We start from the raw sequence: 50,712 nt of genomic DNA, 5'->3' as shown, positions 1-50,712 counted from the left end.
ACCGATTTACAAATCAATCTAACACAAACACATGGTTCAAGATTCGGGTTCTACCGAGAGATATACATTCGGGTTAAACGTTAAACTTGGGTTCCAAACCGCTCTGACCGAGTTTGGGTGATTCCTGCTCGAGTCAGTAGACTAAGTAGGGACTTCAGCTTGTGGTTCAAACTCGTAGTCAAAACATCTCTAAAACATCAACAATTAACGGGAATAACCAAGTGTTAAGTGTTAGGTTAACCGAATCGAGAAGCTGGCCGAACGGCTAGCTGTTCGATCGAACAGCCCAACCGAACGACTATGCCAGCCGATCGACTAGGCTAACCGATCGACTAGCACTTAGTCCCACAAACTCATGAAGTGTAGTATTGACGAGGTACTGTTCGATCGACTACGCCACTCGATTGTTAATCATTACTGCTCGAATCATGAGATACTATTACTTCAAAACACTTAGACTTTTCGAAACATTGGAATGTCACCCGATCGAACATGCCAGCGGATCGAGTGACATATTTGAAAACAATGAAGTGCTAGCCGATCGGTTGGGCTAACCGATCGAACAGCTGTTCGATCGGCCAACTTGAAAGGTAGTACAAACCATCATACACAAACACATCCTTCACATCAAAGGAAGAAACAATCCACTTGAAGGAACCAAGCCGATCGAGCCAGCCGGCCGATCGAATGGATGTTCGAACGGACTTTTCAAAACCAATCGAACAGCCCACTCGATCGAACTGCTGTCCGATCGAATGGCCTACTCGATCCAAGTACATTGTTTACTTCTTCCCGCGTTACTCATTGTATTGTTATCGAACTATTCAGGCTAATCTATTCTCAGTGCTCCTCTCAATCCACGATCAACCACTGTGAGTATACTCGATCCCTTTTTGCTTTCAGCACTTTGGGTGTTACATACGTAATCTATCAAATCCACAAACAACACAAACTATTTGAACGCTAACCTATTTGCATGTATTACTTGTCTAAATGATTGCTGTTTATTATGTTTACACGTGGAGTGCTATCTACCTGCTTTAGCAACGTAGTACTATAGTTTGGACTCAGCACCCGTTCACACGGGGGTTGCTAAGGACAATTACTTGCATGGATTACAGTGGTAATCATGTATTGCGAACTGTCTCGGACAGTCAACTTGAAGTCGTTGGTATCGATGGTCCCATGTTGATAATTTACATGCATCGTTTGCCCTTGTGTACGTGCTTGGTTATGCGTAAACTTTTCGAACTTTATATGCTATATCAAACTTGTGTACTCACCTTTACATTATATGTATTGACTTTTATTTTAACGTATGTGACAGGTGTTTAAGCTACTAGCGTGCTAGGGAAGCGAGGCAATAATAAGCTTCTAGGAGCCAGTGACCTTAGGACAGTGTCCATATACCTGCTCCAGGGCCATAATTATCTGTAGATCTTGTACTGGCACCTGTAGTCAGTAAGATCTATAGTTAGCCGTCTAGAAGTCTTAAAACAATATTTTAATTCGGTCTGTAATAATTAAGAATTTGAGTTGTCGGAACAGTTCCCATATTGTTTAGTTGATTTCTATGATAACTTGTTATTATTTGGGACACGGTATGGGACGTGTTATATAACTGAATTGTATGATAGTTGTTGTGGAAACTTCTGAACAATCTGTTTCGCTCAGTGCCGCGCCCCGATGATTCCGCCATCGGTTGGGGTGTGACAGATTGGTATCAGAGCCATAACTATAGGGAATTAGGTTAGACACGATCTAGTCCGGATCGCTGTCTTAGAGACCTAGACTATAGCTAGGAACCAAGAGATCAAGTTTATGTGCTTATTTTATGTTGTTCCCTTCTATTCTATCATTACATCCGAACTCCGAGCCAAATTTCGTAATTTGGACGGGATTAGGAGTGAAACCCGCAAATTCCTGCCTAAATTACAAATTTTTGCCAATTACTTTGTGCAAATTTCTATCAACAAACGGGGGAGAATTATACCAAATCAGGGCTGAAACCCGTAATTTGATGAAAACTTTCCTCCAGATTTTTCTTAAAACAAGGAAGAAATTGCTGAGCTAGGGGTGAAACCCTAACCTTGGCAGTTATTCCAACTTTATTTTATCTCGCCAAGGCAATTGACGGACTCCAACGACCTGAACTCACGAGTATGGCCTAGAATGCGCATGCATAATGCCCAAGAATCGAGGCAGAAGCATGTCCCCTAGAGTCGAAAGTGACGACAAGTCAACTGTGAATAGTTAAATTGCCATGGTTAGTCGAAGTCTAGTAGCCGCAGACAATCCATTTTCCGATTTTGAGTGTTGCTTCGTTGATTTTATGTGATTTACCTGTTTACGTGTTTTAAGATTCGTTGGTTACCCCATTTGTTGTCAATCTGCGTGACCTTTGTTGCCATCCTATCTCGATTTAAATCCCTGTTGATGTGATCTAAACGAAACCAGTGCGCTATGCTACGCTATACGACTAAGTTAGACGATACAATGTGATGCTATCCGATACGCAAAACGAACGACACTCGACTTGTGGTTATAGGTTTCTGTTTTCTGACCGCCTCTGTGATAAAAATGCGTACGTGTTTAGGAAATTAAGTGCTCTATTTGCTTAATTGCTTATGTGCCCTAATTGCTTCTGTGCTTATGTGCCTCTATGATTATGTGCTTATGTGTTTATATGTGTTACGTGACGTGAGATGCGACGTGATTCTAAGCTTTAGTAAACTAAGACGTGCGAGATTCGAATTCGTTGTGTTGAGCCCTATGGCGATGTCTATTGCAGACCATGTCGTCATCAGCAAGAATTCGCCAAAACCTTACCCGTCAGGAAAAGAGAGACCGACGTCTCGCCAAGCTCATCTCGAGGTCTGTAGCAAAAGCTGTCAGTGAGGTGTACGAAAACACCAGCAAGTCGTCGGAAGAATCCCGAACCCTCACTGAACCCAGCAAAGCTTCGTTCAGTTTCAAGCAATTTAAGGCATGTGGACCGAAGGAGTTCACCGGTGAAGAGGGCCCTACAGGTTTATTTCACTGGTTTGACTCTGTGGAAGTTACCCTTCGTCAAAGCGGATGCCCGGATCATCTTCGAACTCTCAATGCTACCGGTGTCTTCCAGTCGCGGGCATTGGACTGGTGGACAGCCGAAAGGAATAAGCGCGGGAACGACGCTGCCTACGAGCTGACGTGGGAGGAACTGAAGGCTATCATGCTGGACGAGTTCTGTCCTCCCCACGAACGCCAAAAGTTGGAGGATGAGTTCTGGACCATCAAGCAGAAGGAGGGCGACAACGCTGGTCTCACCGCCCGTTTCAAACAACTGAGCATTATCTGTCCAGACCAGGTCAAGACTCCCGAGATGACCATCAAGAAATACATCCGTGCTCTTCCGGATTGTGTTGCAGATTATGTGTTCGCCGCCAAACCCGCATCAATCGAGGAAACCTACCTACTCGCTGCCGAGATTAACGACAAGCGAGTTAAGGCTGGTGTCTGGGATAAGCCATCCAAGTCGTTGCATCAAGTTACTACCGCATCAACTGACAACCCTACTGCTCAAGCCTCCAAGTCCTCGAGAAGAAGAAAGAAGAACAAGAATTGCGCCGCCGCAACCAATGCTGCTCCTCTTCAGTCAGTACCGCCTCAACAGCAGCAACCACAGCGCACTGCGCCAGTGATCAATGCGCCGCCGGCTAAGCGTGCGTACACCGGCCCCCACCCACTCTGTGCTACATGTTCTTATCATCACCCGGTGGGTGTGGCCTGCCGTTACTGTACCCACTGCAATGTTTACGGGCATTTCACTGCGAATTGCCGCTATGGTCCTCGTCAAACGCAAGCTCAAGCCGCTGTTAACCAAGCCCTGCTACCTGCTCCTCAAGCTCCTCAAGCTGCACAGGCCCCGGCAAACAATGTTCGGACCTGCTTTGCATGTGGTGACCCTAACCACTTCGCAAACCGGTGCCCGAACAGGGTGGTGAAACAAGAAGCTCAACAACCCCAGCAACAACAACAGCAGCCTCAACAACAAGCCGCTCACGCCAGAACTTTCAACATCAACGCACGCCAGGCTCAAGCTGATAACAACGTGGTCAATGGTACGTTCCTTGTGAATGGTATATATGCATCATGTTTGTTTGATACTGGAGCCGATAACTGCTTTGTGTCATTTGAATTTGAGAAGCTTCTTAGACGTAAGCGCTCTTATCTTTCGTCACCTTTCGAAGTAGAAATCGCTACCGGAAGAACCATTGCTGTCAATTCTGTGCTCCGTGATTGTACTCTCGAGCTCAACAATCATATATTTCCGATTAATCTCATTCCAATGCAGCTCGGAAGTTTCGATGTCATAGTAGGCATGGACTTTCTTCGTGAAAACCATGCTGAAGTTGTGTGTTCCGATAAGATGATTCGCTTTGTGCTAGCTAGTGGTGATATTCTATGTGTTTATGGTGAAACTACTGCAAAAGAACTCAAGCTCATGTCCTGTCTTCAAGCTCGCAAATATCTCCGCAAGGAATATCGAGCCTTCTTGGCCAACATTGTTGTAGCAGAGACGGACAAGAAAAGGAAAGTTGAAGTCAAGGATGTTCCTGTTGTCCGAGAATTTCCTCAGGTGTTCCCTGATGATCTTCCTGGATTACCTCCGAGTCGTGATATCGACTTTCGAATCGACCTTATTCCAGGAGCCAACCCAGTGGCCAAAGCTCCGTATCGACTCGCTCCATCTGAGATGCGAGAACTCTCAAACCAACTCCAAGAGTTACTTGAAAAAGGCTTCATTCGCCCGAGCACTTCTCCATGGGGGCGCACCAGTCCTTTTCGTCAAAAAGAAGGACGGGTCGTTCCGAATGTGCATCGATTACCGGGAATTGAACAAGCTGACCATCAAGAACCGATACCCCTTACCAAGAATCGATGATCTGTTTGACCAATTACAAGGTGCTCAGTGTTTCTCCAAGATTGATCTACGTTCAGGCTACCATCAGTTGCGGATTCAAGAGGAAGACATACCCAAAACCGCTTTTCGAACCCGATACGGCCACTACGAATTTGTTGTCATGCCTTTTGGTTTGACCAACGCACCCGCGGTCTTCATGGATCTGATGAATCGCGTGTGTAAACCGTTCTTAGACCGTTTCGTCATTGTATTTATCGACGATGTCCTGATCTATTCCAGATCGAGGGCCGAACATGCACAGCATTTGCGATTGGTTCTCGAGTTGCTTCAGGGAAACCAACTCTACGCCAAGTTCTCCAAGTGTGAGTTCTGGTTGGAGGAGGTTCAATTTCTGGGTCATATTGTGAATAGTCGGGGTATACACGTTGATCCTGCAAAGATTGAGGCAGTCAAGGGATGGGTTACGCCAAAGAATCCGTCAGAAGTTCGCTCTTTTCTCGGATTAGCCGGTTACTACCGGCGATTCATCGAAGGATTCTCAAAGATTGCTGTACCGCTTACCTCCCTTACTCATAAAGACAAGCCTTTTGTGTGGGGAACCGCGCAGGAGACTGCTTTCCAAACCCTCAAACACATGCTGTGCCATGCACCAGTTCTTACACTGCCGGACGGAAGCGATGACTTCGTTGTCTATTGTGATGCTTCAAACCTTGGACTTGGCTGTGTTCTCATGCAACGAGACAAGGTTATAGCTTACGCATCTCGACAGCTCAAAATCCACGAGAAGAACTATACAACCCATGACCTCGAGCTAGGCGCAGTTGTCTTTGCCTTAAAGATTTGGCGACACTACCTGTATGGTACAAAGTGTACGATCTTCACCGATCACAAGAGCTTACAACATATCTTTAACCAGAGAGAACTCAATATGCGTCAACGCCGATGGGTAGAACTTCTCAACGATTACGACTGTGAGATCCGTTATCACCCAGGCAAGGCGAATGTAGTTGCAGACGCCCTCAGCAGAAAGAATTACGTGATAGGTGTTCGAAACATCCAGGCTCAGTATAACCTCGAAGCTCTCATCCGCGAAGCACAACACGCTTGTTTTAACGAGCGTACATTGAAAAAAGAACGAATCTATCACGATGGAACTCAGCTCGTGAGCAAAGCCAACGGGATATTCTATTATCTGGACCGAATCTGGGTTCCGAGGAGGACAGATTTGCGAAAGATCATCATGAACGAAGCCCACAAATCCCGATATTCCATTCATCCCGGTGCGGACAAAATGTACCAGGACCTTCGCTACAAGTACTGGTGGCTTGGGATGAAAAGGGATATTGCTCTATATGTTGGTAGTTGTTTAACTTGTGCAAGAGTCAAGGCTGAACACCAAAGACCTTCAGGCTTACTCGAACAACCGCCGATACCCGTATGGAAGTGGGAAAGCATAGCTATGGATTTCATAACTAAGCTTCCGACCACGCCATCAGGTCACGACAGTATTTGGGTTATAGTCGACCGTCTAACCAAATCAGCCCACTTTCTGCCAATACGAGAAGACTATAAGGTGGCCAAGCTAGCCCAAATCTACACCGACGAGATCATTAAGAATCATGGTACGCCTCGAGACATCATTTCTGATCGCGATGCTCGGTTTACATCGAGATTGTGGGAAACCTTTCAAGCAGCTCTTGGTACGACGCTGAATTTGAGTACCGCATTCCACCCGCAAACCGACGGGCAGACTGAAAGAACGATTCGTACTATTGAAGACATGCTCCGTGCGTGTGTTATCGATTTTGGTGGTAGTTGGAGCAAACACCTACCGTTAGTCGAATTTTCGTATAATAATAGCTATCACTCCAGCATCGAAATGGCACCTTTCGAAGCCTTGTATGGTAGGAGATGTCGCTCGCCTATTGTATGGCACGAGGTCGGTCATTCACAATTGACTGGGCCCGAGATTCTGCAAGAAACGACTGACAAGATCCACCAGATAAGGGAAAACTTGGTAGAGGCCCGGGACAGACAAAAGATGTACGCCGATAAACGACGCAGGCCCCGCGAATTTGCAGTTGGCGACTACGTGCTCCTAAAGGTATCACCTTGGAAGGGAGTAGTCCGATTCGGCAAAAGAGGGAAACTTGCGCCTCGATTTGTTGGACCTTTTAAGATTCTGGAAAGGATCGGTAAAGTTGCCTACAAACTCGAATTACCGGAGGAACTCAGCAATGTCCACCCGACTTTCCATATCTCAAACCTTCGAAGATGCGTAGCCGACCACGACGCAATAGTACCACTCGACGATCTTCAGGTCAATGAGACGCTACACTTCGTGGAAAAGCCTGTCGAAATCATGGACCGACAGACCAAGCAACTCAGACGCTCTCGCATTCCTATTGTAAAAGTACGATGGGAAGGCAAACGAGGCGCGGAGTTCACTTGGGAACTCGAAAGTGACATGAAGGCCAAGTACCCGCAGTTGTTCAGATAGATCTGAAGCATCAAATTGGTAAAATCACACGGCGATGTACGGTTCTCGGCCTAATTTCGGGACGAAATTCCCTAAAGGAGGGGAGACTGTAACACCCCGTGTTTTCCAAAAGTCAAAGTCAAAGTCAAGAGTTGACTGTTATTGGAATTAAAGATCAATAAAGATTAATTTCATTTTAAGTTTCATTTTGATTTTCATATTATTTGGAGTAAGTGTTGTATAATCAAACTAATCGACCGATAATCGAACTGTGAATCAACGACCGACTGTGAATAATAGGAAGTAACAATGCAATAAAGCTAGTCAATCAATAATCAAGCTAATCAAATCAATCATCAAACTCAAGTGTGGGGATTTTAATACTTTTTATACGTGTGTGTGTGCCTTATGTGTTACTTGTGCATGTTTACTTTTATGTTAAAGTGTGTGGTGAATCAATCAAATCAATCAAGACTCAAAGGTGAATCAAACTCAATGGAAATCGAATCCAAATCGTGGTGTAAGGATGCTTGTATGTTAGATATAGTAGTTGGGACTAAAAGTAAATTGATTAGGAATTCTATCATTCTCAAATCATCGTTCATCGAAGTCGAAATATCAAAAATCGTCGCGAAACACTCTAAACCAGGCAAGCCGATCGAACAGGGCAACCTGATCGAACAGGCAAGCCGATCGAACAGGGCAACCTGATCGAACAGGCAAGCCGATCGAACAGGGCAACCTGATCGAACAGGCTAGCCGATCGAACAGGCTGTTCGATCGGGCAGCTGCTCGATCAGGGATGCTGTTCGATCAGCTGACCCTTTCCTCTTTTGGAAGCCTATAAATAGGGCTGTCTTTGTCAAACTTTCCACTTTTGGAAAAGCTCTGACCGACCAGCCTCTTCTTCTCACTAAATCTCAGATTTCTCTCAAACCGGTAAGTATTTCGCTCTAATCCTTGTACGTTTTTGTTCATTAATCGATTCTCCATCTTTCTATATTTCAAAACTTGGATTTCATCCATGAAATCACCAAGATCTAGGTGTTCTTGAGTGATGTCATCATGTGTTCTTCAAGAACACTAAGTTTTGGCATCATTCCACCATGAATAACTTAGATCTAACCGATTTCCACATAAATAACCTAAAATCTTCCAAAGATCTTAACATTTCACGGTGGAAAAGGATTGGAAGATGGGTTTTCATCTATCTTTCAACCCTTTTACACTTAAAAAGGTGAAAACGAGACTTGAACCGATTTACAAATCAACCTAAACAAACACATGGTTCAAGATTCGGGTTCTACCGAGAGATATACCGATTCCGGGTTAAACGTTAAACTTGGGTTCCAAACCGTCTCTGACCGAGTTTGGGTGATTCCTGCTCGAGTCAGTAGACTAAGTAGGGACTTCAGCTTTGTGGTTGAACTCGTAGTCAAAACATCTCTAAAACATCAACAATTAACGGGAATAACCAAGTGTTAAGTGTTAGGTTAACCGAATCGAGAAGCTGGCCGAACGGCTAGGCTGTTCGATCGAACAGCCCAACCGAACGACTATGCCAGCCGATCGACTAGGCTAACCGATCGACTAGCACTTAGTCCCACAAACTCATGAAGTGTAGTATTGACGAGGTACTGTTCGATCGACTACGCCACTCGATTGTAATCATTACTGCTCGAATCATGAGATACTATACTTCAAAACACTTAGACTTTTCGAAACATTGGAATGTCACCCGATCGAACATGCCAGCCGATCGAGTGACATATTTGAAAACAATGAAGTGCTAGCCGATCGGTTGGGCTAACCGATCGAACAGCTGTTCGATCGGCCAACTTGAAAGGTAGTACAAACCATCATACACAAACACATCCTTCACATCAAAGGAAGAAACAATCCACTTGAAGGAACCAGCCGATCGAGCCAGCCGGCCGATCGAATGGATGTTCGAACGGACTTTCAAACCAATCGAACAGCCCACTCGATCGAACTGCTGTCCGATCGAATGGCCTACTCGATCCAAGTACATTGTTTACTTCTTCCGCGTTACTCATTGTATTGTTATCGAACTATTCAGGCTAATCTATTCTCAGTGCTCCTCTCAATCCACGATCAACCACTGTGAGTATACTCGATCCCTTTTTGCTTTCAGCACTTTTGGGTGTTACATACGTAATCTATCAAATCCACAAACAACACAAACTATTTGAACGCTAACCTATTTGCATGTATTACTTGTCTAAATGATTGCTGTTTATTATGTTTACACGTGGAGTGCTATCTACCTGCTTTAGCAACGTAGTACTATAGTTTGGACTCAGCACCCGTTCACACGGGGGTTGCTAAGGACAATTACTTGCATGGATTACAGTGGTAATCATGTATTGCGAACTGTCTCGGACAGTCAACTTGAAGTCGTTGGTATCGATGGTCCCATGTTGATAATTTACATGCATCGTTTGCCCTTGTGTACGTGCTTGGTTATGCGTAAACTTTTCGAACTTTATATGCTATATCAAACTTGTGTACTCACCTTTACATTATATGTATTGACTTTTATTTTAACGTATGTGACAGGTGTTTAAGCTACTAGCGTGCTAGGGAAGCGAGGCAATAATAAGCTTCTAGGAGCCAGTGACCTTAGGACAGTGTCCATATACCTGCTCCAGGGCCATAATTATCTGTAGATCTTGTACTGGCACCTGTAGTCAGTAAGATCTATAGTTAGCCGTCTAGAAGTCTTAAAACAATATTTTAATTCGGTCTGTAATAATTAAGAATTTGAGTTGTCGGAACAGTTCCCATATTGTTTAGTTGATTTCTATGATAACTTGTTATTATTTGGGACACGGTATGGGACGTGTTATATAACTGAATTGTATGATAGTTGTTGTGGAAACTTCTGAACAATCTGTTTCGCTCAGTGCCGCGCCCCGATGATTCCGCCATCGGTTGGGGTGTGACAAAAAGGGACATGGAAACTGGAAACACTCCAGGGAAAAGAGATTCCAAGAACCTGGAACTTGATGCAACTCAGAAAATACTACATGTGAAGAATGACCCTCAAGGACAAAGGTAGAAGAACAAGACAGGAGGCCTAAGTGCCCATTTTGTGAACAACTTGTAACCAAGTTCTCTCTTTTTGTAATATCAACATGTACCGGAGTGTCACTCTAATATATTAGTAATGAATAGTTTGTTTTACAATTCAAGCACCTAATGACTGTTAAAACATAGTCCAATAACAGGGTGGTATACCGAGGCAGACGTGCCTAACGGTTGTGAACCTTACAAAAAAAAAACATACAATATAAACACGTGTACACAAGCATAACAAACATGGCAACTAAAAGCCTGACCGTGGGTATAACAACCCTCCTAAAATTCTTAAAACACCCCTATATGTCCTAAAATACACCCCGTATACGAAAAACGGCCCCGAAAACCTTTATTTTACAAAAATTAAATAAAAACAAATATATATGGCCGCTCGCGGGGCGCGACAAAGACAAGATAGTCTGCCGCGGGCCGCGACCCCCTTGACACCAGGCCGCACCCCAGCCCGCCACGTGGCGTGACACCCGGCAAAGCTAGTCGTTGATTCAACAAGGCTAGGCCCTAGCCAGCCTAGCTCGCGGGCCGCGAAGGCACTGTCTTCATCTCTTGTGGGGCGCGAGAAACCCCCGGATCAGCCCTATAAATTGAGAAGTTCGACGTTCAGTTTTCCTCGTTTAAAATTTCTCAAATCTCTAAATTCTCTGAATAGCTAAAGTAATTCCCGGGTATAATACCCACTAAAAAGCGAAGCTCTGCCTCGTTGTAAGTATTATAACCCCCGTTTACGTATTAGTTACTCTGCCCGATTGATCTAGAGCTCTGTAACGCATGTCTAGGCTTTGCCCGACTCAGCCGTTAGAGTTTTGTCTCGGGGGGAGGGTATAGCTAATGTAAATTGGGTTATTATACTAACGCATGTGCATTGCTTAAACTAAATAGATTATAACTAGGAAGTCACAAGAAAATACCTAAATTAGAAATGTGAGTAAATCCTTCTTTTTGTAAACTGTTTTTACAATACCTCAAATATTTTAAATTACAATTCACAGTGATTGAGTATTTGTAAATCTACAATTATCGTCGGTTTGTTGGGGTTTTGTATACATAACTTGTTACTACACTGTGAGTAGTAACATTACCACAAGTGAAGATTGACAGTACCGTAGGTGGTAATTAAAGTAGATGTAAACAAATGTAATTGCGGGTTGCCCTCAATGCTGTAAAATGATAAAACTTGTTTTGATTAAACTGGGATTCACTCGCCAGTATTTCTTGCTGATAAAAAGTTTTTAAATGCGTTTTAGGTAACCAAATGTGAAAGCCAATTAGAAGTCAACTGGAGAGCACTGAAGGCTTGGAAAAGTGACTATAAAAGTTACCTAAATAAAGAAGAAGTTTTATTTCAATAAATTAGGGTTTATCCCTAAAAACATGTTTGTAATGGAAACTTGGGTTTTTCCCATGTATTTATTAATTATGAAAATGTGGTGTTTTACCCTGATAAACTATTTCCTAACTACGGTCCTGATGAAAATTTCGCTGCCAAATTAATAAACACCGATACCACCAAATCTGCGTGCCGCGGCCGCCCGCCTCCTGGGGCAGGGGTCGGGGGTTGCGACAATGGGGCAGGACGAGGTCGACTAGTCCAAGAAGACAAAAAGCAATTTATTGCTACAACAGGCAATTACAAATTGAACAAACTGTCTTTCGTAAACAAACTGCAAACAAAAATGTTTCAAAACATGCTGTTACAAACAAAAAAGGGTAATGACAACACCCCACCAAATGCAATTTACAACCAATAGCGAGAAAGTGCAATCCAGGGACCAAAGGCCCAAGGTGCCAGCGACACCTGAATACCTCTGGAACACGAAAACTGGGCCCCAGCTACAAGCAACCCTGCAACAAAAAAAAGAGAAGGAAGGGAGGGAGTATACAAACATTCCCCACAAACGTATACACAGAAGAAGAAAGCAAATGGCATAGCATAATACGTGGTAAGGAGTCAACAAGTCCCTAGAGGGCCCCAACACAACAGCCTCCTAGCACAAACACAAGTATCAAAGTACAACAATTAAAGTATTAGGTTACAACCACATCAAACTATTGTCTTAAAAAGTTATCAGGGATATCCGTCTCCTGAAGGGGAATCATCAGAAACAGGGTCAGTGGAGTCAAACAGGGATTTAAGCTCATCAAGGGACAACAGGGGGTTATCATCAATTTTTACAAGAAGGGCAGGGGTTTGACCACTAATCTCCTCATCTAGCTTGGCCAACTGTTTCTTGGCCTTGGAGTTATAGTGAGGGGTGTCCTTCCTCTTCATACCTTGGGAAGAGAAGGAATACCCATCTTTTAACCCAACTTGATAACCCACATCCCTATATGCCTTGTAAACCCTTTCCAAAGAACCCTTGAACTCCAAAGACTGAGCATAAGTAGAGAGAAAACACCCAAATCCCTGGGACAACAACCAGTGACGCTCTGCATCCAGTTTCTAACTATCCTCCTGGGCAACCCCTAGATCAGCATACAAAATATCAACATCTAAAGCAGATACCGACGCGGCCTCCTTGAAATGCTTCACATCCTCAAGAAGCCGTTCCCATTCCGCCATCCACTCAGCCCGCTCCTTCTCCCAAGCCCTCTCCTTCCCCTTCAACAAAAATCCCCAACATTCTAAACAAGAAAAACAGTAAGAAAGCATATGTATATATAAAAAAGGGGGAAGGAAAGAACATACCTCCCTCTCCAAAAGCTCCCATTCAGCGCTCACCACCCAACACCGGAGTTCAGCAGCAACAGTTTGAGAAGTTTTCAGCTCGCTTACCAACCACTCATTCTCATCCCTCAAAGATTGGACCCGCTGCAGCATACCTGCACCCTTGAAAAAAGCCCTCGCAAATGGACAAACTGTATTGGTCGTCAAAGATCTCCGGGTCCAGGGCAAAATTAATGAACCTTTGTGAGGAAGGGAGAGCAGGGGCCATGAAATCCCGAGCAGTTTCAGGGGTACTAACAACGGTGGAAGTAATTATCTTCTAGCGGGGAATGTAGGGAGCAGGAAAACCCTCAGCAAACAATTGGGCTAAAGGGGTACGAGCCCGATAGCAGGTTGGAAGCTGAAACTTACTCTGGCCGGTAGCCAGGGTGGGGGAAGCAGAATTCGCAGACTCGATGGGTGTTGCACTTGTCTCCGGACCCTTCCCCTTGGTCTATGGTGATGCAGGAGTTGTAGGAATTATAATAGCAGCCTTGAAACTTCCCTACGGTATAAAAAAGGAAGGAGGAAGGGGGAGAAAAAAGAGTAAGAAACCAGGCTTTGAAAAAGAAAAATAAAACAAGATAGTGTAACCAACTTACAGGGAGAGGCACAGAAACAAGACTTGAGGATGGTCGCAGAACCTTCAAGTGCTTAGACAAGGAACCTCTAGTGTTGGCCGGGAGGGGGGGGGGGTTCAGACACGGTTCGGGAAACTGGCTGAGATTTCTGGTTATTGGCACTCCGCAACCTCAGACGATTGTTCCGGGTCTCGGGGACCGCACCGCTGGTGTTGGCTGTTGAGTCTGGCTTACCCTTTCAGGACAGGCGTGTCGCCAGGTCTTCGTCTCTACTGCTAACATCTTCCACCGGGGGAGAGTTTTGAGAACCCTCCGATCCCTTAAGGGAACCTCCTCAAGGGAAGGAGTTCCCCCCTTCAAGAACCAACCCAGCATTTGAACCTCCACCATCAGGGGTACCTCCCCCAAGGACACTGCCCATCTCCTGATTCACTACACCCTCAACCACATATGACACTCCTCTACAGTCAGCTTGCAACAAACTCCATAGGGTCATCTCTGCACGAAACAACAAACACAAGAGATGACTGGATAAATAGGACCGAGAGTCACAAACAAGGTACGGTTGAAATCACCATAGAAGAAAGAACTCACCTTTGCCTTCGTAAAAAACTTTAGGACGGGTCAGATAAAAGGGGCTCAAACCCCCTATGGCAAGAATCCCCTCTGGGAAGTTGAAGGCACGAGTAGGGTGCTCATACATCTTCCGCCACAATACATCTTCAGTCGCCGATAAGGGAGGAACACCATCCTCTATAACTGCAGCAGGGTCCCTTAAGGGAAGGGACTCAAAGATCATGGAAGGAGAAACGAAGTTGAACCTGTTCTTCCACTCCTTGGGATACGTGGAAATAGGCATGAAGGAGTAACAGGGGAACGATATGCTATTTTTCCTTTTCTCAAAGGTAAACCAATCGCCATCTGATCGCAATAGGTAAAATCATCGAAATAACGGCACGGATGGCTCGCCGACGAATGATGCACAAAAAAGTTCAAAATGGACAATCCCTAGAAATTCCAGAGGATGCAGTTGGGAAAAGTGAATCCCGTAGTGCTTCAGGAGAGCCATCTTGAAGGATGACAGTGGATACCAGACACCACAAAAAGAGAAGGACAATGTATAGATCACTATCCTTTCCGGCGAACAGGTCGCCGGATCGTCGGAACTGGGGAGTCTCGGAGCAAGCTTTGGTGGGATTCGATAAGAGGCGGCGAAGGATTCCAACTCTCCTTGAGTGATAATCGAGCGAATGGAAGATCAGCCTTTTCTGCTCATGGTTTAATATGAGAAAGAGGTCGAGAGAGAAAAGTGATGGAAGAAAGGGGAGGAAATGATGAAATTGTAGACAGTTTCAGGGTTTTAAAGAGCTTCATCAATAAGGGCGGCAACTGTCTAATCACTATTTCAAAAGTAACCCTTGATTTGATGCACGTGGGGATGCATCTCTAACCCTAGCCGTTGGATCAAAGGGATTGTGCAAGATCGAGAAACCGTCAGGTATCGTCATCATCACGAAGGTCCCCACTCCACAGTTGAAGCACCGCTGCTAATCTGTCCAGGCCCACACGCCTTGAGGCTCGTAGCCCAGGACTAGAGATGACTTGTCGATGAGGGCCCACTCCACAGTTAAACCTATAACTGTTTTTTCTTATAACTTTCGTTCAATCATTTTTTTATAAAGACCAAATACGCGGTTGCGTAATTTTTTTTCTTTACATTTCGATATAAATTTTATTCAAAACGAAGTTGTGTTCAATGTTTTATTTAAAATGGAGTTGTATTCGAAATTTTATTTCAAATGGAGTTGTATTTGAAATAATGATACAGTGAAGAACAGAGTCTGTTTCGACCAACAACATCGGTTTTGCTATTGGTGTTATCGCAACCGTTATTGGTATTCGTTTTTATGATTTTTGATCGATGTAAAAGTGACTTTTTTTTAGTTAAATCATAAAACTTTTGTGTAATAAAGCCAATGTAAATATTACTATACCGACTCGGTTCGTCATCGTATCGTTATTTTGAATACAACTCTTTTTATAAAATTTATATCGCAATGTTAAGAAAAAAACCGCAAGCGCATATCACGAGTTAATCTATACGAATGTTGGTACCGTACCGATACCGATATTACTGTTTTGGATCTATATAAAACAAGTTTCAATATCTTTTTAGGCATATCACGACTTTAGTTTTTAGGTTTTTTCTTTTAGGTAGTAGTACCGCTACTGTCGACGAGGGCCTTTGGATTGGGGCTCCTCGTTTTGGGCCGTTTTATTGGGCGCTTCATTAAGCCCAAATATCGTTGTTATTTCCTGCAAAGGAAACAAGATAAACAGAGCAGGGACAAGGCACATCATTTCTCCTGCAAAGGCAATTAATGCCTGCGATCGGAGAGAGAAAGCATCGCCGGAATAAGTAATGTAGACTTCATTTAATGCTCAGAGCATCACACTGATCACAACATGACACGTGTCTGACTCTCCTCTTGCATACTAGGATGCCATTAGATTGCACCACGGTCCTTACCGAGGTGATAGGCTGTTTCTTCTATATAAGCCGGAAACAAGATCACCAAAGGCAAGCATTCAATTCTCCTTCCACTAAACTCACACTCACACTTCATTTACTCCGGACATTATTCGGATCACATTTAATACATTCAACACATTCAATTCAGGATTCACACCAAGGATATTCCGGCGATCCTCACTTGTCGGAATAAACTTCATTTTTCCGGCAAGCTTTCTTATTCTCACGCCGGAGCTTGGTCACGGATCCCCCTCCTAGGGCCCCCCGTGACGAGACTAACGGTGTTTTATTTTGTAGGTTGACAGGAAAAGCCCATCGGAGTGTTGACGAGTCTTGTTGACCTCAAGCAGGATATCGAGGACTCGACAGGTACCATATTAACCAAACTAATACTGACCGAATTTCGGCCGCAACGCACAGGATCACTTACTAGTTCCTATACAGTATACATGTTAGTTCTTAAGTATGGTGTGGATTAGTATATCAACATGTGTGTATTCATTTATACTTTACACATCTTTTTTCTTTATCTGCTTATTATCCAAAAAAAAAGGGATGGTTGAATTTAAATAACCACAATTTTTATCAATTGGCTAATAGCACTCCTAATTTTCGATTTGTACCACACTGCTCCTAACTTTCAACTTATTAGCCGATAGCACTCCAAAACTAATTGAGCCCTAACCCAATTAGGTTTTTACTAATGTGGCGCTTGTGTGTTGACGTGGCATCTGACGTGGGAGTGGACGCGACATCTGATGTGGCATGTGACTTGGCTTTTTGATGTCGTGTCGGTTGACGTGACATCTGACTTGGCTTCTTTGATGACGTGGCACTGGTTTAGTGACGCATCAACTGATGTCAGCAAACTAGGTTAGTGTGGGGATACTATCGACCAATAAGTTAAAAGTTGGAAGTAAAATACGGTAAAAATCGAAAGTTTGGATTGCTATCTCCAAGTGAAAGTTGACTTAGCAGCTCCGTCACAGTACAAGCCGGCTTGCGATTGGAGCAGCTCGGCTTTGTCCTTTCTTCTCCGTCAAAACATAAACACATATATACATACATCCATCCACATGTATGTAATGTACATCCATGTATATGCATCACAATTGCCATCACACATCTCTCTTATGTCTATCTTCTTCCTTCGTACAACCTCTCACTGTAACGAATAATTTCTTGTGGCTCTCATTTTTCTCATTCCTTTTTATAGATCACCTCAATATTCATCTCTACCTCCTCAATTCTCTCTATTTATCTTCTCAACCGTCATTTTCACAGGTACGTTTTCTTCCGATCCTCAATTTCTTCCCCTACACGTAACCTAAAACCGTAATTCTATGAGTTTGGAGTTTGTGTGTTGTGAATTATAGTTTTGTGCGTTTATTGTTAGAGATCGGATAGGTTTATAGTTAGGTTTCGGATTGTGTAAGTTGAAATTGTTGGATAATTGTGAGCTAGGGTTTTGGAGTTGAAATTGGATCAGTATTGATGTGGATTTAGCGTAATTTTGCATAATATGTAGAGGAATTTGATGAATTGAGTAGTTTAGAACTAGTATGTAACATCCGGCCGGCCTTGAGTGACACCGGTACTACTCGCACCTGAGCACACTTAACGCATTGGTGATATTTGAGGCGCGGAATTTCTTATGGCCCGGTATCTCTCTTGTGGACAGAACAGAACGATGTGAGATTTGGCTAAGGTGTTACGTAATAGATTATAGAGAGTTTTTTGAATGCAAAAAATGAAGCTGATTTGTAGTATGTTTACTAGTTTTAAGTTTATGGTTTTAGGATCTTGATGTTAACTTTTTGGCTTCTTTTGAATGATTTTATGTTGGGCAGATACAGTCTGAATTGTGCCATTTGAGAGTAACATTGCTGCGAAGTTGACGTTAGTGATAGCAAACAGTTAGTTGCAATCATCATGCCTGAAAGTGGAGCAAAAGCACATCCCGTTAACAGCGGGAAAACCGTCCAATCAGCATGGTTGACACATTGGGCAAGAGCAAGTCCCGAAACGAGTAAGCACGATCATTTAACTCAGATTAGTAGAAGCGAAGGAAACGATTTACACGATCATGATTTCAAGAACCACCCGAGTGGAGTCGAAATAGCATCTGATAATTTCGGATTTTCCAAAGATGCAGATTTGACCATGAGTTTAGTGAAGCCAACTACTCAATCCTTTCCGTTTTTCAAACTTGGTCAGGAAACCGGGGAGTTAAAGGAAGGAACGCCAGCGTTAGGGCCGCAAGTTCCGGACGAAAAGTTGACCCACGGTTTTAATCTCGAAACTTCATCAAGAGAAAGCCATCTTCAACCGACAGAGCAGGTGAAATACCACATGTTTTTCGGTGAAAGCAGCTACAAGCTCGACAACCACACATCTTACGAACCCGAAAAATTCCGCCACATGTCGGCTGCTTTTGCGTCCAAACCAAAAACCGAAAAGTCAGAAATGCCCTCGTTTTCAGGACACAAGAACGCAGCCTTGAAAACCGACCCTTCTACAAGCAGCCACCATTCACAAGCACTTATCGAAGAACAATACAAACGAATGCAAAAACATATCGGAATGGGATTCTTTCCACGTCAAACCGGTTCCCCACTACATAGCAACTCACAATACTCACTTCAAAATGGGCCCCATTTTGTTCATGACGTAGAGATGACTAGGATGGCAGGTGGCCTCCACAGTTTTTCTCGAACAACTCACAGTTTATTGATCACAAAACAGACTGACGTTAAAGTGTATCAAGAAAGCCAGTTTTTTAGAGAATCTCGAGCATCCACTCAACTGAAAGGAGAAGTTTTCAAGGAGCTAAGCAGCCATCCGCATTTTGGTCAAAGTCAACAAGGCGTAAAGCTTCAACTTTTGGATTCATCTGATCATGAATCACAGGAAAACGTTGAAGCTTCTGGAGATGTTCAGAAAAACGAGTCTTCAGCTGATACCGACACCATGGATATGGAATCTTATAAGGAGAATCATCTTTCTGGTAATATTTTTTGTTGATGCACATTGTTGTTCATAGTTGTTGTTGCTATTAATGCATTTTTTTTTCAATTTCTTCTAGTTGCAAATGCTGTATCATTCAGTTTCCAGTGGTAATTAATGTGCATTTATTTTGTGATCTTTTGTTACAGGTGTACAATCGTCGACGCCAAATAAGGTACCCTTACTGTGCCTTTAATCCTCTTTACCCTTATTTGTTTGTATTAATGTGCTTGCTTGTGATTGAAAAAAGTTACTAAAATAATAATTTGTACATTTGAATAGAGTAAAATGCCATTTCGTCCCTGAGGTTTGGCCAGTTTTGCGACTTTCGTCCATAGGTTTGTTTTTCCACATCTGGATCCAAAAGGTTTGAAATCTTGCCATTTTCATCCGGCTCGTTAACTCCATCAATTTTTCTCCGTTAAGTCAGGGGTATTTTCGTCTTTTTTGTTAACTTAAAGGACAATTCGGTCTTTTTCACTTTATGTGCAAGCATTTAGCATAATGTACAAGTATTCAAAACAAAAGAACGTAGGTAAAAAGACGGAAATACCCCTGACTTAACGGAGAAAAATGGACGGAGTTAACGAGCCGGATGAAAATGGCAAGATTACAAACCTTTTGGATCCAGATGAGGAAACACAAACCTTTAGACGAAAGTCGCAAAACTGGCTAAATTTGGGCGACTTCCAACCTGTTCAGCCCATTCCCATACTAGCTAAATTTGTTGTTTTGACTTTTGACCCGTTTAAGATTAAAAACAACCCAAATTAGCCCATTCATAAGTATTGTGGATCCAAATTGCCACATGTAGTCATTACCCTACTTCTTGCTTAATTTTCAGGACATTACGGTGGAATCAAATACAGAGAAACATAAATACAGAAAGCGTAAGATAGAACTACCCGATATAAACTTAGAGGTTTCTGCTCAACCAGCTGCATCAAGCTCAACCGAGAAAGCCGAGCCGGGCACTTCAAGAACTCAAAGTCTAGACATGAACACGCTACACTTGAACCTTGACCAAACAACCAACTCAAACTCAAACTCAAACGAATGCTCAAACAGCAACCCGGGTTCAGATCCCGGAAGCAGATGGATCAAACGCCTTAAATTAACCGAAACACCTTCACATGGAAGACTTAGCAGATTCTTCACCACAGTCCGAGTCATGGAAGGTAAACCAGAACCCGTGTTGGATGGTAAAATGCTAGAATCTTTGACGGGGCGTAAAGTTTCAGAATTTGAGATGGGTGAATCGTCTTCAGCAGACACAAAACGCGATTGTAAGGAGATAACGCTTTCGCATTCTTGGATTCGAAGGTGGAGTCATAAACAGAACCAGAAGAATCCTGAGAGGTCAGGAACTTGCCAGATGGATAATTCGAAATCGGAAATGGAGGAACTTGAGAAAAAACAGTTTCCGAGTATAGCTGCAATGGCTCTAATGGGTAAGGCCATGACTGGATTTAGACAGTTTAAGTTGCAGAAAAAGGAATCGTTTGTTGTTTGGAATACCAAGGCTTTCGATTAGTTGATATCTAGGAGTGTATTTTGCCAGAAAATCAAGAATTAGTTAGTTTTGATAACTTGATTTTGGCTTTAATCAGTGTGTGGATGTTTTTATCAAGTAACGGTTATGTTTTCTCGTTATAAAGCTGCTTGTTTTCACTGGATTTTTTTTTTTTTTTTTATCTTTTCATTCCTTTTTTATGCTGTATTCACATCTAACACCGACAATCACAACTTCCGTCGCACCGATCGTAGCTGTAGAAGCCAAAGTCCCCGCTATCATTCCTGTTCTCATCGGTGTCACAGACCACCATCCTGCTGTCGCCGCTGTTTTTGGTCAGCAATCGCAAAATGCCAACCCCCATCTTGTTTTTGGTCTTCAATCGCAATTCAAGGGAATCGCAGTTCAACGGTCAAAATAATCAAGTACCAGATTCGGTGTATATCGGTGAATGCTCACCGATCAATGAGGTGAAATTCCTTCCCCGGGACTGGGGACGGTGTTCTTGACCGGGGAAACCTTTCCCCAGCTCCCACTCTATGTGCTCTTATTCCTTATTTTCATCTTTCTTTTTTTAATAAACTAAAGTCATATTTAACTTTTCTGATACAACTAAGAAATTTTTATATATTTATCTTTAAAGTTGTCAAAGATTTGTATATGTTTATAAAATTTAAGAAGTAATATATTGTATATATTTATTTATTAATAGGATATCAAAGTTAAATAGTTTGAGTTAATTACATAGTTAGTCATCGTGGTTTGCACAAAATAACATATCACCTTCTAGGGTATTAACTTTTCATTTTGTAACGTTTAGAGGTATTAACTTCTAGGGTATTAACATAGTTAGTCCATGTGGTTTGCACAAAATAACATACTTAGGTACTAATAGTTTAACAAATGATTAACGTTAATACCTCCAAACATTACAAAATGAAAAGTTAATACCTTAGAAGGTGATTTTAAACTATTAGTACCTAAATATGTTACTTTGTGCAAACTACAGGGACTAACTATGTAATTAACTCTAAATAGTTTGGTTATGAAAAGTAAATTTAAAGATGAGATCACTTAAAAAAAGTTAAGAGTGAATAAATGATGGATTATTACATGGAAATGGAATTATGAAAAGAAGAAGAAAAGAAAACCAAAGATGATCAGGAGGCAAGTGAATAGCATAATTCCTAGTGTGAGGGGCTGAGAAGAATTAAGAAAACTCTAAGGACCAAAAGTAACACTTTATATTCTGTACAGATCTATCGGAGAAAAATAAATTTCCGTTGCCGGGACTTGAACCCGGGTCTTTCGGGTGAGAGCCGAATATCCTGACCAACTAGACTACAACGGATTGTTGTTTCCTTTGTTCAACAAAATCAGATGACATATGAGTTCGTTCTTTAAGGTATCAGATACTTTACAGATTTATATAATACTTGTTTAGATTAGATATATTTAAGCTTTAAATATAATAGTGAAACATGATTGATTAAATCAGATGATATGGCGTATAAAATTTTATATGCTTTTTATGTATAAGTTGCATTAGACTATTACTTTGGTTAATCTGAAATACAAGATTAATGCTAAGTTATCGATGAACAAATTGGTTAAAGTGATGGACTCGGTTGTAAGTAGTAGTCAGCGTTCATTGAGGGTTATTAGATTTCGGAGGACCCTCGTATTTTTAATGAGATGGTGGATTGGTTCAAAAGGAACACAAAAAGTTGTTATTTCTGAAGACAGATTCTAAAAAGATCTATGAGCTTTCTTGGGAATACATGAGAAAAAAATGTCATTTGTGGGTTTTGGCCATAAATGGCTTAGTTGGATTCGAGTGCATCTTCAATTTTGTTTTTATAAATGGCTTAGTTGGATTTGAGTGTGTCTTCAGTTTTGTTTTTGAACGACGGATGTTACAATAGCCATATTTCTAAATTACACCAAATTAATCCTAATCTACTAACATGCCATGATTTGAATCCTAGTCTTCTGAAAGAGACAAGAGTCTTTAATTAGCTACGTGGTCTGTTTTAGTTAATAGAAGTCCAACTGGAAAGTTTAATTTGTCAAGGGTCTTTTGAAAATAATAAATTTTCTCATTTATTTTTTATGTACTATATTATTATGATTGGTGAGTGGTCCTCTAACGATATTAAAAATATTGTTAGAGCCTTAAATTGTTTTTATTTGGCACCGAAATTGAAGATCAGTTTACGTCTAGTCTTTTTAGATTGGGGGTTGAGTTTCAAGAGGTTGAAAACTTAGCTTGGGTTGCGGCTCAATAGACTAGAGGCGGACCCAAGAATTGTTATCTGGGGTGCGAATGAGTGGTTTAACCAAACTTTAAAGGAGTGCACTTGAAGCAAGAAGAATGGTGGCCATGCTCGAAGAAGTTAAGTTTTATTCTAAGATTTATTGTTGGAAGTGGAAATTAGATGATGATGGCTTCTCTGTTTATTATGTTTAGAAGGTTACTGATAAACATTTATAACACGGGTAATGGTATGCTACATGGAACAATGTTTTGCCGAAAAAAGTTAATCCATTGGCTTGGAGGGTGATGTTAGATAGGTTGTACTCGTGTTAACGTGGCAAACAAAGAAATTGATATCCCAGTGATTTTATGCCCTTTATGTGAGGTAGCGTTCGAGATTTCGTCGCATCTATTTTGATGACTGTATTATAGCTTCAAGGACGTGGGACGTGATGGCAAAATGGTTAGACCTTAAATTTTCTTCAAATAAAAAAATTGTTGGTCATTATTAATTGGATTGACTCGAGTGCTTGGAGGAAGGATAAGAAGACGTTAATCGAGGCTATTGTCATGACAATATGGTGGGTGCGTTGGAGATATCAGAATAACAAGTTTTCAAAATAATAGACATCTTAAGGAAACTATTTTTGATTCAAGTTGATTACTCTTTTTTTGTGGTTTTTGAATTGGAATCACAAGTTAAAAAGTCACTAGGTGCTTTGTTACAAAATCCCGCTTGGACATCATCATTTTTGTTTTCTAGCACATATAGTGTCCTGCTAGTCGACGATTAATAATATACCCATTGTTCCAAAAAAGGTGTAGAGTGTTCGGTACTTAAATACCAACTTAAAAACTAACTTAAAAACTAGATTTTCAAGCCAAATTCAAACCGAATAAACCTACTTGAATAAAGTTTTGGTTTATAAATCGATTTTATACCCAAATTAAGTTCCTATATATTGTAAAAAAAAAAATGGCAAATTGAAGTTGGGTATATGATCTCTAGGATATGGTTTGAATTTTAGAGTAAATCATCCAAATATATGGAAACCCATTTTTACCAAATCCAAATTTGGAAATTCAAATGTGTTTTACGTGTTTAAAGTTAAGTGAGCTTTATAAAAGAATTTCAACTTTAATAATCAAACAAACTCAAAAAGTGACACCATAAATAACACGAACCCAAACATTGTAGATTGTTGTGTTGATCACATTAATAAAACCACAAACTTTATATCTTTGTCACACCTCCCACCACAATATAATTTTTTCTTTGATGTAGTGCGTTTATGTGCCCGAAGGACATTTTGATGGTTAAGTAACGTAGTCTATGAGTAAATGGTTATCGATGTATTTATTCTAGAAAACTATAAATTGAATTGTTGTAAAAAAGTTGCTTTACTATAAAAATTATTTTTTAAGAGGAAACCCCCAAGATAGAAAAGACAAGTTCATTGGTTAGGAAACCATGCACCTTGGGAATTTCGTTATGTCCACATATATTGGAACATATTCATCCAATTTAGGAATTTAACCCCATCTACACACTCTTCTATACCCCCATTGGATCCAACAACTTCAAGATCCAATAATGTACAAAATATCTATATTTCATATTTATATATAATAAATCAACTCTTTAAATATAAACTAGTTTGCGTCGTGGGTATATTTACAAATATCAAATGGATTAGCGCAAGTGCTATGTAATGCGACCGATGTGCAACAATCAAAAGGGGCTTATTATAGCTTTAAAAAATAGAAAACATACGAAACGCAGAGTAACTCGAATTTATACCATCGAATGAAAATATATTATATCTAATGACACTAGGTATGGTATGTAAAAGAATGTACTATACTTGCACTAACTCATTTCCCAAGATAAGTTTTCGTCTAAAGAGAGATCAACTTAAATTTATACTGATACCTACATAAAAATCCGCACGTTAAAAGTTATTTTTTTTTTCAAGTAAAAGAACAAAAGGGGCAAAGTCTAAAGTTTTGAAACTCAAAAAGGTTAACGACAAATTAGTTCTTTAAAGAAAAATTGGCAAACAAAAATCATTAAAAAAGTTACTTCTAAACGTAGATCAACTCGAATTTATACCGACACGTACATAAAAATCCGTACCTAAAGCCTTTTTTTTCAAGTAAAGGAACGAAAAAGGGTAAAGTCGAAACTTTTGAAATTCAAGGAGATTAACGACAAATTAGTTCTTCAAAAAAGAAATTAGCGAACGAAAGTCATTACAGAAAATAACATGTTAAAAACGCATATTATATATGATACATGGGTAAAGCTAGAATATTAGAAAAATGAGGGATTAAACGTTGACGTTTGTAAAGCCAAGGGACTAAAATTGCAATGTGGCGAAGCTTTGGGAAAAAACGTAAAATTAAGAGAAAAAGAGTTAGAAATGTAAACTTTGAAAGTATAGGGGGTGCTAGTTAAATGAAATAGGGGCTAAAAATACCATTTTGCAAAGTTGGGGGTTGGATTTATTGTATTGTATAGAGTAAGAGCTAAAAACATTATTTCTTAGGGGGTGTTTGGTGTTGTGTTTTCAAAATAGATTATGCGTTTTCAAAATAGATTTTGCGTTTTCAAAACTGCGTTTTGAAAAAGCATGTAGGTACATGCTTCGCTAAAACTACGTTTTGGAGGCAGATAATCACTTTTTCATCCAAACACTTTTTTAGATTATTTATGTTTTACAAACGCAATAATCAAATAATCACTTCAAAACGTAATCCCAAACACCCTCTCAATGTTGAGGTGGCCTTGTATTTTATTGAAAAGTGGAAGTGGTGGCCTTGTATTTAATGAAAAGGGAAGGGTCGCTGGCGTAAAAGCCACCGACTTTGTGCTTTAAGATTATATAGAATATATCAACATTCTAATATGCTTCATATGTTTCGAATCAAGCTTTTACTGGTGTTCTACCTTTAACCCTTTTAAGATCACCTCCCAACACAAGCTATGGTTAACCGATCTTATTGTTTGGCTTCAATCAAGCTTTTACTGGTGTTCTACCTTTAACCTTTTTAAGATCACCTCCCAACACAAGCTATGGTTAACTGATCTTATTGTTTAGCAGAGTATTGATGTGTCCCGTATGTGGTATAATACGAGTAAAATAAAAACATTCCCATATCTAATAAGTGGCTTCAAATGTTTTCATAAATATAATACATAGTAATATTTATTACAAGAAAAAGGGATGATGTGTTGTGGCCCTATGTATGGTTACAACCATTGACCCTAGGGTCCAACCAACATCACCCATGGGCACCCCACTTGAACTTGGTCACATGGAGGATAAACATGTACTCTCTGCATCATTACTTGTACTTTACCCTCCATCCATCCATCCACCACAAAAGCAAGAAAGAAAAGAGCTTCATGTTTCATATAACAACACCATCTTTGATTGTAGCTTTCTCCAATATGATTGTAATCCCAGATCTTATGTAGAATCCTTCATCCGCTCTATCACCTTCTTCGACACCCTGTCAAGATTCCAATCCACAAGTATTCCGGTTTTAACGAAAGTTGTAGACCAAACTGCTAACTATGGTTTCGATAGACGACAAACCAAACCGCCCAGGTTGGTCGGACCAACTAGTTTTAGCGGTTTGACGATTTGATTATTAGGTTCTTGCAAATAATATTTTGAGTAAAGTACACGGATGGCCCCTGTGGTTTACTAAAATTTTCGATTTACTCCCTAGCTTTCCAAAAGTACACGGATGGTCCCTACGGTTTGCACTTTGTAACGCATTTAGTTGACAACCAACAAATCTAAAGGTTTCAGCAAATCCAAGTTAGGGACTAAATGCGTTACAAAGTGCAAACCACTGGGACCATCCATGTGACTTTTAGCAAAGTTGGGGACTAAATGCGTTACAAAGCGTAAACCACCAGGACCATCCATGTATTTCTGAAAAGTTAGGGACCAAATCGTTACATATGCACAATTGCATATTCCAAAAATAGAAAATTATTAATAGAAGAGGTTAAATGGTTGGTTCGGTTTATACGACTGGTTCCAAGTTCCAAAGCGCTTGACAAACCGTTAAACCGTCAAAACCAAACCGTATAACACTCAAGCTCGTACTTTTAATTGCTTGGTGACAATGAAGGTAATTTTATTTATAGAGAACGGATGACCGAAATATAATCAACGATGAAACTTAGCTTACATCTTTATTCATGATCACCACATCACTTCCAATCTTTGCATTCTTATCTATAATGCAGTTTCTGCAACAAAAACGACAACATTAAAGACCACACACGGTTTACGGTGCTTCATGCTATCCAACTCGACATTTTTACCTGATTTTCGTGTTACTTCCGACCCCGATTGGGACCTTTCCATTAGCCAGCAAAGACGCAATCTCGGATTCCGTTTGATAATAATCTGCCCCCAACATTAGTGTGTCCTGTCATAGGTTTTAGTCGGGAACATGTTTTGTTCTGTTCAGAGATCGGATCGCGATAGATCGTTATATAAAATGTAGATATAGAAAAGCCCATTATCACCTTGAGCTCGACCCCTGAGTCGATTCGTGAGCGTTCGCCCACTATCGAGTGTTCGATGCTGCATTCTCTCAAGAAACAACCGTGTGAAATAATTGCATTCTTTATCTGCAAAAACGGTGCAACAATTCGATAAGTCAATGCTTTGAGAACCGGACCGGCCCATTGGATCTGGCGGACCGTAAACCAGAGTGTAAAGCAGGTCAACATGCAACAGAAGGACCCGTTAGATCAAAATATTAACAAGTCAAATCTGTTTAGAAGGTTTGACTTTCAAGTTTGACTTTACCTTGCATTTTTCAATCTTGGATGGTGGCAAGAACCTTGGAGAAGTGAAAAACGGAGTCTTCGGGTCATAAAACTGAAACTTCGGTACCTTTAAAGTGACATTAAACGATATCAAACGACGTCAAAACGTCATATTTATACACAACATTTAACAAGCGAATCACCTCATCTGTAAGAGCCAAATTCGCATCATAAAAAGACTTAATCGTTCCAATATCCTCCCAATAATCTCTAAACAAATACGCCTGCCACGATCATCAAACTCACATAAGAAAAAATCACAAAAAAAAAAAACTAAAATCCAAAATAAATTATCGATTATGCTTCCTTACTTGCACATTATGTTCCGTCACGGCAGCAGGAAGAATTTCGGATCCGAAGTCATTAGATGTCGGGTATCTCCATCTTAGCAGTTTAAACAAAACATCTTTTTTGAACACATAAATACCCATTGATGCAATATACGGTGATTCTTCCGCCTCTTGTTGTGATAAGCCAAGTAAAGTCGTATCAACCTGCTGCAAAAAAACAGAACAAAACGTCAAGAAAACGACTTTATAATAATAAGCGTTACTTGTTTTGTTTACATGATGTATGCTCACCATTGCATGCAAATCTTCGCCTTTCGGTTTTTCAGCAAAGTGGACGACTTTACCCTTGTTATCAAACTTTAACAGTCCGAAATCAGATGCCCGACTGGAAAAAACAACAACCCGTTTCAGATTCAATAAATAAAAATAAATAAAAAACATAAAAGAATATAAAGTTTTTAGATTAATAGACCTTTCACCAACCGGCACGCAAGAAACGGTGATATCAGCGTCTCTGTCGATGTGATTCTGTTTGTACATTTAAAAAATATAGTGAAATTAAGCTAAACATGTAATGTTTTTCACTTCATGATGCTAGAAAATGAAGAAATACGTACCTGCAGAAGGTTAAGATAGTCCATACGGTAAAGATGATCACCCGACAAGATTAGTATATCCTCAATATCCTTGTTCTTGGCATCCTGCATTGACCGAAAAAGTCAACATGAAGATACAATGAATAGGGAGCTAATAAATACATAGAATTGAAGTTATTTTAGGGTGTACTCAATCGATAAAATGAAATAAACGCGCAAACGAACCTCGAAAACCCATGTAAATTGCCTCACGGCATCTGCAGTTCCTTGGAACCAGTTCATTCCCGTTTCGCCAGATGTTTGAGTAGCAGCCAACACCTATAAAAATCACATCTTTTTTTTAAAAAAAATCTCTTAAAAAGTACAATAATTTATGTAAATTTGTACTTAATATTTATAAAATTCAGAACATACCTCCACAAAACCGTCCCCGAAGTTCACACCGTTGCCAAAATAAGTACGGGAAATGTGACGATTAAGTGAAGCGGAATTGAACTGAGTTAGAACAAAGATTTTGTTTATACTGCTGTTTATACAGTTGCTCATTGGGATGTCTATAAGTCTATAGCATCCTCCTACAGGTACCTGTACAACACCGATCATTAAAATCACAAACAAGAATATTGACATCGATATAAACAACAGGATTTCTTCGAGTGTGTATATCAAGAATACAATAGCAAGAATCTTGAAATTTTGATATATACTCGTACGAATTGCAAATGACATATACTTACAGCTGGAGTAGCGGCTTTGCTCGTAAGAGGGAAGAGTTGAGTTCCTGCACCACCACCGAGTATGATCGCCGCCACATTTTTTGGATCAATTCTTCTTCTCTCAAACTTTGGTGCTGTCAGTGTCTATAAATTGAAAACCACACATATAAATCAAACTCAAATGTCAAATAAAAATAAAAATAAAAATAAAAATCAACAAATCTTGCACATATTTTCCCATGATCATAAAAAAAATGAAATCATTGAAAGGGCAAAGAATCTTGATGATTGATCACAATTACCTCTACCATTCATCACAATAAATTTAAAATAAATTTAATTACCATAAATAATAAAAAGAATTAAAAGATAGAATTTAAGAAATTAATAAAAAAATATGAAATCTAACCTCAACTAAGGTCTCTTTGCCACTATCTGATGTGATGACAGAGAAAGCAACCCCAGGTTTTGTAACCTTCCTAATCTGCTTCTGAAAACCCAACCTTTTTTGCACATGATTAACCCAAACGGCACCGTTTAACCTCCCTCTAATCTTCTCCCCCCAAAACCCTTCATCTCCATTTCTTAAACCCCCATCACCCCCACACATTTTTGGCAAAAGGGTACCCTTATTTATCATTGTACAACAGTAATCCATCTTCAAGACACAAACTTTCACCAACCCCACAAAATATTATGATGATCTGAGGTTAAAAAAACCCTAATTACACAAACCCATGAATATTAAAATGGTATAAGCAACAATCTAAGTAACCAAGTAAAGTATAGATCACATAAAGATGTTAACTTGTTTAATGTTACTCATAATAGAAGGTACCTCTTGGGATTTTTATATAAATTGTTATACTCAATGGGGTCAAATTGAAGTTTCCAAGAAAGCTTGTGGAAGAATCTTGAACAGGGGATGTATGAAACACTGAGATTGTTATTAGTTTTAATGGTGAATGAGGAAAAAGATTGAAGTTTAGAGTACCCAATTGGGTGATTAGTGATTATGCAGAAGGGGTTTGGAAAAAGATTTGTGGGAAATGCGTGAAAGATGGTGAAGGGTGTAGATTTATTGGCCTGTGAGCTCTGTCACGAGAAAGCTGGAGTGGGTTTGCAGGCATGATGTCTGCATTTGTGTTGTGCATGTATGTATATAAGTTAAGTGAATGTTGACCGCTAATTCGGAACTAGAAATATCTCTGTACTTTTACTAGTTTATGTGGAATTATAGTATAGATGTGGACAGATGAGAAGGTGTCAACATAAGGGTGTCGTTTCGTTTACTCGTGTTACACGTTAGTAGATCCGTAATCTTTACGTTTAAGGGGTGGTGTGGTGGTACGCGTTTGAGTCTCGTACAACAGAGTTCTTATGTTTGGATCTTTCTTTCAGCGGTTGCCTATCATAACTTCTTGAATGCAACATGTCTAGCACAAGCTATCCATCGAAACACTTGTAAATTCTTAAATCTCAACCTTTAAGGGGTGGTGCAACGATGAATGTCTGAAGGGGGTGCTCACCTAATAGGTGAGTCCCCTCTCTTACGCCAAACCAATCCCCGTGTGCCACGTCAACTCCCCTCTTAAACTCCCCTAACACCCCAATTTGATGGCGCCACTCCCCTCTTAGGTTAATTGGTTTTTTAAAAAAAAAAAAAAAAAAAAAAAAGAAAAGGTATGATTGGACAGCCGCCTTCTCTCTCCTCCCTCTCTCTCGGTGAGCCGCCACCGGTTTCATCCCTCTCTCTCACTCACCGATTGAACGGCGCCACCTTGCCTATCGGCAAAATCAGTCCCCGATCCCCTTCACCGATTGTGCCCCGCATACCCTAACATAACTTCTTGAAAGTCACATGCTCAGTACAAGCTATGATTTATATAGATTCCGTTAGCTAGTAGGGTATTAATGTAGTCTCCTAGACTAGCAACCACTTACGGAAATGAGTGATTAATGATTCATAAATTTATTCAAAAACTGAATTATATAAAAGCACACAAATTAGGTAAAAATTTTTGAAGTTAGGGATATAAGTTTCATGATAGGAACTTGGCCACTTGGGTTTGAGATTCCGGCCTAGCAACACAATTTTTTTTCATGTTTTATGTGACAAAGTGTTCAAGTAAGAAGTTATATGTTTTAAGTTGAGTCTTGTATGTGTTACACATTTGGTGAAGTGCTACATGTTATGTTTCTTATGATATGTAACGAAATGGACAAATCTCTTATATTTGTGAACACAAGAAGTGTTGGATTCATAACAAATATCCCGTCCTATACACCATCAACTTTTGGGTGCATTGGTTGTAGATGAAACTGTTGGTTCAGTTCTGTTTAAACATAATGGAAAACATGTAAACATACCTGTCACCGCAGACAGTGCAGTGGAGAATCTAGTGAGAGAAGACGACATGGAGTTCGACATCTTTGTCAAGGTGATCTGGTTCCTCCTTAGGGTGCTGACTGATGATGGTGACTGATTAAACTGAAAAGGGTATCGGCTATGGAGATGGAGGTCGAATGTGATGTTATGCTTATGGGGTATGTCTAATTGTGTAACTGTCTAACCCCTTAACCTCCACATAAGTCTCCTTACATAAGCACCCAGGAGGAAACCTAATTAGTTAATAAGGGTAATATGGTCCATCAACAATTACCAACTAATTATTTAATAGGTTATTATATATTTTGATCTATATTATGTAAATGATTATAATGGCTATATATTAAATATTAATACATAATATATTTAATCTTACATTCTCCCACTTAGTTGGTGCAGTAGCTTCAGGTACAGTAGTTGCATTGGGTACAAGAGGAGTAATCGGAGTAATGGCAAGCGACGAGTCTCTCCCCCCGCGTCTTGTACTTCTTGCAATTCTTCGTAAGGGTTCGTACTGCTCCCACTGACCTTGAAATCCTCCAGGAACGCGGCACGCTTGGTTTCAACAATACGGGTGACATGGGAAGGACAATAGAAACAATAACCCTTTGAGTTCTCAGGATACCCGATAAAGAAACAGGTAACTGTTTTAGGGTCAAGTTTCCTTAGGAAAGGGTTGTAAAGTTTTGCTTCAGCAATGCAGCCCCATACTTTCATATATTTAAGACTCGGTTTCCTTCCTGTCCAAAGTTCATAAGTAGTTTTAGGGACAGACTTAGAGGGAACTCTATTGAGTATATGAACAGCTGCTTTTAACGCTTCAGTCCAGAGGAATAATGGTAAATTAGTGTTGGCTAACATACTGCGCACCATGTTCATAAGGGTACGGTTTCTTCTTTCAGCGACACCGTTCTGCTGAGGTGTACCAGGCATGGTGTATTGGTTCACAATCCCCTGGCCCTTACAAAACTCATAAAATGGACCAGGAGCTTGACCCACATCAGTATGTCTTCCATAATATTCACCGCCTCTATCTGATCTCACAACTTTAATCTGACGATCTAATTGTTTTTCAACTTCAACCTTATAATCTTTAAAAGTTGTAAGAGATTCAGATTTCTCCTTGATAAGATACAAGTACATGTAACGAGAATAATCATCAATGAAAGTGATAAATGAAGTATGTCCTGTTATGCTAGCGATTTGGTAGGGACCACTAATGTCAGTATGAATGAGTTCTAATAAATTAGAGCTCCTAGTGGCACCTTTCTTATTCGCTAATGTCATTTTACCTTTAAGACATTTGACACATGTTCCAAAATCAGAGAAATCAAGAGGAGGTAAGACTTCATCCTTTACGAGACGATTTAATCGTTCTCTTGAGATGTGGCCTAAACGTTGATGCCACAACATGGATGAAGTTTCTAAGTCTCGTTTCTCTTTCATCTTTGTGAGTGATTCATTAATGTTATATGACAACAAAGATTTGGAAAAGCCATCATCTAGTTCTAATCTATAGAGACCACCATCCAGAACACCAGTACCATAAAGCACAGAATCATAGAGGATAGAGAGTTTGCGATGACCATGGGAAACAATAAAATCGTCCATGTCTAACTTTGGTCCTGATACAAGGTTCCGAGTTACCTCAGGAACATATAAGGTATCATAAAGTTTAATACATAAACCAGTTTTCATAACTAATTGTAATGTTCCAATGGCCTTCACTTCTAATTCTCGATCATCCCCAACCTTAAGCGTTCTTTGGTTTCTTTCTAGCTTTCGGATTGAAAGAAATCCCTGAGTTGAATTGGTAACATGAACCATAGAACCAGAATCAAACCACCAAGAATTAGCAGGAACACTTAAATTATAGGACTCAAGTATCATAAAATAATTGTTACCTTTCCTAGCCAGCCACTCCTTAAAGTCAGGGCATTCCTTCTGCATGTGTCTTGTCTTTTTACAGAACTTGCAGCGGATACTGCCTAAGGAGTTCTTAGAGCTAGAAGGTGCACTTGTATTAGGATTAGGCCTTTGGACTTTTGAAGCATCCTTCCTCTGATGATTGTTCTTCCTTTTCTTAGTGTTGGAGGTGGTGAAGTTAGCAACATCAGTAGTGCGATCCATCCTCATACGCTCTTCCTCACGTACGCACATAGCGACCAGCTCACTCATCATCCATTTGTCCTTCTGAGTGTTGTAATTGATCTTGAATGCTTCAAAAGATGAAGGAAGCGAAGTAATGTTAAAATGAACAAGGAAACCATCACTGATTTCCATTTCCAGTCCCTTCAGCTTATTGGCCATGTCATTCATCATCATGATGTGCTCGCGAATGCCGCTCCTCCCATCATACTTAGTCGTCACCAGCTTGAGAATAAGAGTACTAGCGTGTGCTTTAGACGTCCTCTTGAACTGCGCCTCCACATGTTCCAAGTAGGTTTTAGCATCTTCAGAATCAGGAATAGCTCCCCTGATTGCATTGCTTATGGACTGCTTCATAAACATAAGAGACATGCGGTTACACCTAGTCCACTTTTCATGAGTTAACTGCTCAGCAGCAGTACTTTGAGTGGTAAGGTCCGCTGGCTTATTCTCTCTTAGAGCATAATCAAAATCCAGCAATCCAAGTGTAAGCATGAGAGCATCCTTCCATGCAGCAAAGTTATCACCGGTCAAAGGTGGAATCCCGCAATTGGGCACTGATAGTGGAAATAAGATGAGCAAGTTATGATACTAAGGAAGAAGTCCTAATGTGATCTAAGGGCATGTTAAACTAAGGCAGGCATAAATAATGACCATTTTACATTATGAAGCTGTGATATTGTCTATTACTAACATCAAAATAATTGACTTAGTTAAAAATTCTACTTAAACGAAAACAAATCAGCTTTGGCCAGAAGTGTAATCATTTAAGCATATGTGCAAAGTGGTTGTAACAAATCAGCTTTGGCCAGAAATTGAGACAATCACTTTAGTTATGCATTTGTCAAGTATGCCATCTATGAAAGAATTAAATCAGCTTTGGCCTGATATTAAGACTTCATGTTTATGATGCACACTCAACATAGCTTTCGTAATACTTGAATGATAAGTAGATGTATCAAATCAGCTTTTGCCAAAAATGATACATCAGAAGCTCATTCAAGTTAAGCCATCTTGGTTTTGTAAAACATTATCTGATTCTAATTAATTAACTAAATAATTACAAAACCAATTATTTAATAGCAAACCACCCGTTAGCGCGGATCGAACTGAATCTTAGTTCACATTAAACAGCCTAAAATAATGAGGTTTCGAGTCAGGTCTCGACTGAGTTGTGAGATCTCGAGTCAGTTATGAGGTCTCGAGTCGCAACCTTGTTGTCTCGAGTCGGAACCATGGTCTTGACTACTGTATCTTATGAGATCTCGACTCAGTTATGAGGTCTCGAGTCGCAGCCTTGTTGTCTCGAGTCGGAACCATGATCTCGACTACTATATCTTATGAGATCTCGACGCATGATGAGGTCTCGAATCGCAACCACGGTCTCGATTCGCAACCTTATGGTCTCGAGTTATGACCTTATGGTCTCGAGTCGAGACCTTTTGGTCTCGAGTCGAGACCTTTGTCTCGAGTTGTAAACTTTTGAGCCCTTATGATTTCGAGTCGAGACCTTATGGTCTCGAGTCGAGACCTTATGGTCTCGAGTCGAGATCTGTTGGTCTCGAGTTGTGAAGGTTTAAGGACCTGATGATTACGAGTCGAGACTGATGGTCTCGAGCCCACTGTTGATAGCTGTTTATTGTGATAATAACTGAAAACTCAAATTCTAAGGGATTATGAGATATGATTTCCTGTTTTAAGATGATCTAATTTTATCAAAGTATTTCGAAAAATTGTAACTATATATCTTTTAACAGTTTTCGAATAAACTTAGAAGATAAAATTGGATCAAACATGGAAAAACACTCATCAATCCTAAATACATTCCAAAACATAACAGAATTTTCGAATTTTCCTAAGAACATGATGAACCCTAAAAAAAATTAAAACATAAATTCTGGAACCGGAAACCTGAATTTTTAAGGTTTTTTTAAACAGATTTCGGTCATAAACATAATCCAATTGATTTCGAATGAACATGTGATTAACCTTTTCCGAAAACAGAGATCTCGAGTCGTCCTTTATGACTCGAAACTGGCTGTTGGTTTTATTAAGTTATCAAAATTCCGTTTTCCAGATTTCTATCCCATAATTAATGGATACGAAAACAGAACTGACTAATCAACATATGCTCTGATACCACATGTTGGTTCAGTTCTGTTTAAACATAATGGAAAACATGTAAACATACCTGTCACCGCAGACAGTGCAGTGGAGAATCCAGTGAGAGAAGACGACATGGAGTTCGGCATCTTTGTCAAGGTGATCTGGTTCCTCCTTAGGGTGCTGACTGATGATGGTGACTGATTAAACCGAAAAGGGTATCGGCTATAGAGATGGAGGTCGAATGTGATGTTATGCTTATGGGGTATGTCTAATTGTGTAACTGTCTAACCCCTTAACCTCCACATAAATCTCCTTATATAAGCACCCAGGAGGAAACCTAATTAGTTAATAAGGGTAATATGGTTCATCAACAATTACCAACTAATTATTTAATAGGTTATTATATATTTTGATCTATATTATGTAAACGATTATAATGGCTATAGATTAAATATTAATACATAATATATTTAATCTTACAGAAACAGTTGTATAGTTAAATATATTTTGTTGTGAGTAATCAATTATCTGTGTGGGATAGAACTAATATGGTAGTCCCAACAGGGGGTTATCCTCTTTATCTCTTCTTTTATTGAAAAAGCTTGTAGTGATCTGCAAAACAAAACATCATGAGTTCATGTGAAGAATAGGTGGTGTGTGTGTGGGGGGGGGGGTCTTCTCGTAACTACAATCCAGCATGAGAATAAGTAACTGCTTTAAGGGGAATAAAACTGTTTGTGTGTTTTAAGAGTGAGTGCTCGGATCTCTAAACCAGTGATTGAAGGTTGTAATTATAGACGAATGGTTTGGAGAAGGAGATGAGCCGATGGGCCTTGGGCCAGACGTTGCCAACAGAGAATATCCTCTTGGTCCACTCTGACATGACGGCAAGTGTTTGCAAAGTGGAGGAAGGTTGGCGCACCATGATTGGTGACACGTCGCCTGTCGAGTGTACTTGTTGTCAAGTCTGTCATCAGCTGTGAATGGAGATCATGGATCAGTGAATGACGCACACTGATTGGCTATACGTCATTATCCATTTGTACTGTTTATCTCCTGCATGATTGTTCATCGTGGGAATTGGCTGGGCAAAGCCTCGCGCATGCTGATTCGCTGTAGGCTGCTGCCACTTGTACTGGATGTACTTTCATGAGTTGTCAAGGATACGCTTATGCTAGTAGATCCTGTGCAGAAACCTTGGGACAAGCTGAGTGTTTTGAAAATGAAGTGTGGGTATGGTTCTGTGTGCGCATCCCTTGCGCAACATTTGAGGCCATACCCCTTCAATGATGAATGATCTCCCACTAGCTCTCCTTCAACGGTGTCACATTTCTTCAACTGTTCAACGGTGTCACGATGCATCGACGGCCAGAAGTATCCAAGGTTCATGAGCTTTGCAACTACCGACCTAGCTCCAAAATGAGCTCCACATATTCCTTCATGCACTTCCTTAATCAAATACTTGCTTTGTTCAGGACCCACACATCTTAGCAGGGGTGCAAGGTAACCTTTTTTATAGAGGGTTTCTCCTTGCAACACATATTGTCTTGCTTTGATTTTGACCCTTTCGGCTTCTGTTTGATCATTGGGTAGTTCATTATCTTGAAGGAATTTTTTGATGGGAGTCATCCAATTTGGATCTTCCTCGGTGACTACATCTTGCACTTCCAATTCATCAATCGACCGGGCCTTCAACACTTCAACCAACACCTTTTTTGTGAGGTGGGCGAATGTGAGGGATGCCAATTTGCTCAAGGCATCGGCCTTTTTGTTTTGGGACCTTGGAATCTTTTTAATGCTGCATGTTTGGAAGGTGTTCATTAACTCCTTGGATTTTTCTTTGTACCTTCTCATGTTGGGCTCTTTGGCGACATAGCTGTCATTAACTTGGCTTGATACGAGTAGTGAATCTGTGAACACTTCAAGCTTCTTGACTTTCATTTCTTTGGCCAGTCGTAGACCAGCGATCAATGCTTCGTATTCAGCCTCGTTATTGGTGGTCTGAAAATTAAAACGGAGAGCATATGTGAATTCTAGTCCCTCAGGGTTGATTAGGACTAAACCAGCTCCGGACCCTTCAACGCTTGAAGCCCCATCAGTGAATAATTTCCAGGCTTCAGGGTTGGAGGGTTCAGCGGTTGTGGTGTTTACTTCTTCAATTGTTTGGTTTGGGACTTCAACCAGGAAGTCGGCCAGGACCTGAGCTTTAATGGCTTTTCGTGGGACATAGGTGATGTTATGTTCACCTAGTTCCACTGCCCATTTTGCTAGCCTCCCCGAATTCTCAGGTTTTTCAAGCACATTCTTGACAGGTTGGTCAGTGACCACTTGTATAGGGTGTGCTTGGAAGTATCTCCTAAGCCTTCTGGCTGTTTGAACCAGGGCTAGAGCAAGTTTTTCGAGGGGAGGGTATTTGGTTTCAGCTAGTTTTAGAGTTTTGCTGAAAAAATAAACGGGTACCTGAGCCTTGTCTCTTTCAATGGTGAGAACTGCACTGATGGCTTCGTCGGCAATTGAAAGGTACACCAATATGACCTTCCCAGTTTTTGGTGCCGCAATATCTGGTAGGGAAGCTAAGTGCTGCTTCATTTGATTGAAAGCTTCTTCAGCTTCATCGGTCCATCTGAAATCTTTTTTATCTGAGCAGTTCTTGAGCATTTTGTAGAAGGGTAGAGACCTTTCGGCCAGTTTTGAGGTGAAACGCTTCAAGGCTGCAAGCTTCCCGTTTAAACTTTCAACCTCCTTCTTAGTTCTCGGTGGTTTAGCCTCAAAGACAGCTTTTACTTTGTTAGGGTTGGCCTTGATATTTTGCTTTCCAACGATGTGACCCAGAAATTTTCCTTCATCGAATCCAAACGAACATTTTTCCGGGTTGAGCTTCATGTTAATCTTTCTAAGGTTCTTGAAAGTTTCTTGGATATCATCAAGCATTTGATGTTCCGTCTTGCTCTTAATCACCAAGTCATCGACATATGCCTCCATGTTTCTACCGATTTGGTCTTCAAAGGCCTTATCGACGAGTCGCTGATAGGTGGCACCTGCATTTTTGAGGCCAAAAGGCATCTTTTGGTAACAAAAGATACTTTTGTCTGTGTGGAAAGCTGTCTTTTCTTCATCCTCCTTCTTCATGAGGATTTGGTGATAACCTTTGTATGCATCAAGAAAGCATTTAAACGAATATCCCGTGAGGGAATCGACCTTGAGATCAATTTCCGGCAGCGGGTAGCAATCTTTGGGACAAGCCTTGTTAAGATCTTTAAAATCTATACACATTCTCCAAGAGTTGTCGGGTTTTCTGACCATAACAGGGTTTGCAATCCATGATTGGTACTTGACCTCTCGGAGAATACCGGCTGATACAAGCTTTTCAACCTCTTGGCAAGCTGCCAGGCTTCTCTCGGGTGCCAGGCTTCTTTTCTTTTGGACCACCGGTTTGACATCCGGTGGTATTCTTAACTCGTGTTCAATGTTTCGGGGGATCCTAGTCATATCTTCAGGAGACCAGGCGAACACATCGCTGTGATGCTTCAGCAGCTTTTCAAGGTATGAAAGAGTCTCTTGGGAAAGGTTGGGATTGACCCTTATTCGTTGCTCAGGGTATTTAGGGTTTATGACTAACCCTTGCTTGTCCTTTTCACTGTTTGAATTTTCGCCCTCGATCATGTAAGCTTCCTGAGAGGGTTGGAGGGTTGCTATCCCTCTTTCAGTAGGGAACTTGACTGTGCCATGGCCGACAGACACTGCCATGTAAAATGCACATTGTCCGGGCCTCCCTATGATTACGTCATAGTTCGAAGGGATGTTGATAACCACAAAGGTCAGTGATCGGGTTCTTTCTTTCGATCCCTCGTTGAAACGAACGTCAAGGGTTATCTGCCCCAAAGGCTTCAAGGTTATATCGGCGATACCTTTTATGGAGGTTCCGGAGGGTTGAAGCCTTGAACGTTCCTCATCGCTTAATCGGTTGAAGAATTTCTCAAACATGATTTCAGTGGCTGCTCCTGTGTCTATGTATGCTTTACATGTTTGTAGTGTACCCACGGTGGCTTCAACCACAAGGGGACTGGGAAGTGGGTCTTTCCTTGTTGGGGGAAAGCAGACACACTGAAGCTCCCAGTCTTCCAACCGCTGATTCTTATGAGGAACCTTTTCATCAGAATACACCATGTTTACTTCCTTTCCTTTGCCTCCAGCCATCTTGTCTCGAACCCCTTTTACCAAATGAGCGAGCTCTCCTGACTTGACAGCCTCTTCAATTCTCTTTTTTAGTTGGAAGCAATCGTTGGTGTGATGTCCCTTTTCTTCATGGAACTCACAGAATTGCGTGGAGTTCTCATTTTTTCTGCTTTTGGGGAGAGGCCTGGGAGGTCTAAAGTTTTGTTTGACTTCTTCCGTTGCCAGGATTTCTTGAGGGGTTTTGGTGAGGGGAGTGAAACTCATGCCTTTATCTCTACCTGAAGGGTTTCGACCTTCAATCCTTCAAGGGTCTGAACCCTTTGGGCGTCTGTCATAAGAGTTGAAGTTTCCTCTTTTTCTGGCTGGGCTGTTGCTTCGCCAGCCAGACCCCCTTTTCCTTTGTTCCTTGATATCTACAGCCTCCTCTCCCCGAATGTGAGCTTCGGCCCTTTCAAGGGCTTCTTCCAAGGTTTTGGGCAGAGATTTGTTGAAATCTCGTGTGAGGTATTTAGAGGTTATGGCGTTCATAAAGCCGGCCACTCTCATTTTCTCGTCAGCCCCCACATAGGTTAGTCCTTCTTTCTTGTATCGTTCAATGAATGCCCGAAGACTTTCATCGTCGCGTTGTTTTATCTGGAAGATTACTGTTGCGTCCTTGACGTATCGCCTTTGTTGGGAGAAGTTTGCCAGAAAACTTCTGCTGAGATCATCAAAGCTTCGAATGCTTTGAGCAGGTAGGTCGTTGAACCAGATCCTGGCGGATCCAACAAGAGTCTGCATGAACATCAGGCAACATTCAGCATTTGACCATTTTTCTATTCGAGCAGCACCAGTGAAGATCTGGAGGTGATCCTCGGGATCTTCAGTCCCATCATACGTTCTGATGTGGGTTGGCATCTTGATTTTTGATTGAAAATCATAATCGGCTATCTGCCTTGAGAAGCATGAAAGGTTGCTTGGCTTATAGGGTTTAGCCAGGTCTTCTTCAGGTCTTGTATCCACATTGTGACTATTGCCATGATTCCCTTGAGTGGCTAACACTTGATTAATGAAGTGTTGCCATGGGAAGTTGGCCATCATCTGGGACATCATGTTGGGTATGAGGTTGAAACCCTGAAGGCTTCCTGGACCAACCGAGCAGTTTACCCCGAGAGGGGTGCTAGCAACAGCACTTCGTGCTAAAGGGAGCACGGACAGAGCTTGCTCCCATGTGGTTGTTAAAGAAGCTGGATAGCTTGTTACCGGGGATTGTAGGAGCTGGTCAAGAGTTAGCTCATGTCCCAGAGGAGTGTCATTAGTAATTGGTTGGGAAGAGAAAATGGGATGGACCGTTGGATTTGTCATAGTGGATAGATAAGGATGAGGGTTTGAAGGGTTGCTAGGACCAGCCTCACTTCTTGTGGCGAAAGGAGGTTGGGGTGGCCCGGGAGACAGTGTTGGCTCAGGTTCGTCATAATCTAAACGAATTCTTACCCCCTTTTCCCTTTCTTTACTCACATGCTGGTTAAGAAGTGACCTTAACTCGAGAAAGTTATTAGCGACCCCCTCGGGGGTAAGTTCAACACGCGTTGGGGCGTCTGATACACCAACGTTGGGAGACGGAGCCCCAGATCTGGATGGGGTTAGCGTGTTGAAGGTAAGGAACTCGGGTGTACTCCCCGGAGTTGAAAACAGTGTTGTTATAGTTGTGTGAGCTTGGCCACTACCCGGGGTGGAGGTGTTAGGGATCTGGTTCACCTCTCCCGGGGATCCACTTTCTGACATGGTGTTTTTGAGTGAAGGGAGCTACACTACTAGGTCTTTTTTGAGAAGAAACAGCGGCGTAGCCCCACGGTGGGCGCCAACTTGTTGAAGCAACAAATACTAGACCGATGATGGTAGCTGAGGTGGTTAGGCAAAAGGGCTGAAGGGTTCAGTTTTAACGCAGGTCGCGGGGTCCCTCCACGTTTGCAAAACGTGGAAGGAGGTTCACTAGTATGTAATTGTTATTTGCTTTGAAGTTCTTTCTCCGAGGCAAGCTCGAATCCAGAAAAGAAAGCAAATAGAACGAGTGTGTGGTGAATGTGATGAAGAGTAACTTGGAAGTGAGCAAGTACTCTATGAATGACCAGAGATGAGGGAATCTTTCTCTGTTTCGGAATGTCTTTGGAGTGAAATGAGCTGTCTTCTTATAGGGGAAGACATCTCCTAAAATGGTATGTACAAGACTAGTGGAACCTGTTTGCAATGGAGGGTTTCCCCTTTTGGGGTTGAAGGCTTTGGACCCCTGGTTAATAGCGTGTATTCGTGCAGACCTGCTCTGATTTTGTGGGCGTGGGACGAGTTCTCAGATGTGATTGATTACTGTTCCTCGCTTTTCTCACTTTACAGCTTTTCATCCGGTGAACCTTTCAACATTTTAAGCATTTGCATATTTAGTTATCTTATTTAATCTTGGGCTACACCCGTCATCAATCTCCCACTAGCTCTCCTTCTAGATAAACAAAACTAAATTATGAAACCTCTAGAGGAAAACTATTCCATATTGATTGGAAGCAGGATGGCTACATTACAAAACCCAATCAATCAAAATTCTGAAAAATCTATGGTTCACAAAAAAACGTGCATATACATTGGTCATAATGTAATAAATGTTACTGTACATGTGTTCCTTTCTAGTGGCCAGTGGGGGCTGTGGACAATTTAAGGCCCCACCAATATTCAAACCATTTGGATTTTTTCCGTTTTGGAGGTTTTGCTCGTGTATTACTGAAAGTTTACCATATTATTAACAACATAATTATATAGTCACATTCTAAATGTGGCAGAAATATGTTACTACCAAATCAAACTTTTTTTAATCAGATGTGTTGAGTTTCCACACCAAACTAAAGACGAAATCTTAAAAAATGTTTTAATAAATTCTGAAATGTTTTAATAAATTCTGACTCAACCCAGCCCAAAAAGTAGTTATCGTGTAGAATAATAAGTGAGCTAACCATAAATTGGCAGGATTTATAATCGATTTACTCGTTTATAAATCTTAGTCCAACCAAGAAAATGCAAGAAAGAAATTAAAAAAAATGGGTTTTCATTGATGTTATGAAGCTCATGTATCATGTTTGGATTCTAGTAGTCACTAAAACATATCATTGGGTTCGAGACCCTTGTCCAACCCTACGTTTTCATACAATCCTATAGACTATGTAGGGGCGGACCCATGGTATAACTATGGGGTCAAGTGGTCAAACACCCTTCATGAAAATATATTTAATGTTATATATATGTTAAACTCTTGATAACCCATCATAAAATTTTTGTTAAGCTCTCCGATTACCTCTTAAAAAAAACTGGGTCAACGTACACATTATAAAAAAAACTGGGTCAACCACTATATAAGAGTTTCATAAACCAAGTCTATTGTCACAAAAGGTCGGATTATATAGTGTTGGAAGGCCTACATATTTTAGGCCTGTCGGTTATGACGTCAACCGGTTGGACCGGTGATCTGGATCAGCATTAGGATACAATTTAAAAAAAATATTTTAAGATCTTATCATTTACTACTTCATGCTTCAAATTTTAATAATTCCAAGCTTAATCTTATATCAACATTACAAATCCAAACCTGAAAATAAAATAGCTCCCTATTTTGTTCTATATCAGTTATATATATTTTTAAGCTTTATAATGATTTATGACGCCAATTAGTTTTCCAACCATCCAAACAAAACAGTAGACCGATAAGACTTCCAATCATCCAAACAAAACAGTAGACTGATAAAGGGTGCTACTTTCTACACCTCCCCTATTTACTTTTTTCACCCCCCTCCTCTCACATTCTTACAGGTGGGGCCTGCGTGGGACCGACAGTTTTCCTCTCACAAGGGGGGGTGTAATCAGGAAGGAGGGGGGGTGTGTATAGAATGGGCCCTGATAAAATGACTACGGTACCTTACGAGAAAATTCCATATATGTTTATTACACCTTTACTTAAGTGCTACATGTTATGCTGGTTAAAACCCATCAATAAAAAGATCGTTTTTAATTAAAATATAAATAAATGTGCGTGTACATCTCAACGTACACATTATAATGTGATCAATGTTTTATGTCGATGTTGCTTTCTTTCTGGTGGTTAGGAACTTGTGATTTTGTCCACACAATTTAAGGCTCCACCAATTGAAAATGTTTGTATCTCTTTTCACATGTATATTAAAATTCATTATATTATTAATAACAATAGACACATTCTAATTTCCAAGTGTGACAAAAGTATATTAAACCAGAAATACAAAAAAAAAAAATCAAAACTCTTTGTAACCAATTGTGTTCAGTTTCTAAACTCAACTAGACCGAACCAAAAACGAAATCTTAAAGAAGGTTAGAAAAAAAATTCCGACGTAGCCCATGCTTTAAAATAGTTAGCAATATAGACTCAGTCGTTTAATCATATAAAAAAGAAAAAATTATAATCGATTTACACAATTATAAATCTTATGTTCCAAACAAAAAACTATTCCAAACAAAAAGCTACAAAGAAATAATGGTTTTAATTGATGGTATGAAATGAAGCTCATGTATCATTATGTTTGGGTAGATTATCATGTTTGGATTCTAGTAGGTTAACTTTTGGTTGCAAATCACTGATCTTTATATTGGAATGATGGGAATATGTTGTGGGACTACGAAAGCCATTATTGATTAAAAAGTTCGGTGATGGATCTAGAATTTTTTTTACCTGTGTTATTAGGTCACTGAAATTAACAATAAACCCAATAATAGTGTACATTTTAGGATCAAGAAATGCATACAATAATAATCACATAAACAATGTTTTGATTCAACACATGCCTTCATAAAACTTCACGTTTTCTCTCTTTTGGGCCTGAAAATATATTGTGTTATACAAAAACATGAAATATGTTTTACTACTAGCACATGACACCAATACCTATAAATATATTATAGCAAATGTATCATATAGATGGATATCAATTATCAAATGATCGTTGGTTTGAGAGAATATACGTTGCATTTATTCTTAAACTTTTAAGAAACCGTAAGCTTTTTTTGGAAAGACGTCATTTTATTAACAAAAGAAACGAACTAGCAAAAAGCGAGAACAACCAACATACAAACAAGAAAAGAAGGCGGAACAAGGCCAACATCCCTATCCAACCAAACTCAAATTTACTCCAGCACTCTTCATCTAGGGACATACGCTTTGAACGACTTTTAACCCATAGATAACTCAACGCCTTGATCTCCTGCATAATGCAAGACACGACCGCCTTATTGTTATTGAAAATAAGATTATTCTGCGCTTTTTAGATAGCCCAACATGCCATGCCACTAACAAAACCGTAAACAACTTAATGTTGGTTAACATCAGTTTGTGGTTAGCTTTTGACCATTAATAACTTTTAAATCTCTAATAGACCATGACCGTTAATAGCTTTTATTAGTAGTCTAACTTACTCAAAAATAAATACTAAATGCTCAAAACTTCCTGAAAAAGGATAAAAATGGGATGAGGGTATTGGTACATCCCCCAAAAGTAATGACACCCCCCCCCTCAAGCAGCTCTGTATAAGGCAATGAGGGTTGTATAGGTTTAAGTGCATTAATTATGTCAGAAAAAGTAAGTTATACGGTCCTCATTGCCCAATACGCCTCAAATTGGCCCCACCCATATGCCTCTCATTGCCTAATACGTTTGAAAAAGTATTTACACACCCCCTATCATCTAATTAATGCCAATCATTAGGTGTCAGCCAATGATTATCAATGATTGAGGTGTAAGGAACTTTATTTTGATAGGGTATTTGTATGGGGAAGTTGTGAAATATTAAGAAAATTAATTTTTTTTTTTATAAAATGTTGTTATAAAATATTTTGTTAGTATTAAAAAACTTTATATTTTTATGAAATGAATTGTGTATATTTTTAATAAAAAAATATGCATATGTTCTTTTATTAAGTATTATTATTAAAAACTTTAGATTTTTATGAAATGAATTGTGTATATTATAAAATGCCAATTTTTTATAAGTATTATTAAATGTCAATTTTTTTTTTTATAAAACGAATTGTATATATGTCATAACAAAGTTTTTTATTTATGAATTATTATTATTTCTTTAATTATCAAATACGAACGTAGATCGGCGTTCTAGTTCATGAATTTGAAATACGAACGTAGTTTCTCCGACCCACCACCACAACAACCACCACCATAGCCGACCCACCACCACCACCACCACCATAGCCGACCCACCACCACAACCACCACCATAGCCGACCCACCACAACCGACCTACCACCACCACAACCACCCCAGCCGACCCACCACCACCACCCCAGCCAACCCACCACCACCACCACAACCACCCCATCCGACCCACCACCACCACAACCGACCCACCACCACCACCAACATAGCCGACCCACCACCATCACCACAGCCGACCCACCACCACCACCACCATAGTCGGCCCACCAATACCACCATAGCCGACCCACCACCACCACCCCAGCCGACCCACCACCACCACCACCCCAGCCGACCCACCACCAGAACCGACCCACCACCACCACAACCACCCCAGCCGGCCCACCACCACCACCATAGCCGACCCACCACCACCACCACCCCAGCCGACCCACCACCACCACCACAACCGATCCACCACCACCACAACCACCCCAGCCGACCCACCACCACCACCCCTGCCGGCACACCACCACCACCACCACTATAGCCAACCCACCACCACCACCACCACCATAGCCGACCCACCACCACCACCACTATAGACGATCCACCACCACCACAACCACCCCAGCCGACCCACCACCACCACCACAACCGACCCACCACCACCACAACCACCCCAGCCGACCTACCACCACCACAACCACCCCAGCCGACCCACCACCACAACCGACCCACCACCACCACAACCACCCCAGCCGGCCCACCACCACCACCATAGCCGACCCACCACCACCACCACCCCAGCCGACCCACCACCACCACCACAACCGATCCACCACCACCACCACCACCCCTGCCGGCACACCACCACGACCACCACCATAGCCGACCCACCACCACCACCACCATAGCCGACCCACCACCACCACAACCACCCCAGCCGACCCACCACCACCACCACAACCACCCCATCCGACCCACCACCACCACCACCACAACCGACCCACCACCACCACCAACATAGCCGACCCACCACCATCACCACAGCCGACCCACCACCACCACCACCCCAGCCGACCCACCACCACCACCACCATAGCCGATCCACCACCACCACCACCACCCCAGCCGACCCACCACCACCACCACCATAGCCGATCCACCACCACCACCACCACCCCAGCCGACCCACCACCACCACCACAACCGACCTACCACCACCACCATAGTCGGCCCACCACAACCACCCCAGCCGACCCACCACCACCACCACCACCATAGCCGACCCACCACCACAACCACCGCACACCACCACCACCACCATATCCGACCCACCACCACCACAACCACCCCAGCCGCCCACCACCACCACCACAACCACCCCATCCGACCCACCACCACCACCACCACAACCGACCCACCACCACCACCACCACCATAGTCGGCCCACCAACACCACCATAGCCGACCCACCACCACCACCACCCCAGCCGACCCACCACCACCACCACAACCATAGCCGACCCACCACCACCACAACCACCCCAGCCGACCCACCACCACCACCACAACCACCCCATCCGACCCACCACCACCACCACAACCGACCCACCACCACCACCACCACTGTAACGCTCCGCGTTTTTTATCTTTCTATTTATAGCTTTATGGGTTGTACTTTCTAATTTCAGTCAGTTGTACTCTCATTTTTACCCTATTCTGTATTTCAAGACTTGGATCATAATGAAAGATGCATTGTTTTGATCATATGCTGGTTTTAATACTATGTTATGTTATTACACTTGGAAACACATTAAACTATGTCAAACACGTGAAAACAGTGGAAAGATATCCTAATCTTGGCTCTCGAAACAAGTATTATCAAGAGATTACCCTAAACCAGACAAAATCGGGAATTCGTACGTTAATTCGGTAAAATACCCAAGATTTTGGGCTAAATCAAGTAATTATAATATATATTATTAGTTAAAATAAATAAATATAGTAATTAAATAAATTAATTAATTAAATAAATTAGTATTGGAAATAAATAAAAAGGAATTTTATTGAATTTTAGTTAGTTTAAACTAACTAGGTTAGCAAATCCTTTGTAACATTGGACTTAACCTGGTTAAGTCTAACCTGGTTAGAAACTTCCAAAGGAAACAACTAACTAACTCAGTTAGTTCAGTTAAGTCAAAAAGGAACAAAAAGGGGGGTATCCTGGGTGAGAACCGGCCCCCTTGGAATCGAACTCGCGACCTCGTGCATAACAAACGATCTCTCAACCATCCGGCCGGGCATGCCACATCCAATTATATAGGGAAACTAATTATATTTAACCACTATTTCGAATTTGACCTGATTCCAATTGCCGCCCAAAACAGAGTTTCAGCAACCGCCTTTGACTTTTTCCTTTTCCATTTCGTGATTGATTCCCGATTCGTTTATCCTTTCCTTTGTTATCATTTTTTGATTGTCAATCAAATATTCAACATGATTGCCATTCCCTTCTTCAAATTAACCGAATTGATTCGGTTTCCAAACACGCGATCGTTTCCAAAGTTCGGGAACCGCCTTCGATTCCTATATATACCGAGACTCCGTTCCCTCACAACCTCACATCTCTCGTTCACAGCTCCTCAGAAAACTACACTGCAACCACCTCATCTCCCACCTCGCAAACGCCCACCTTTCTCTATCCTTCCTGTTTAAACCGCCGGAGACCACCGCCCACCGCCGGAGTTCCGCCGCTTCCTTGCCGGAGCCACCAGCGAAGCCGACGCCGCCGGTAACTTCTTCTCCGGTTACATTTCCTTTATTTCCGGCCATGAACTCGTTTACTCTTATTACTTTTATTTCTTTTCTGTTATTACAATTCTTATTATTATTATTACTAATATTATTATATCACTAATGCTTTTAACATATTATTACTAATATTTAATAAAATCAATTGTTATTAATGTATGAATTATTATAATTATTGAGATATCAGTAATTTTTTAATAATATTCTCAGATTTATTATTTCAGAATTTTAATCAATATTATCAAAATTAATGTTTTCGAAATAAATCAGAACCTTTATTAATATCTTATTAAAATCCGAATTTTTATTCCGAAATTTTTATCAGATTTATTATTATTAACCTATTTTATTATTATCAGAAATAACTATTAATATTTAATAATATTATTGTCAATATTATTTTCAGAATTATTATATTTAAAAATAAATCTTCACATTTCAAATATTAATAATCAGAAATAATATTATGTGATTATTACCATTTTAGAAATATTACTATTGCTAGTAATTCCCACTAATTTTCGTTATCATATTAATCATTAACGAATTCCCAAACACAATAGGGTGATCTCTTGCAAAACTTGGATCCAATTCACTCTCGTAATTCCTTACCAAGAAACGCAACGCAAACTAAGGTGAGTATACTCGATCCCATTTTCGTTTTAAACACTTTGGGTGCAACATGTATTCCATATTCAAATCACACAATACTTGATACTTGTTATATTCACACTCTATCCACATTTAAACACGAAACATTTTGCTGCTTGTTAATCTCATATGCTATGCAAGTTGATCGTATTAAACAAGTTGATCGTATTAAACAAGTTGATCGTATTGAACAAGTTGAACGTGTTAACCTCCCGCTAGTCTATTGGGAAAGGCAAAGTAGTAACTTGGATCATGTTATTCATGTTGGATATGAGCATTTAAACTTTTTATTCTACTTTATGCTATGTATTAAACTTGTATACTCGCCAACTTTTTGTTGATGTTATTTTAATACATGTTGCAGGTTGATAGACGAAGTGATCAAGAAAACAAGCTAGGATGAACCTAGAAACCTATCTAGAATAACAATGTTTTCAACTATTTTGATACGATGTTTGAATCTTGTATGACATTTTAGCAATTATGAAATTTGATTAAATCTATATTGTCACATTTAGTGTTATGTTGTTTTGAGCAATTTGTTCGTCTCATCCCGATGTTTCCGCCATCGGTTGTGGTGTGACAGATTGGTATCAGAGCCATAACTATAGGGAATTAAGTAGGATTGCCTTACTTTTCCCTAGTCTATAGTAGGAGTACTCTGATACCAGAT

The 50,712-nt window shown here is 40.7% G+C and overlaps 2 protein-coding genes and 1 non-coding gene across 7 annotated transcripts; 1 reads left to right on the top strand and 2 right to left on the bottom strand.

Moving 5' to 3' along the window:
- The first annotated feature begins 17,408 nt into the window (after positions 1-17,408).
- LOC110929511 lies at positions 17,409-21,008 on the top strand. 2 transcript variants are annotated; one of them, XM_022172668.2, is made up of 4 exons: positions 17,409-17,607; positions 18,174-19,330; positions 19,479-19,504; positions 20,174-21,008. In XM_022172668.2, the coding sequence occupies exons 2-4, from the start codon at positions 18,256-18,258 to the stop codon at positions 20,861-20,863; spliced, it is 1,791 nt and encodes a 596-aa protein (XP_022028360.1). In that variant the 5' UTR covers positions 17,409-17,607; positions 18,174-18,255; the 3' UTR covers positions 20,864-21,008. The 2 variants fall into 2 exon arrangements, with proteins under 2 accessions (XP_022028360.1, XP_035843825.1); XM_035987932.1 differs by lacking the exon at positions 17,409-17,607 and adding an exon at positions 17,629-18,015.
- Positions 21,009-22,120: 1,112 nt separating this feature from the next.
- Positions 22,121-22,193, bottom strand: TRNAE-CUC. Its single transcript has one exon. It is a non-coding gene; the product is annotated as a tRNA-Glu (tRNA).
- Positions 22,194-26,232: 4,039 nt separating this feature from the next.
- On the bottom strand, positions 26,233-30,718 carry LOC110929512 (glucose-1-phosphate adenylyltransferase large subunit 1). 4 transcript variants are annotated; one of them, XM_035987931.1, is made up of 15 exons: positions 30,398-30,718; positions 29,969-30,280; positions 29,581-29,703; positions 29,258-29,428; positions 29,069-29,161; positions 28,865-28,948; positions 28,720-28,775; positions 28,539-28,632; positions 28,269-28,451; positions 28,101-28,181; positions 27,938-28,024; positions 27,652-27,756; positions 27,445-27,551; positions 27,309-27,369; positions 26,233-26,615 (listed from the first exon to the last, which is right to left on the bottom strand). In XM_035987931.1, exons 2-15 carry the CDS (start codon positions 30,215-30,217, stop codon positions 26,514-26,516), a joined length of 1,596 nt encoding a protein of 531 aa, XP_035843824.1. In that variant the 5' UTR covers positions 30,218-30,280; positions 30,398-30,718; the 3' UTR covers positions 26,233-26,513. The 4 variants fall into 4 exon arrangements, with proteins under 4 accessions (XP_035843824.1, XP_022028365.1, XP_022028362.1 ...); XM_022172673.2 differs by having other exon boundaries at positions 29,969-30,263; XM_022172670.2 differs by having other exon boundaries at positions 28,269-28,454; positions 30,398-30,717.
- Positions 30,719-50,712: the final 19,994 nt, after the last annotated feature.

This window comes from Helianthus annuus, chromosome 3, assembly GCF_002127325.2.
Source record: "Helianthus annuus cultivar XRQ/B chromosome 3, HanXRQr2.0-SUNRISE, whole genome shotgun sequence".
Classification (NCBI taxonomy): domain Eukaryota; kingdom Viridiplantae; phylum Streptophyta; class Magnoliopsida; order Asterales; family Asteraceae; genus Helianthus; species Helianthus annuus.
This window is presented reverse-complemented; position numbering and strand designations above follow the sequence as displayed.

Bases quoted from the DNA above. Each gene is read 5' to 3' on its own strand.
- LOC110929511 (XM_022172668.2), top strand. From the start codon at position 18,256: ATGCCTGAAAGTGGAGCAAAAGCACATCCCGTTAACAGCGGGAAAACC. The intron at 19,331-19,478 runs GTAATATTTTTT...CTTTTGTTACAG, and splicing joins TAAGGAGAATCATCTTTCTG to GTGTACAATCGTCGACGCCA. The intron at 19,505-20,173 runs GTACCCTTACTG...CTTAATTTTCAG, and splicing joins AATCGTCGACGCCAAATAAG to GACATTACGGTGGAATCAAA.
- LOC110929512 (XM_022172670.2), bottom strand. From the start codon at position 30,217: ATGGATTACTGTTGTACAATGATAAATAAGGGTACCCTTTTGCCAAAA. The intron at 28,182-28,268 runs GTAAGGAAGCAT...TGATCGTGGCAG, and splicing joins TGACGGAACATAATGTGCAA to GCGTATTTGTTTAGAGATTA. The intron at 26,616-27,308 runs GTAAGCTAAGTT...GAATCTTGACAG, and splicing joins TGGTGATCATGAATAAAGAT to GGTGTCGAAGAAGGTGATAG.